Genomic DNA, 72089 nt, shown 5'->3' with positions numbered 1-72089 from the left:
TTTTTACAAAATCACAAAATTGTAAATTTTTTCTTACAAAGAAATTTATTGAAAGATTTGAGTTCATATTGAAATGGCATTTGACAATTTGTAGGGATGGACATGCAGAGTCTAAATGCAAAATACACCTTACCAAACGATTACTGAGGCCAAATTCAGAAGAATGCTTCCGTGCAGATCGACTTGGACTGCGCAGCAGGGCTAGTCATACGCTTTCTACATTTTCAGGGGTATGTGCCGTTCATGTAGTCCCCGGCGGTTTTTTGTTCATTAGTGTACCTCGTGTACAAAGTGCTTTAACCCAACGTAAGATAGTGTTACGAGCGGGAACAGCTTTATTTCTGTGGATATTGAAATGGCAACGAAACTCACGCTGAACTACGGTAATAGATTGGTTGTTCTTGACAAAACAGCCGTACGCAAAAACGTGGTGTTCTATCGTCCACGGCTCCATGGCTTCAACTAAAAAGAAAATAAAAAAATGCTAAGACTTCGCGAGCCTAACGCCACCTACTGCACATCTGTCACTCCACCTAGTGGTGAGTTCTAGCCATTTGAAAGACATCCGTCCTTTCTGTCTCACCCTGTACTATATATGCCTAATTATAATATGGGAGAAAAAACACAAAGATTGGTGATTGTAGTAAAATAGTATGTAATAGGAAAATTAAAAGGTGATTTTTGTAATAACAAGCCAAAATGCATAAGATACACCCAGAAGCATTCAGAAAGCAAAATCATTTGTAAACCGGTGGAACCTGCATACTACACCAAAGTAGAAACATGTGTAAGGCTTTCACACTTTTGGTTATGTAAAACTGTCAAAAAATAATAGACTGTAGCACTCTGTTGTGATTTTTCTGTTTATTACCTTTTTCCTTTTTTTTTTGCTTATTTAAAACTCTCTACTGAGATTGTATTAGCACATTTACTGTGCTATTCTAGTTATGAATTTATTTTGTAATATTTTTTACAGTATTTTGGTTTATAACAAGAGTCACACACCTGTTGCTAGGTAGCTTTAGTGGTTGTTAGGGGTGGAGCCATGGCAGTCACAACCCTGACAATTAATTTAAGATCAGCTAAAAGAACATTTCCTTATCTGGATCTGGAGTTTGTGGATTTAAAACGATCTTTTGCATGCTCACTTTTGCTTCTTTAATTCCTTTTTATTGTATTTACTGGTCTTTACACTTGCTCTACTTGAATTTTGACCTTGATTTTTGGTTCATGTTTTCCTACTTTTGCTTATGATTTTTTGATCTCCTAGTTTTGATCTTCACTACGTATTTTTACATCTTATCTCTCTATCTGCCTCATAAATTCTTCCCTGCTTCCTACAACACAGTTCTCCCCATATAACTCTAGTGTCTAAACTTGATCCGTCACCACTCAAGAAAAATGTGTTTTAATAAGGAAGTTACATTTAATTGAATTTGTCACTTTGCTTGTTAAGTACATCAAATAAGAGATAAATTCATAACAGGCTGGGTGGCTGAATATACATTTCCTGCAATAACATCTATGCATGTTCCTGCTAAGTGACTATGCTGAAATGAATATTTTTTCAGATTTAGCCTACAGTGGTTATGTGTTTATCCAAAAGATTTTATTGTACTTGTTTTATTATACGTACAATTATTATTCTTCAGAATTGTACAGTATTATTAATGATTGCATTGTGAGAAACTATGAAGGCTTAATAGTTTGCAGGGCTACCTCAAGGTACCAAAGTCCTGGTCTGAAGGTCCTGCAATGCTAGTCTGAGCACTTCAGTGTGGATTTTTCCCAGACACTTTGGTGTTTCTCTCCCATTCTAAACTTGTTTAGGTCATAATGTTAAACTGTTCTGGTGTGAGTGAATATAGGAATGTTTGAGGGTGCCCATCCAGGTCTGGTACCTACCTTGTGCCGAGTGATAAAGGGATTGAAGTCGACACTTGCTTTGATCATGAATTGGATAAACAGGTTAGAAAAGGGATAGATGGATGGATGTTCTTCAGAAAAATATATTGCATCTGAATCCGTTCATTTCTGCAGGTGAGAGAGTAGTAGGTAACATCTCTGCACAATTCCATTTGTTCAATGAGTATGCCTAGGCGACAAAGAGGTCATGGCTGAGATGAAGCATATTCCAGCAGCAGTTGTTGCAAACAAAGAAGTCCTAGTTTTTTTATTACCTGATGGTTGGGACTGTTGTGAATTACCTTCATAAATATTACATATGTGAGAGATACTGTTACATTTTTACATATGGACTAGTACTCCACATAGCAATATAAAATAAACAGATTTTTCACAAATTAATTGCAGCAATACAGATGTAGTAGAATGAACATCTTTCTTTAATCTCTTTGCGTAAACAGTTAAAAGAGCTGTCGGGAATTTAAATCTGATTTTAATCTATGCAAAGTAAGCGTTTACAAGATGTATTTTTAACACTAAGAATTACGGGGATAAATGAATAAGCATAGTTTAGACCATTTATTCATGTTTTTATTTGGCATGCTAGTACTAACTGATTCAGGAGTAACTAAAAACAAAGAATGCAACTTTTACATTACCAATAATTAATATCCTACAGTTGCCATATACTGTATAATTTTTGTAATATTTGCATAACCCATCATTGTATTTTACATTGAATTATTTTATTAATGATGTGTATTAATATTTATATATTTGTCATATATATTTTTTGCTAAGAAATTGTGTTATTGATCTCACTTGTAGCTCATAGGTGCCTGTTCTACATAGTAAGTGAGTAAATAATAGACATACAATAGATGCCTCTTCTTCAAGAGCCCCAAATTATTATTTTCTTTTCATTAAGAAAATACAGTATGTACTTAGTGCTGTCTGTTGTGTGGATTTGGGCACACCTTGATATTCAGGAACATACACTTGACTGTTTTTTTCCAAAAATGAACATTATTATTCCATTCTTTCTCCTCATTCAGCGACTTCTCCATGTTCTTCTTACAGATTTCTTTAATCTAGTTATTATCAATTATGATATTCACCTCTGTATTTTTAATGCCCATCTATTACATGCTGTCTTTTTTATGCCATCTGCATTGTGATCCTTAATACATTTCTTTTCTCCTTCTCATTCAGTAGATCACATGCTTTTCTAGCATTTTACTTTCCTCTCTAATAGATCACCCTGTCACCTTCTGCCTTTGTTTTTCTCTCTTCCTCAATTGCCGAGTCTAAATCAGCATTCCACCATCATGTTTATTTGAATCTCAGCAGTCCCTTTGTCCAAATGCAGACACTTTCAGTTGTTTTCAACTAGACTTTCTTCATCACTTGCCACTTGCCATTCACACCTGATGCTTCTGAAACTTTTGTCACTCATGTTTCAGCAAATTTGCTTCTCACACTCTTCTCCTTCAACTTCCAGGCCTTCAGCGTTGGAAAATACTTCCTTTTATTTTTCTTCCTACAACCAAGTGAAATTGTGATACACAGTTTTCTTTTTCTAGGGATAGCTTTTAATTGCACGACCAACTCAAAAATCATCTTACAAACTCTGCATTCTTGGTAGCAAAGCTAAAGCCCTTGTGGACTTCTTAATAGCCATCAGCACTGACTCCATCAATTTGACACACCTTCCCTTGAGGCACCCCAGGTGTCACCTCCACAAGTCTGTCCCAAAACCCATCTTTGTTCTCATTGCTTCTTCAAACCTGTGCAGCATATGCCTAGAATATAATCATCAATTATTTACCAATAATCATCCTAATAACTACAACATGCTCACTTATTCTCTTCAGCTCCTCCACTTTGACTAGTCTCACCATTGCTATCTGTACTCCTCTGTCAGAAAACCCTGTACCATCCATTATAACCATTAAGCATTTTGGCACCTTTACCTTCCCATTGTCACACACGCGCACATGGGAGCCAGGTACATGGACCAAAAAAATTGAATTCCACTCCAGGCCGGACAGTGGTGGGGTGCAATAAACATTCTCCTTTTATCCCTGCAGACCAGACACGGGAAATTCTGCCAGAGTTTGAAGATGTCACTTCCAGTTCCGCTCTGAAGACGTCACTTCCAGTCCCGGCCCCGAGAATGTCACTTCCGGGTCCAACGACATCACTTCCGGCCAAGGCCCCGACAACATCACTCCCCCTGACCTGTCTTTAAAATTCGACATCTTCCCTCCGTTGATCAGTTCTATTTTGGACTCAACACTGCATTCACTTTCATTGAAAATTTTGCCTTTTTGCAGCAAGGTTCAGGTATACGGGTGACTGCCCCAAGCCTTTTCATGTGTCGAGGCTATTCATTTCACACCATCTTATATCCTGTGGGACATCGACTGTCAGCACTTCCACCACTTTGCTTAATTTTTCCCATTATTCTGCCATTTAACTCCCATCGTGACAGCTGGAACACAAGGAAAAAAAGATCAAAGATTAGGAAAAACATAAATGTCAATTATTTGATGTATTTCTGTATATACTGTATGCGTCTCTGTATTGTCAGTAATAAAGAACATTTGAGTTTATTTGTCAAATTTAAAGATGGAACTATATAACTAGGTCTAATTCAAACAAGCAATTAGCTACATAAAGCATTAAATTGTTGTTTGACAAAGTAAATCAGGACAGTACTTCTGAAAATCATTTTGACAAAAGCAGGGAATGTAAGGAAGCAGGGGTCTCTACTACTTCCCAATTCCTGGGAATAGTCAGCCTCCGCAGGACATAACATCAAAGAGCATTTTAGGCAGTTACAACTGGCACCAGGTTTTATAGCTTTTGGCTTAATGCTTTCTCTCTGCAGGGCTCCAATGTAAACTTCCAAAAGTTATCCTTCCCTGGGAACTGTTTATTCACAGATACTCAAAAGAGCAAATAGTCGTTATCTTTGCTCTCCATCTTGTTTCTGATCTTAAAGAATTACAGCTGTTATCAAATCTGTAGAGCAAGAGGACATCTGTGTATGGGCACCTGTTTTAAATTTTTTTTTCCCAAACAAGGCATTACATTTTATTTTAATTTTGTCTAACATGGAATGCACCTCAAAATTCTGAGAGAAACAGGAAAAACTACCCTTACTATTGAAAAATCTTAAGCTTTGTCATTTAGCTGGCAACAAATGAAAGCATTTTCAAATTTACACAGACTTATTTATACCATTCCTTCTTGTTGTTTTGTAACTTTTTTCTATGATTTTTATTTTCACATATTCAGTTTAGTCCTGTTGTCACATCGCTGCTAATAATACCGCTATGCAATTTTTCAGCTTCACAATTTTTCTTTCCCACTGGTTTTTTTATTGCTACATTTCCTTCATTTTTGTTTTCAATTTCCTTTTGAAATATGGTATTTTTTAAATTGCTCTGCGCTGAGTTTGCAAACAGTAGCAGACTTCTCTTTCTTCGTAGTTTTGAAACAGCTACTGTTTATTTACATTTTCACTATTTTCTACAATAAAAAACCAGCAGCAAAGGAAAAAACAAAACATTGAAGAATATCAGTGGCTTCATAAACAAGCAAACTGATATACAGTATCAAGAAGGAAGAATGCTATGTATACTGTACTTATAAACATTTCTAAAGGTAATGAAGATCATAGAGGAAATCTTTTCTTAAGAGACAAACTTTGGAGAAGTCAGAGTCTATTCTGAAATGCAGTTATAAGATTTCTGCATACCCAACAAAGCTCACCAGTCCTATCCACTTAATTCTTCCAAAATGACATCAAGTCAAGTTTTCAAAGTTCTTAAAGTCCTACTGTATCTACCACACTACTTGGTAACTTATTCCATGTTTCTGTGGTTCTCTATGTGAGGAAAAACTTCCTAAAGTTTGGGTGAAATTTACCATTAACAAGTTTTCTACTGTGTCCCCGTGTTCTTGATGAACTCATTTTAAAGTAACAGTTTCAATCCACTGTTCTAATTCCCTTCATAATTTTGAACACTTCAATCATATCAGCTCTTAATCTCCTGTTTGCTAAAACTGAAAAGGCTAACTCTTCTAACCTTTCCACATAATCCATCCCCTGCAGTCCTAGAATCAGCCTAGTTGCTCTTCACTGGATTTTTTTAGCACTTCTATTTTTGTTTTCATAACCTAGAGGCCAAAACTGCATAGATGAGGCCTCACCAGTGTGTTGCAAAGTATGAGCATGACCTCCTTTTTCACTTGTACTTTACACATCATGCTTTAGAGCCTAACATTCTGTTAACCTTCTTAATGGCTTCCAAACACTTTCTGGATTTGAAGAGTCCACTATGACTCCTTCTCAACTACGGCTCACCTTCTCATAAGGTGTACTTTCAATTTTCATATCTCCCATTGTGTATTCAAATCAAACATTTGTACTTCCTACATGTAATACTTTACATTTACTGACATTAATTTTAATCTGCCACAAATCTTCCCAAACCTGTATGCTCTCAAAATCCCTCTATAATGATTCATCTGATTCTAATTTATCTGCCAATACACCTACCTTGGTATAATGTGCACATTTCCAGCTGGTTATTTAAATTCATATTCAAATTATTCATCTTCTTATTCTTCCTCCTCTTTCGGCTGCTCCCGTTAGGGGTTTCCTCTGGTTCCATATCTTCCTGTCCTCTACATCTTGCTCTGTCACACCCATCACCTGCATGTCCTCTCTCACCACATTTATTTATATATATTAAAAATTGCAGTCATCCTAGCACTGACCACTGAGGGACACCACTCTTAACTTCACCCAATTCTGATAAGGTTCTTCACACCATAATCCTTGGCTTCTTGTGTCTTCGCCAGTTTTGTACTCATCAACACAATACACCATAAACTTCCACCTCTTTTTATTTGATGTCAAACCTTTCTGAAAGTCAGGATAAATAATATCATATGCCCCATGTTGATTGTATCTTTTTGTTGCTTCTTCATAGAATTCTATCATGTTAGTAAAACACAACCTTCCTTGTTTGGACCCATACTGACTGTTCAGTAAAATTATTTTTCTTGCCATGTGTTGCTCAATGTTTTCCTTAATAATTCCTTCCTTTAATTTACCTAATATGCACATTAAGCTTACTGGCCTATAGTTGCTTGGATCTACCCAATCAACCTTTTTATATAACGGGATAACATTTACCACTTTCCAGCCCATTCAGAATTTCCCCAGTGCACAGTGACATCCTAAAAATACATGTCAAGGGTTTATGTATGTATCACTAGTTATTTCCTTATTCACTTGCCTGTTTCTACTGCTTGTACTAGATCAGTGTTTCCTCGCTAGATGTCTATTCATGTAACTGCAGAGCTCCTCTCTTTGTACTTTAAATAAACGCTTTGTTCCTAAGGAATTAATGTGTATGTCCTCGCTTTCTACTAGATAGTTTGAGTACTATATGGTGTTCTATCCACTTATTCTTTATGTTCCTTACCCTATGCTATTACTTTAAACTATTCAATATTACGACTCCAGGAAGATCTCTCTTGGAGCACTTTAACCCACAATGTACTAAGTAGTGCCTTTGGATATCTTTTCTGACCACTGCTATCAGGCAATTCAGCACTTCCTCCCAACATCTTGGACTAAAATTCAAAATTCAGTCCCACCAGTGTTAGCCTCACGCTGGACACAGCAAAGGCAAATCCAAAATAGTCATAGGGCCGACACTTACAGTGTCTAAACTTGAATCCTTTCTTCTACACCGTTATTTAGTACACATGTTTAACCTTGTAATATTGTGTTTTTACAGAACAAAATAGTGAAACAAGTAAGGAGGAGCGTTTTGAAAGATCAGCCAAAATGAGATGATGAATTTCTTTGATTTCCATTCCAATTTCTATTTAACTTTGTTGCTCACTTTGCTTAACTGTAAACCAAAAACTGGAAACATTAGTCTCCATACTGTCATTCCTAGTAATGTTCTGTAGGTCAAGCTGAAGTCTCAAGGAACTGAGGTTTTATATATTTGTGAGCAGCTGAGATTTTAAACGGCTTTCAATTAGGGAAGAGCAGGAGAATAGTCAGATATGTAAGTGAAATTCTTTACACAAAAGTGACACTATCTTTAAACACTTTAGTAGAATAAAACCAAATTTTAAATGACAACACAGAAGCAAGCCCAAAATCAGAATTTCTTTTCCTAGGAAAATATTTTGTTGCCCAAGGGCTACGTCTCTTGCTAAGATCTCATGGTTTCATCTTCTTTGTGTGCTCGGCCTGTTTTATAGCATGTGTGTTTCATTACTATGAAGGTTGTGTGCTGTGAAAGGGGTTATATAAAATTGTGATTAATTAGTCCTTTCTTAAAAGCACATAGAATGTTTCAGGAGTTTTTCTGTTTCTCCAGCTAATGTGTCTGTGCTTCAAGTATTGATATAAAAGGAATTAAAGGAGACATCAGTATGTTCTTGTCTTGCAGTCAAAAATTAGAATTAGGAAAAACTAAAATGCCTGCAGCCTTGCTCAATAACAAAATGATAATCCAGTACAATTAAAAATTTCAAATTGTGCAAATACAAGTTTTTGTATTTGTTTTGAAAATATTAATGTATTGTTATTACAATTGCTATTGTCACACACGTGCGCATGGGAGGCAGCTAGAGGGCTTAAATAATAGTAATACTGCGCTAGACCAGTGGGTGGCGAGCTGCACTAACTCTCTTTCTCAGTCCTCTGTAGACTATCCCACTAAGTGCTGGTGTTTTTGATAACATCACTTCCGGTACTGGTGTCATCAATGATGTCACTTCCAGTCCCGGTGAAATCACTTCCGATTCTGGCCCAGAGTATGTCACTTCCTGTCATGGCCTTTAAAGCCGCCATTTTATCCAACCTTAGTCAGTTCTGTTTTGGACTTCAACTTGAACGCAACTCATAAAAATTAACCTTTTGCAGTCAGGGCATAATATATGGGAGGAACCTTTTTGATGTACCTGTGTCATTGTTATCACACTATTATTCTCATTTGTTTGATTTTGTTTTCTTCTGTTGCAATGTTCTGTCTTCAAATAAAATAATGTATAAAAGAACAAAATAAAAAGTCAGTCAAATAATTCAAATTAAGTCATTGACTTTGCAACTCTAAGGAAGTTGTGAACTGCTTCTTTTACACCTACAACTTGGCTTCCTTTTGGTGTAAACCAAAAATTGTTCAGGTTGGTAGATAGATAAACAAATATGATTTAATCTATAATAAAAAGCAAAGGTAGAATGAACTTTTGTCACAGTGAAGTATGTAAATTTATTAGTTTTGGGATGTATTCTGCTCACCATTTTAATCCTTCAAGTGCATTTTAGGTCAAAGTCAAACTTTACTTTTGTAAAGTTTACATTAAATGTTCTCATCTTTATGAGACTTGAAGGGCTGCGGCCTAATGAGAAGTAAATTGTTACACTGTCCACATTTATTAATAATGGCTGCATACATTATTGGTTTTATTAACTTCTTTGTTCAAGTTTCAAGAATTACACATAAATATGCTTTTTTCATGACCTGAAGAGCAGAGAATAAATAGTTAAAAAAAAATAAAACAAACACAACTCAGTAGACAAACACATGTCTGGCTGATCTAAAATGGTGATGTAACTGATATTGTGTATGATAGTGAAGTTAGGATGCTGATATCCAAAGCTACAGTTCATAATTAATGAAGGAAAGAGAAAATTCAGCCAACATTTAACACCAAATGGAGCATGAAATATTGCATATTAATCCAAAACAAAAGAAAGAAAAAAATGCCTTAGCATCTTTTCTGTTTTATGTCAGATTATCACAGGGCCATCTGCATGTTTTTTAGACAGTCAGTGCAAAATAAAAGCATCACTGGAACCTTAGTATATTTTAACAATGAATCTCAATGTAGAATGACATCCAAACAATTCTTTGAAAACGTTTTTCTTTCAGTAAATGCCACTATTCGAGCTCTGCAGTACTGTTGTTTACCGTTTTGGATTAGTGGTGTTACGTATTACCATAAATTCCACTATTTAGCTCTGCAACATTTTGACCAACAAAATTTGGGCATTCATTCTTGCTAAATGACACAATTTCTGACATCTACTACAATCATCAACCTAAGATTATTTTTGTAGTAATACTTTATGTTTTTCACAACAAATTTATAAATAGAACAGAAAATTGCTTCTCACGGTTTCCAGCGAATATGAATGCATATTTACTGTAAGTGCCCTTGGAGATGAAGTGACACCCTGACTGGGATGAAGAATGATTCTTGGCCCAGACAGGAGGCCAATTTAGTGGAAGTGCCACCACGAGGTGCAGCAGGGATCCATCATCCCTACTTTCTAAGACTTCTGTTTTACACGGAAGTGTTTCAATTGGGCTTCAACATAAAAGAAGCTCTCATGCAGACAAGTTGGAGTTGGGTGGAAGTAGGACAAAGCTCACCTGGAGGAGTTTAAAGAGGTAGGAAAAGAGAAGGATAAGAACTGCATTGTGATTGTGCCAATTAAAGAAGACTTTTTGCAAGGTATTTGTAAAATAAATATTTTTATTATATTGGGCCATGTGTTTTGGTGGTTGTGTTAGAGGTTTGGGGTGCAGCAACACCCCCTAGTGGTCGCAATGCCTATTCTCTAAAATGTCCTCATTACTGCAAGACTGATAATGCCAGTAAGTAGTGCTGCATCACTCTCACCAACAATCTTCACAAACCCATGTTTCAGAAAGCAAAATATTGAGAGGTTTTTATTCTAATTATTGAAATCAAACACCAAATGGAAAATAATGCATAGTGGCTAAATTTGGATTGGCAGCACACTCTCTTGAAAGAAGTAGATTGCATTTCAATTTTAAAAGGCTATCTAAAGTCACACAAAATGGTTGGTGAATGAATGAAATAAATACTACAGTAGATCACAAAGAATCTAAAAAAATCAGATTATGCTCCTATTAACTGAAGGTATGCCTTTCCAGATGAAATATTCTTTTAAAGGGAAATCTTAACCAAAACACATTTAATTTACTGAAGCGTGATTTGATGGTTCTCTTTTTAATGTGTTACATAACTCACTTTACATGCTTGCTTTACCCAATGGTTTCATGATAGAACAATGTGAACTGGCACATTTTTTCATTAGCTTGAGTACTTGCATTTCAAAGCTAATATATCAGGACAGCATGTCCCTATGAACAAGGTAATGTGGGATAAGTTTTAATTAGGGAGCAGTTATAGTGGTTTTTATTCCTCCACCACCTGTCATTCCTTAGGTATATTAATTCTGTGGTTATCTTTAAATTCTCTAGTTGTAATCAATCACAATTATATAATAAATGTTGATTAAACTCTATTTTCTATTTAGTTATTGGATATTACTGTTTATCCGTCTGTCTTTGTCAATTTCCTAGTTAGAGTTTCTTCTTCTTCAAACCTTTCTAACACTAGTTTAAACCTAGAAGTTACAAACTAGAGATCAATGTTCTGTCATGTACAAATACCATTAATGTTATATAATTTTAAAGAAGTGTGAATTACATTTCTAAATGTAAGTGCACATGTCACCTTTTAGAAAAGGGACGTTAAGTGTTTGCTGGAGCACATTTGTTAGTCAATTATTGCTATCTAATGTAAAGCCTTTAATAAGCTTTTCTTAAATTGAAAGTAAGAGACTAATAGGTGCACTATGGCAAGCCCCTGTTCAAAAATTGTGTGAATGCAAGATTGTATTTGAGGTGAAGGAAGTAAAAGTTTTCTTAGTTATGTGAGCTATGCGATATCAAAGTCTAGAGCAGTGCAGCTGGACAAATGTTTACTGTGGTGATTCTTACTACCTCGGCACACTGATTTACACTGCCTACATTACATACCTATGTATATACATTGTGACACAATAAGACACAAGACATAATAAAGTTTTGGGGCAGCCACTTGTATAATATGGACTGGAAGTGATATCATTGGAACCGGAAGTGCCAACATCCCATGTTCGGGAACTGGAAGTGACGTCATCAAATGCACCAGAGCTCACCAGGATTTCCTGGGAAGGGTCTTCAAGGAACTGAGAAAGATGGTCAGTACACTCCGCCGCCCCCTGGTTTGATGTGGTATTACAATTACTTGAGCCCTTTAGTTGCCTCCTACTCACACCTGTGTGACAACATCGATAAGCCACAACATTAAAACCACCTGCCTAATATTGTAGGTTCTCCTCATGTTACCAAAACAGCTCTAACTATCCATCCATCCATTATCCAACCTACTATACTGTATATTTGAGGCATATACTCCACAAGAGTATATTTATTTTTCCAGCACATCCCATAGATGCTTGATCAGACTGAGATCTGGGGAATTTGGAGGCAAAGACATCATCTCGAACTTTTTGTCATGGCCCTCAAAGTATTTCTGAACAATTTTTGCAGTGTTGCTGGAAGAGGCCACTGCCATCAGCAAATACCGTTGCTATGAAGAGGTGTATGTGGTCTTCAATAATTCTTAGTTAAGTGGTATCAAAGTAACATCCACATGAATGTCAGGACCCAAGGTTTCCCAGCAGAACATTCCCCAAAGCTTGGCTTCTTCTCACAATGCATCCTGCTGCAATCACTTCCCTAGGTAAACAACACACATGCACCTGGCTGCCCACATGATTCTTGTTCCTGTTCCAAACCAGTGGCACTTACTACTCACATCATGAAGACTTTTGAGTGGCCAGTTCCGGACTATATTAGTCCTCTTGTGGTAGACCACCTGGACTCACTGCAGTTTTCCTATTGGAGAAAGATTAGAGCTGAGGATGCAATTATATATCTGTCCCACAAGGCTTACTCTAACCTGGACAAAGCTGGCAGCACTGTGAGGAATATATTCTTTGATTTATCTAGCGAGTTCAGTACCATCTAGCCATCCCTGTTAAGGGATAAACTCATAGATATGCAGGTGGATAAGCCTATGGTGTCCTGGATAATGGACTATCTGTCATTAAGACCGGAGTTTATTAGACTCAAGGATTATGTTTCTGATATGTACGTGAGCCACACAGGGGCCTCACAAGGAACAGTCCTGTCTTCTTTTCTTTTCACTCAGTACACCTGAGATTATAAATATAACACCAGGCCATGTCACTTGCAGAAATTCTCATATGACTTTGCACTTATTGGGTGTGTTTATAAGGGTGATGAGACATAGTGTAGGAGTCAAGTGGAGAACTTAGTTTCTTGGTGCAATGGGAATTGTCTGCATCTTAACATCAGCAAAACCAAGGAACTGGTTATTGACTTTTACCACATCAAAGAGCCTCAATGTCCGGTCATTATTCAAGAACTAAATGTAGAGGTGGTCCACTCGTACAAGTACATGGGGGTCCATATTAATGACAGGTTGGACTGGTCTTGGAACATAGAGGAACTATATAAGAAAGGGAAGGGCAGGCTCTATTTTCTTAGGTGACTGTGTTCCATTAATACGGGAAGTGACATCCATCACATCTTCTTTTATCTGTGTATTATCAGTGCAATTTTCTATGCTGTGGTGAGTTAGGCTAATAACATCACTTTAAGAGAGACCCTCCAATTCAACAAGCTCATTAAAAGGGCAAAGTCCATTACAGGACAGGTTCCACAGTGAAGTGGGTTTGAAAAAAGATCTGGGAGACTTGGTGGGATCGCAGCAGGATGGAGATTCTTGGCATTGAAGTTTAAATATTTGAGGTCTGACACTGAACTTAAAAGAGTGTTTTAAGAGAATTTCAAGTTTTGAGTTTCTTTGCTGGACAACTCAGCATCCCACTACAGTCACGATATATAGGAACACATTTAAGGAACTAATAGGCATTTGATTTCCTGTGCAGTACTGCAGTCAATGCACCAGCTCAGCAGATGAACATGTATACACCACAATTGCCTGTTGACACCTTTTCTAACTTTAATGTCAAATGGAGGAATCATTTTCACACAGTTTTCCAACTATATGTTTGCATTTTACTTTTCTTTGATGATCTTGTCTGTTGAGTGATAGTTTAACTCATGAAACATAAATTTTTCATTATTACTTGAAAGTAGCATAGTGATTTTTGTTTTTTCTTATTGACAGCATTTCATTTAAGGTAAAAAATTAATAAGTTACACTTGAAAAAGCTTGAGCTACTAAGTTGTTTCTTCATACTGATCATTAATCAAGGTTACAGAATTAACTGAGTGTTCCAATGTTTCTGTTTCACAAATAACTCATATACAGTATATCTCTATATAGTACAATCAGATCAACCCCCCAAGGACAAACACACACACCCCATTACACACACATTGATTACACATGTGATCTGTTGTGATAGTGTCTGTAAATATCCAGGACAGTTAATGTTCTTCCTTACTTGCAAGATGAAAGATTATGATAATGAATTTCTGAAAGTTAACTTTAGCCCCTGTATTTCAAATATAAGAAAATGTCTTGCTTAATTTAAGTGGAAACCTGATTATGAAAATGCTCAGAATACATTTTGAGTGTAACATAAAAAGAATATACTTTTTTAAGCAGCATTTTACTGTTTTCCCTAATTCTTATTTACACATAACCATGTGTACCCTTGCACAGACAGACGCAAAAACACCAACCTATATATTCAGCCTAGTCTATCTGAATGGATATACTGTATATCATATAAGTATATACAGGTATAATAATTGAAGTGAGTTTTAAAGAATTCACCCTAAGTTTATTTAAACATCTGACTTCACCTGTGAATATACTGTATATATTTATAGATAGATAGATAGTAATAGACAGTACACATGGACTGACATCCAGGCCAGGATTAAACAAAGGCTTTTACCTGACCGGGAGGCCATTACAATGGAAGGACCAGTAGAGAGATGAACAGTGGTAAATATTTTCTCCCCCAATACACTAGATTACAGGCTCTCTTGGTTAGGATTTCTATATGGACTCATTTTGGGCAAGCTGGGACCAATAGCCCCACGGGCCAGCTCTGTTGGGTTCTGTGGGGTCAGCCAAGGGGTGCTGATGGGATTCACAATTCCTACTTTTTGGATTTTCTGATTGACCTGGAATTACTTCCATTAGGCTATATCCTATCTCTGGAAATACTCCTAGGTCTAACATAAAGGAGACCACTCAACCTCCTTCAGGCGAGTCAGAGCAGGGTGGAAGGAGGACAAAGCTCACCTGGAGGTGTGGAAGGAAAGAGAGAAAAGAGAGAATTATTATTATAGTACAAGATCTCTATATATATATTGGAGACAACCTAGTGTATATGCAGTATATATTCTATTGACGTTAAGTTCTGAACCCTTTACAAATACAAAATAGAAACAGAAACATGCATATCAATTCAAAATTTACAAATATGTACATATACCTATATAAATGCAAACTGATAATGAAATCACAAATATTTAACTAAAATGTAATATAAGTCAAGTTAACAACAAACTGTGCTAATATCAAATTAGTCTATTTCATAATGAATCAGAAGAAAACAAAATATCCTTTCAACTCTTTCTGAAGGCCAACAACTCCACCATAATATGTTTGTCTGGCTTTGTGTCTCTCATCTTTAATGTTAAAGGTTCAAAACCTCTAATGTTTCTCATTCTATGGTCAAGAATAAACCACAGTGGCTTACTGAGAAAAAATAAAGAAAATCATCAGTAAGAGTCAGTAAAGGTGGTTGTCACTGTTTTACTTTGGAAAATGACTTCTGGATGTTTTGCAGAATACTTTAAGCAACAGCTCTAATAAGAATATGCTGTGCTGAAGAATAGACCTTTAGCTGGGATTTAAATGCAAAGACCCATGTGTATTCCTTACATTAGCAGGCACTTTATTCCAAAGTCTGGGAGCCCTGGAGCTAAAGGCTCAGTCTCCTACAGTAATCTCATTTATCCTTGTAATTCTTAGAAATCCTGCATCTTCAGATTTCACTGAAATGTACTGAAATGACAGATTCTACCTCTAACTTAAGAACATAATGGTGGAGTGTAGCCATCACATTTTTGTACACAATGAGAACAATTTCATAAGAATGAAGTAAACCAAACATGAACAGTACCAGACGGTTTAATATCTTTCTCAGGTTTTGTAATGTAATAGTGTGGTATATAGTATCAAAAGGAGTGCTAAAATCTAAAAGAATAATAATAATAGCATTTCATTGGAATGTCATCAACAACTCATATTAAGACTGTTTCTGTACTATGACTGGGGAAAAACTGACCCTGAAGCATCTCAGATTGGTTCTACGGTTTTAGACGAGAATGAACCTGTGATGCTACCAATTTTTCAACAACTTTAGAAAACCAAGATCTAGTTTGTTTGAAATTGATCTATAATTATTAATCAATCAATTATTAATCGTCAAGTCAGATTTCTTACATATAGGGCAAACAATGGCTTCACTTTTAAGGTTTCAGTAGAATTACCTGATGATAAGGATTTTTGCTTTTCTATTTTTTTATTTAAAAGAACAAAACACTGTAAGAAAAATAGTCAAGTAAGTTAAAGAGAAGCACATAAAAGACACACTTATGTGAGAAAAACAGCGGTACAACCATTGTGTTCCAAAAAAAATAAATCTATCAGACTGAACAAAACATATAACATCTTCTACCCACAATCTAGTACTATATGGCAGAGAAAATGGTCTGATGTGATTCCTTATCTGTACCATAAAAACAGTAATCATCCAGGAAAGACCTGGCAAGCTACTTTATATTAGCAGGAATACAGTTTTGCAAACTTTTTAAAAATCCTGAAATTATACCCCAGAATAGTCAGAGTGTAAAGCTTTCTCAAAACATGACCTAGTGACATGGGCACCTGTTGACAGCATTCATGACTTGAACCTTGTCTTGAATCTTCGTAATATTAAAAATGGAGAAACAAGCACCGTAATTGAGTTTTCAAATCATTTGTTTGGACTAGTCTAGATGTAGTTGGTTTCTTCTTAGAAATAGAGGATGCAATCTGCAGATGTTTTACTAAATTACAACAAAAGTATCTGTTGCAGACAGGTAATAGATTAATTAAGAAATATTTGCTATCTCTTGCCCTACATGTACCTTCAGTGCCTTTCCTCTGTATTTGCGTTTGTGTGAATGCCTCTTCACTGATGCTGTCTCTCTCAAGCACGTTACTGTAAAGCCCACATGTCATACTCTTTTCATTTTTTGTATAAAAACCTTTCTCACGTCCTGTCTGGTTTCATACTTGCTGTCTTTGAAGACAACTCTCTCAATGTGACTCATATGCCTTAACTTCTCCATGTGCGTCTCACACTTTCACTTCCTCTTCTGTCAGGTCACCAAACTAATGAACTGGATTGCTCTGAGGGACTAGACACACAAACCTTAGCATTTTATTATATACTAGCTGTGTAAGCTCATGCTGTAAAAGGCCCAGGCTCCTAGAAACCATGGATTCTGGCACTTCAATCAATCGATTGCATCAGTTGTGCATTATCGGCTAAGCGAGGTTCTCTTTCATCTGCGGTTTCGTTTTGCTGATGTGCTCGCCTCACTTATGCATTAGGAGCTAAGTGAGTTTCTCTTTTAACAGTGGTTTCACTTAGGTGACAGAGTCACTTTCTTTGAGCGTCATGCTGTAGCCTCACACTTCCGGGCCAGACAGACAGACACACACATCCACATATAGACATTTATATATAAGAATAGATAATTACTAAGGTGGTTCAAGCCATGAGTCATAATCATTGCCCTGTGATTCTAAATTCTGGTGGAGTTTTCAATTTGTAGTCTAATGTAGTCTGGCTTCCTATTAAAATTATATGTGATGGTTCAGATGGTGTCAAATTTGCCACTGTTTAAGAAGCACACAAGGATTTATTGGAGATTTTTGGCATTTCTTAAAATTATCATGGCACCATACCATCATTTTCCTTTATGTGTGCTGTGTTTATGTCACACAATGACATACTGGTACATGGTCTGTCTTGATTGGCCTGTCTAGTGATTCCTGCTGACATTAGCATCATCTAAGTAAATAGAATAAGTGAAACTGGGTAATGATAAATATTTCTATTTAATGATGAGAGTACATCATTGCATAATAATTGAAGGTAACATATTATTTGGCGTGTGTGTGTCAGAACTTTGGTAATTAGTTAGGCATAAATAGAAAATGTACTACAATTTTCCAGTCAAAACTCTGATCTCAGTTTTGGCCCTATTTAAAAACTTCGGCACACACAATTATTTGGAGTCATTCAACTAATCCAAAAAACTTGGAGCAAATCTGACAAGAAGAATGGGCCGAAATTACTCTTGAACAGTAGGCAAAGCCGATACACACTTGTCCACGCTACCATATTTTTTGTTGAAAAATGCAAACTTTTTTACTCTTCATTTTTTTCAGACGTTTTCAGTCCTAGAAAACAAAGACTTCAAAACATTCTCCAGAGTTGTATAGTTTTCAGAATAATAACTCAGTGTTACATGTGGATGAGTGAAAATGAAGAGTTTTGAAATCGCAGACTCTACTTGTGCTCTGATTGGTTCATGCTTATTACAAGGCTCTCCCTTGATTTTATGCTGCTATTTTTTCAGGCACTTTGCTCAGCTTAATCATTCCCTGGGTTACTCTCAACAATAATTCCACATCATTGTCCATTTAAACATAACATTTTTTTTTTCAACATTGTTCTTCTTTGTGTGTAAATGCAAACTTCAAATGAATATCTAATGTGGAGGACTCTTCCTTTTCCTGTTTCTATCTAATGTGGGCATGCCCATTGTAGCTGAATGGCTACATTATAAGCTTCATTTTGTCATTTTTTTGTGAGCAGAGAAACTTTTGTAAACGATGTAAAAACACCAGTGTGAATAGAGATTATTTCCCTTAAAGCTAATATTGCTGAAAAAAAGTTGGATCTACAAAGTACTAAAGTGTCCAAATTGAATAATTATGCAAACAGGGTATTTCTCTTGTTTTGTTTTTTTGAGATTTTTTTCTAATATATAAAACAATGCAACAAATAAAAGAAAAAAAAATAAATTTGAGTTTCAGTGATCTGAAACATCACCGTAAGATTGGTTATGCAATAAAATTAGAGAGTTGGTCAAGGAACTGAAAACATCTCTGAAGAATCGTATGCTAGGATCGTAGTTGGAATGTGAGCATATTCTTAGAGTCACTCACTTTTGGAAGGAAAACCAGTCCTTTTAAAATTTCAAATACAGTATGCCAAGGTTTGAAACACAGAAGGAAGGAATGTGACTGGAGAGTGAAATTTATTATTTTGCATTAGATGAGAGGCAGTAGAGATGGATAGCTTAATATCTTATGTTTAAATTTCATTAACCTCCTTAGTGCTACATTTTTTCTCAAAAATCATGTAAAAAGCATTGCATTTTTTAGCTTGAAAAATTACATTTTTATTAAACCTCATCTTTCTTATTGTAAAACGTGCAAAACACTAAAAGTACAAAATTACGAAGTGATGAAAGTATAATAATGATACAAATAATAACAATAATGAGTAATAATAATATGAACAGCACACTGCACATGTGCAAGTGAGGCAAGTGTCACTTTGGTCTCATTGATCATTTCAATTTCACTGACTGAAAACAAATTCACTTCATCATTACTGCTGATAAGAGGTGTTTCTAATGAGACACCATTATGAGGCTAGGAGAAGACGCGTCTACACCATTACCCAGGTTATGCTCGGGCCCAGCGCTAATGTAAGACTAACGCTGTTGGCACTTTTACACCCTGAGTAATCCTTGGGTCTTACTTGAGATGCGTCTATATCATTGCCAGGTGACACTCTGGTCTAACATTAAGGAGGTTAAAACATTTGTAATTTTTTTCTTGTCCAAATATAAATAATCACGAAAAAACAAAAAGCATTTTAACTTATTTAGGTAAGCTAGAATGAAGAAGCAGTGTCTCTTTAATATTTGTAATTAATGGTATTTCTTTATCCCTGGTTTGGCTTAGTTGCATATGGCATCATACTGGTGTTGCATCACTAAGATTGAACCACAAACTCATTTATAGACAGTTACTGTTTTTTCAGGTAGGTAGTGCACACGTTCTCCACATATTCACATATGTTTCTTCTGGAAGCCACAGTTTGTATCCACACTATCCATAGAAAAGCTACAGTATCCACAAATTGCAGTATCCACAGATATGCTGAGTGATTTGAATGACAGCTTTAAACTGAGTGACAGAGCACGTAAGGTTGTCTGCAGTTGTGCCTGTAGATGGTTCCATGAAAATTTAAACAGGCTGTGCATGAATCAATGAGGGTGTGTGTAACTGGTTATATTTGAAACAAATTGGAATTCCATGTATAGTTTGTTCCTGCTCCCAGTGCTGCTGGGTTATGTTTTGGAAAACAAATTAATGGTTCTTCCAATAGACTTTTTCTTTGTAACTGTGTAGAGTTAACTGATGGCTAGAAACAGGTTCATTGTTCATGAAAGTGGTAGTATGAGTCTGATTATGTTACATATAGTGACCTAACAACCCTTCTAGAGATATCCCCTGCCTTACACACCTTAAACCCTGTCTTGTAATAAAAGGGTGCTGAAAATGGTTGGATGAGTTAACGGATGAATGCCCTGTTTCATTGTTTTTGTCTTTGGCTAAAATTCTTAAAAGAGAGATATAAAATACTATATTTCCAGTATGACAACATTCAGGCTACATAATCCTAATGTGCACATTGAATCATTGTAGAAATCTGTGTAAAACTTCAGTTAGTTTAGAAATTTCTTATTCAGATATTTTAGCAATTCAATGTATATATTTATTCAGTAAACTCTCATAAGTTTGACTTTCAGTTACTTTCTTCTTTAGGAGGAAAGTTACACAGTTTCAAGAAGACGGAGATAACTTTGTAGGAGAAACAATGGACACATTGCATGTAGAGTATGGTTAAGACAAAGCATATGAAACAGTTTCTGGGGTAAGTGTCTTTGGATTGAAAGCAGTCCTTTCTTACTGAACTTCAAACAGCTGCTTTATTTCATCTGGCGAAATCTCTCAACAGCCGCTGTTTTTATTGCTTCATTATGTTCATTCCTCATTCTGATTTCTGAGTTCCTGAAGGATTCTTATTTACCCCTGTTGTTTTCTGCTTATTAAAGTTCGGAGAGGATGAAGTTAGAATTACAGTTTTCTCTAAAGAATGGATCTTGATTGCTCTCCAGTGTGGTCATCTGAAACATAAAAAAGTGGCATGAAAAGCAAAATAAATCTTAAAAATATGATATATAGATCTTTAGGCTAGAGTATTTAGCATTACAAAGGATTTTATCCAATATGCCCAAGTACATTATAACATTTATGCTTTTTTTTAATGTTGACATCTGTAAAACTAAATTACCATTCTTTGTTTTGGAATTAAAGACCTTGGAACATTCAAGAAGGAAGGATGGTTATATTATGGCACTTAGTGTTGGAGCAACACACTAACTATGAAACTATTGCAGAACCAAATTAAATTATTAAATGTTTGGTAAAATACTAATTATAAGATACCTGTAGCAAGTGGGTGCTTCTATTGTTTCTACACATCCAAATCAATGCCATGAAAACCCTAAAAAGTCACAGATGTTGCAGTTTAAGGCTTTGCCAAATTCACAGATTCTCTTATCACCAAGATGACTCAAGAGAAGCAAAGAGCAAAGGACAGTGCTAAATGAGAGCCCTCGCAGTAAAATAGACCCACACTAGCAGCAGGGGTTGCTTGGTGAGAGGCATGTATCCTGAAATATCTGCTGGTTTCCACGTAAGGGCCGATTTATCATGCATCATGGCTGCCACGCGTTCCCAGCGTTCATTTCACGCGTCCTCTGAGCCGGTCCTCAGAAAATAACGCGACGCGTGCGCGAGTTGCCGTACCAGCAAAAAGTCGGGGGTTGTCACGCAGTGTGCTAAAAGTTCAAACGTGATGTCAGTGTCTCTGTTTACTATCTACATGTGACAGAAAGCCTCTATGCAGATCCTACGGGATGAATGCTTCGATGTGGTGAAGCAAAATGCTGACATACAGATGCATTCGTGGTGCTTTTATATTCAAGCGTCGCATATTCCCGAACGTAATGACACGATACATTTTAAAAGTTTCACATACCATCTTTTGTGCCGTCTTTTTTTTTTTATTTTTGCAACTTAACAACAGCAACATAATGTATAGCGTTATATTTGAGCCACGGACAAAAAAATAAAGGACACGGTGAAAACGTGTATTTTGTGATTTAATCTCGAAATGTCCATTTTAACCTCGTAGTTTACTTTATCATTAAAGCAGACCATCGTAAACGTCATCCCAGTTTTTAATCGCTATGAGCTTCTTGGATCTGACAGCAGCGGAAAGCAGCAATAGATCACCACACAGAACAAATTAAATGTATGATATTCCAACTCTCTGCACATTTAGAATCTTTAGATTTGTACTTGATACCACTTTCATGATGAAATGCATTAAAGTGTGTATGTTACATTTTACATATAATTTCGTTTAAATAATGAATACTGTTAATAATTACACACATGGGGGAATAATTACACACATGGGGGTGTCACAGTGGCGGAGCGATAGCACGGCTGTCTCGCAGGGAGTTATGTTGCTGGTATTTCCTGCTTGTATTCCACACTGTGCTCCGGTTTCCTTCCAAAGATATGCAGATTTGGGGATTTGGTGCTGCTAAAATGACGCTAGTGTATGTGTCTGCTTGTATTCACCTTGCGATGAGCTGAGGCCTCGTCCAGGGACTGTTTCTCACTCGTGCCCAATGCTTGCTGGAATGGACACATCCCTGGATTGATGGATTTAATCAATAAACATCCTTTGTCAGAGATATTGCGGTAAGGTGTCATCGGAATTTAATAGGTGTTCTAGGCAATTCACAACACAGAGAAACCGAACATGTTCTCACAGTGATAATATCTTGCACTGCCACCTGGTGGATTCCTCCAGATTTACGTAAAGTATGTGCGCAAGTATGAATACTACAACGCTTGCGTAGCAGGAGTATAACTCCGGCCTAAGAGTGATAGGCAGCTGAGTCTGTATTGCATTTGAAGTAGGGAGTCAGAATTTCCCTTGGAATTATAAACGGGAACGCCCCCTTTAAGTCAGATTTCTGACATGGAAACTCGGATCTGGTCTTTCCAGTCCAAGTTTGTCCGACTTCAGATCATTTCGTCAATCCAATATGGCAATGTACACCACAAACGTTACTGAAAGCTGCAGTATTATACTGCTTATTAGCACTTCCTTTGATTTGCGTCTCATTAACTCTGTCGTACACAAAGTAATGTCCACCTTTTACCTGTGTAAATATTGCTATGGTCTTTGGATACGCAAAATACCACGTAATACATTGTTATCAGTGGCTATTAATTCCAATGGAACAAGCATGAGAAAGGTTTTACTGGATGCAATTATATTGGTTTTCAAATGTTTTACTTGGGTGTGACATCATTGGGCTTTGACATCCAACTTCTGAGGTAAATATAAAGCAGCATGAGGCACTAGCTTCATCTTGACAGAAATATGCAATGTTTTCCAAGATGCTAGAAGGAAGATGCCAGAGTGCTTAAGAGGGATTGCCTTTTATATACTTGAGCCAATAGGCAAGCGATCCATCAGCAAGGCGGTGACTGAAGACTTCTTTAGGGGTCCTAAACAGACAATGGCTTTTAGAGTTTTGTCATTTACTTTGTACTTTTATGTTTTCTCTATGTTCAACACTCAGTGTTATATAACTTTTAATTATGGTGCCATTTTGTTACCTTTTGTCCTCCATGGTGTTAAATTCTAACACCTGCCTTCCTAAACTTTTAGCTCACTACCCTGTCCCAAAGCAACAAGAACAATTAATGCTCGCTTCTGGCAAGCCCTCCATGGCTCTCTTTCTCTCGCGCTCTCTAGACTTGTTTTAGTTTACTTCTTATTTAGATTTACGTTTGCTTTTATTTTTTAATAGTATGTTGAAAATGGTGGATAGTTGACAAGGCTAAGATAAAAGATGTTCAAAATGTGTTATGTCTCATGTAAACCACAAAAGTGTATTTTACGGAAATGTACTAATTCAAACCAGTTCAGTTTATTTTTGTATATCGCTCTTCAAAAAGTTGACTTGGAGTGCTGTAATAAATTCACAGATAAAATACACTTACATCTTTTATAAATTACTTATTACATAATGTATGCATATAAAGATGCAGATATCTTTAAACACACAGTAAAATAGTGGATTTCCAAACTGTTTCACATAAATGAAACGTAACAATATCCGTCCATTAACGTTACCATTGAACTTTGGCCAGCCTACTATGGAGAAGAGAAAAAACAAAAACTCCAGTCAGCTGCATCTTTGGAGAAAATAAACCTCTGGGAGACCGCAGCCAGTTATACGAGACAAATCACAACTTGTATAGGTGTAACAAAAAGGCAAAGAAGAAGAAGAAGAAAAATATATCTAGCAGCAGACCAGGGAGAAGAGATACACATCTTTTGTGGTATATACAGAAGAGAAGAGGGAGACTGAATAGGAAAGTCTCACAGGAAAAGTAGCATGAGAAATGGAGACATTTTAAGGGTTTCTACTACCAGCGTTGTCTGACTGCTAGTCCACTCCTCCATCAAAACCCTCCACCCCAGCCTGAGTTAGATTATCATCAATACCTACGATTACACGACTGTGATTGTTTGAAACTGAGGTTTACTCAAAGCAATCGCAAATTGAAGTCTGTTGTTTCCTTCCAGTTAGTTTAGTCTTTTTATGTTAGCAATCTACATAACTAACACCAGAAACAGAAGGCCTCTAATATGCCTAACTGCATGCAAAGAAATAACCAATTGTGACACCAGTAGGGAGCGTGCCAGCCACCCAACCTGATACAGACAGATGCTGGAGGCACACTTATAAAAGCACAAATGATTTTTATTTTTTCTTCGCTTGTGGGCAACGCCTTCCCCGTGCCCACCAGTACAACACAGTCTGAAGCACAAAGACAAGAACACCTTAAACATGCAATACTCTCTTCTTCTTTCTCTCTTTCTCCTCCACTCCTCCTCGGCAAGCTTAGTCACCCTCCTCCCAACTTTGGCAGCCCGAGTACTCTCTGCAGGCTCCTTTTACATGTCACCTGGAAGTGCTCCAGGTGTTTGATGACCTACTTCTGGTTGCACTTCTGCGTGTGATGAAATAACTGCCCATACGGGCTCAGGAGCAGCTGCAGCACCCCCAACTGTGCCCCCGGATCCCAACAGGGCTGCATACATCTCCATCTCCCATAAAGCCCTGCAGGAGCCCAAGCCCATCTAGCATCCCAGGGGAGGTAATGTTCTGTCCACACTTGCTCCCCCAGTCCTCTCAGCGAAGAAGCGTCCCGGCTGGGCAAGGACCCCGGCCGTCTATGACACAATGAAAACAATTTATGACTGCACACCAGCAACATCTGGCGGCACCCCAAACATCCAGCACTGCCCCATTCCACAGGCTACAGTGAGGAAAGAAGCTGTAAAATATCAAGAGTGACATATGGTAGGTTGTAGCTCATCTCCATCTCTTGTCCATTTTAATTTAGCAAGATAGAAGGGCTCCATTTATGTAAGACAACTACAAAATTTTGGTTTATTTTATTTTCATTCACGTTTTGGTGGATTCTATAGTTATGTTTGTTCTATTTGTATTTCAGTTTTTGAGAATACCTTCTCATTGCTAGTTATTGTGATTATTCTTGTGAACAATAACAACCTTGTGGTATGTGATGATTGTATTTTAGCAGCTGTTATGTTAGGTGTAAGGATGGCCATTCTTGGTATCCTTCTCAATCTAATCATTTTGCCTGGGACTTTCTTTTGTCCTGTGTAAGTTGGTGCCATTTAATTCAAATGTCCACTACAACCTGTGCCTACTCTCACACACCACAGCAGCCATTCATATTAATGATTTAAAATGTACGATATAGACTTTGGAGAATTATCATCAGACTGTATTTAGGTTTATACTTACTTCAAATGAAAATATGAAGTTAATACACTTACAGTCAGATTGCATGTAACAATAATTTTTGTATGTAAGATATATTTAATATCTAGTACTTTACATCGTGCCTTTCCACAGCTAATAATATTCCAGAAAAAATTACATTTCAGAACCTTTGTACGTTTGCTTATATTTTTGTTAATGCACAAGTAAGTTAAAATGACTATCATAGGCTCATACACTGAATAAGAGGTGGGAAAGAGAAAGGTAATATCCAGTATGTTTTTAGCATTAGTGATAGGGCAGGGTTGAATAGGACTTTCTTTATCTTCGTTCGGTTGCTCCTGTTAGGGGTTGCCACAGTGGATCATCTTCTTCCATATATTTCTGTCCTCTGCATCTTGTTCTTTTACACCCATCATCTGCATGTCCTCTCTCACCACTTCAATAAACCTTCTCTTAGACTTCCTCTTTTTCTCTTGCCTGGCAGCTCTATCTTTAGCATCCTTCTCCCAATATACCCAGCATCTCTCCTCTGCACATGTCCAAACCAACACAATCTCGCCTTTCTGACTTTGTCTCCCAACCGTCCAACCTGAGCTGACCCTCTACTGTACTCATTTCTAATCCTGTACATCCTCGTCACACCCAATGCAAATCTTAGCGTCTTTAGATAGATAGATAGATAGATAGATAGATAGATAGATAGATAGATAGATAGATAGATAGATAGATAGATACTTTATTAATCCCAAGGGGAAATTCACACTGCTGCTGGAAAGGCTGCCACTCATGGTGGCACCAGAAAATTCTTACTCTGAATTCTTTAACTCTGCCACCTCCGGCTCTGTCTCCTGCTTTCAGGTCAGTGCCATCGTCTCCAACCCCTATAACATAGCTGGTCTCACTACTGTCCTGTAGATCTTCCCTTTCACTCTTACCGTCTGTCGCAAATTACTCCTGAAACTCTCCTCCACCCATTACACCCTGCCTGCACTCTCTTCTTCACCCCTCTTCCACAATCCCCATTACTCTGTACTGTTGATCCCAAGTATTAAAACTCATCCACCTCCGCCAACTCTACTCCTTGCCTCCTCACCATTCCACTGACATCCCTCTCATTCACACACATGTATTCTGTCTTGTTCCTACTGACCTTCATTCCTCTCCTCTCCAGAGCATATCTCCACCTCTCCAGGGTCTCCTCAACCTGCTCTCTACTCTCACTACAGATCACAAGGGGACTCCTGTCTAATCTCATCTGTCAATCTGTCCATCACCATTGCAAATAGGAATGGGCAAAGACCTGATCCCTGATGTAATCCCACCTCCACCTTGAATGCATCTGTCACTCCTACCAGTGACCTCACCACTGTCACACTTCCCTCGTACATATCCTGTACCACTTTTACGTACTTTTCTGGCATTTCCACATACAATAAAACAACTCCTCTCAAGGCACCCTATCATATGCTTTATCCAGGTCCACAAAAACTCAATGCAACTCCCTCTGGCCTTCTCTATACTTCTCCATTAGTGCCTTGAGAAAACATTGCACCTGTGGTGCTCTTTCTTGGCATGAAACCATACTGCTGCTCACTAATCATCACCTCACTTCTTAACCTAGCTTCCACTACTCTTTCCCATAACTTCATGCTGTGGCTCATCAATTTTATCCCCCTGTAGTTACTACAGTCCTGCACATCCCCCTTATTCTTAAATATCGGCACCAGTACGCTTCTTCTCCACTCCTCAGGCATCCTCTCATTTTCCAAGATTCCATTAAACAATCTGGTTAAAAACTCCACTGCCATCACTCCTAAACACCTCCATGCTTTACGGGTATGCCATCTGGACCAATGGCTTTTCCATTCTTCATCCTCTTCATAACTGTACTTACTTCCTTCTTGCTAATCCGTTGCACTTCCTGATTCACTATTGCCACATCATCCAACCTCTTCTCTCTCTCGTTCACTTCATTCATAAGCCTCTCAAAATACTCTTTCCATCTGCTCAACACACTCTCCTCGCTTGTGAGTACGTTTCAATCTTTATCCTTTATTACTCTAACCTGCTGCACATCTTTCCCAGCTCGGTCTCTCTGTCTAGCCAATCGGTACAGGTCCTTTTCTCCCTCCTTAGTGTCCAGCCTCTCATACAACTCATCATACGCTTTTTCTTTAGCCTTTGCCACCTCTCTCTTCACCTTGTGCATTATCTCCTTGTACTCTTGTCTACTTTCTGCATGTCTCTGACTATCCCAATTCTTCTTTGCCATTATCTTCCTATGTATACTCTCCTGTACTTTCCCGTTATACCACCAGGTTTCCTTTTCCTCCTTTCTCTGTCCAGATGTCATACCAAGCACCCTTCTTGCTGTCACCTTTACTATATCTGCTGTAGTTTCCCAACTCTATGGTAATTCTTTACTACTACCCAGTGCCTGTCTCACCTTCTCCCTGAAGTCAACCTTGTAGTCTTCCTTTTTCAACTTCCACCATTTCATCCTTGGCTCTACCCTCACTCTCTTTCTCTTTTTGATCTCCAACGTCATCCTACAGACCACCATCCTATGCTGCTTAACTACACTTTCTCCTGCCACTACTTCGCAGTCTTCAATCTCCTTCAGATTGACTCTTCTGCATAGGATGTAATCCACCTGTGTGCATCTTCCTCCACTCTTGTACATCACCCTATGTTCCTCCCACTTCTTAAAATATGTATTCACCACAGCCATGTCCATCCTTTTAGCAAAATCTACTATCCTCTGACCTTCTTCATTCCTCTTCTTGACACCATATCTACCCATCATCTCCTCGTCTCCTTTGTTCCCTTCACCAACATGTCCATTGAAATCCGTTCCAATCACCACTTTTTGTCCCTTGGGTACACTGTTCATCACTTCATCCAACTCACTCCAAAAATCTTCTTTCTCATCCATCACACACCCAAATTGCGGGGCATATGCACTAACGACATTCATCATCACACCTCCAATTTCCAGCTTCATAATCATTACTCTGCCTGACACTCTTTTCACCTCCAGGACACTCTTGACATACTGTTCCTTCAGAATAACACCTACTCCATTTCTCCTTCTATCCAAACCATGATGGAACAATTTGAATCCACCACCGATCCACCTGGCCTTACTCCCCTTCCATTTAGTCTCTTGCATGCACAATATATCAACCTTCCTTTTCTCCATCATATCTGCTAACTCTCTCCCCTTACCAGTCATACTGCCAACATTCAAAGTTCCTTCCCTCAGTTCCACTCTCTTTACCTTCCTCCTCTCCTCCTGCCTCCAGACATGTCTCTCCCCTCTTCTTCTCCTTCTTCTTCTTCGGCCAACATTAGCCCAATTTCTGCAGGCACCCTATTGACTAACAGTACTGGTGGCAGTCGTTATTAACCCAGGGCTCGACCGACCTGGTATGGAAATTTGTATTGTTGTCCGCATATTGATTTGGCAAAATTTTACACCGGATGCCTTTCCTGATGTAACCCTCCCCATTTATCCGGGCTTGGGACCGGCACGAAGAAACACAAAGGCTTGTGCATCCCCTGTGGCTGGGTTAGAATAGGACTTTATTTTAAAACGTGAGACATCTGTTCACACCTTTTATACTTGTGTGTAATTCTGCATTTATATTTCCATCATTCCATCCATCTGGGTAAACAAGAAACTGTCACACGATTAAAATGATCAAAAGATTCAGAACTAATTCCTTATGGTTGTCCACAATGATCTTTTCCAGATTAACAGTGACTAATTTTTACAAACCTTTTGCAATCATAAATGGAGCTCACTGCCCACAAGTAAAAGACACATTGAGTCAGTGGACTTTTCTTTGCCCAGCTTTGGCTTTAAGTGCTTTGAAATTATAACATTTAACTTAAGTAGGGTGGAGGAAAGGGGGTGTGGACAATAACAGCTGAAGAGAGTATTTCCTCTTTGCTTGTTTGAACAAATTGCTGGGACAGCACAGTGAGGAGTGATGTTGTCACTGCAATGCGTCTTAGAACAGTTTGCAGGTTTCACACTTTACAGACAACACTGCAATTAGCACCACATACTCCCTTTCCATGGTGGCTTAGTCACAAGTGATGCTGTCATTACAGTGAGGAACACATTTTGGAATGCTGAAGTAAACTGCTTTTATATGTATTCAAAAATATAAATGTGGATGGAGGCTATGTAAATCACAAATTTACCAGCTAGTTTAAGTACATATACTGTAGGTAGCAGGAGACTATTATGGTACAAGGCAATTAACAAACCCAGCAAGGTCAAAAAGGCCACTCATATGTGCAACCACTCTTACCATATTTGATAAATTTATACTTACCAGTTTGTTTCAAACAAGAATATATTGTACACTTGGAAAATGGAGTACTGAGAAAAAAAATTTGAATAAAAAACAAACTTGCAGACATGCAAGTAGAGTGATGACATATTAGCAGATGATTGGAGTTGTGGGTCAATTGACCTATCCCACTCTGTTATGGTAAAACATTTGTATTAAAGTGTGTATTTGTATACTGCATGATGACTTGTGGTTTACACTAGTTGTACTGCATTTGTAATTTTTTTTACTGTATACAACACTTAATTTCATTCAGTTTATTGTCGGGTGTCAGATGGGTGCTGTAACCAACCCTGAATGGAGTGTTGCTGATATTACCTGGTTTGTTTATTTCATAGTTTTAAGAACCTTACCAAACTTAGCAGTTTTGAATATGTATGCAGTTATTTTGGCATACTTTTTGTAAGGCTGAAGGGCTTTTATTGAGGTAGCTTCTCAGGTCCCAAATGCACTAATGTCTTTGTTAAGATTAATGATGGACACTGATGGAGTAAGGCAGGTAAATACCAGCTCTCTCCAGGGTTTTTTAAAATTTGCCTTAATTTATTGTAAATAATTTGCCTATGTAATACGTTATACTGTGAATGTGTAACTGTATTAAGTCTAAATAGAGTACAGGGTGTCCTTGGGTTCCTGCAACAGTGATGTAACCCGAATTTTGTTGTAAGTCGAAACACGCCCTAGCCTAAGTCACTTACCTATCCTAACACATTTGCAAAATCATAATCTAGAACATAACACAACTAAGCCACAGAAAAATGATAAGGACATAAATACTCGTATACTGTACTGAACACTGTACTGTAGTAAGAGAAAAAAATGAGTGTAAAAAAATTCCTTACTTTTATTCCTTCTGATCTCTTGACAATGTGTAATTTTATTTCCATCATAGTGGCTTTCCTATTCTTCAAAGCACTACCATCTGAAGACTCTGTCTTTCATTTAAGAGCCATGATAAGAACCACAAAGTCGCCAAACAAAGCCACACAAACGGAACACTTCCTCTAGTTTGCCAACTCCCTCACTCATACGCTGCGTTACTGCGTATTCTTCCACTGCGCACAACCAAACTAGTTCGCCCATGTAGTCTGTAAGTACAACGCTAATGGCGTAAGCCAAAACACTCATGTCTAAATTTTTTTTTTAAGATTTTATAAGAGTGACAGTTGTAAACTTGAAACATTGTATGTTGAAACGTTGTAACCCGAGGACTCCCTGTATATGATCATCTTAATTTGTTCTTAAACTTTTAATCAGGAAGCTGGCTGTAATTTCAGAGCCAGGGGTTTTATTGTGACTGTCCATCATAATGTACTAGTGTGAGTCAACATGGCTTACGGGTGTGGTTTATGCATGGCTCTCATTACCTTTGTAACGTATATTAATGTCTCATTGTAGGTTTAAAATGTATAATGCATAATAGAATTTAGGTTTTTGATAGAAGGGGGAATTGACATAGTATCTGTGTGATATCTATGTTTTTGTTTTACTATTTTTTTGTCATTTATTTTTGTTTCTGTGATGATATTTGACTTATTAATTGTGTTATAAACATTAATGAAAAAAAACAATTCTGTCCGTAATGTACGCTATACTTAAGGGACAATACAGGATATTTAACTGGGAGACATGTGGTGGATCCTGACATTTGTGTGACGTCCATGATTTTCTTTTATTTGTTTATAAGAATTAAACTGGTGGACCACTCTTTGCTTCTTGATGTCTCTGTTATAAACAGCAGAACACAATGCAGAGAATGAACACTTTTGTGTTAGCTATATGAGCACAAGTGTCAAAACAAGTGTATTTCACAAAAATTAAATCAATTTATCCATCCATTATCCAACCCGCTATATCCTAACTGCAGGGTCACGGGGGTCAGCTGGAGCCAATCCAAGCCAACACAGGTCGCAAGGCAGGAAACAAACCCTGGGCAGGGCGCCAGCCCAACCGCAGTTAACTGAATTTAATGGATATGAAATATTCCTAAACTTATATTTTTTCAAAAGATAAAAATACAAGTTTCCAGGTAGAAGATTGAGGGAAAACGTACCTTAAACTGATCGAGTCACCAAGATGATTCTTGACTTTTCATTATATCTGGCACCTTCAATAACTTTCAAGAGTGCTGATATCTAAGTTAAAATGTAGCTCTTTAAAAAGCATTTCATTCTACGATGTCACCATGTAATGAGGGTTAACTAAGTAGTACTTTATACTTGTAAAGTGACTAAGTATGATCAGTTCTGGGAAATGCACAAAGACAGCTTGTACATTACATATATGCAGCATAAAATTGCTTGCTAATTACTAAAATTTATAGTTTTCAGAAACACACTTCCTCTATTATTAATACATTTTACAGTTTTTATCTTATAAGTGGGAAATGTTGCATTTTTATTTTTGAATCCCCAACATTCTGTATGTATAAATATATGTGTTGTGGCAGACGACCGGGGACCTTGCCCCACCAGGATGTCTGGGGAAGGGAAGAATCGGGAGAGGAGCGATATTTTCCCAAAATGCAAGAGGGTAGCCCCCCTGGATTGCATAGGGGCCATAGATTTGGAACTTGGAAGCTCAACCCTGTTGGGGTCCGTGGCCACCTTCCAGACCAGGAAGTGCTGCCAGATGAGGAACTGAATGCACCTGGAGTGCTTCTGGGTGCCCATGCAGTACTTCCGCCACACAAGGAAGCGCTGCAGGAAGTTCATCAGGGCGCACCTGGAGCCATCCGGGTGCAACATAAAAGGGGTCGACTCACTCCATTCAAGGAGCCGGAGTCGGGAGGCAGAGAACAGAGCTTGCGAGGAGAGGAGTAGAGGAATAGAGGCAGCAGAAAAAGAGAAAGAAAGGACTGAGTTTATTGTGGTGGTTGGTGGACTGTGTTGTGAGCAAAAGAAAGAGAAAAATAAATAGTGTGTGCTTTTGAACATTGGGTGTCTCAGTGCCTGTCTGTAGCCAGGCTGATTTTTCAAAATGTATATATATATTTAAATTTGAGGGACGTTCAAAAAGTTTCCACACTTTTTTTTTAACTCTATTAAAAATTTGAAAAACAAATTACATCACTTTTCTACATAGCCATCTTCCTTTGCGGTGCATTTTTTCCTGCATCGTACCAACTTTTTAAAGGCATCAGCAAAAATGTTTTTGCCCACACCATTTACAACGAAAATATAAAAGTGTGTAAACTGTTTAAATGTCCCTTGTACACATAATGCCCTCCATTTCCAAAATTCTTGAAAAAAATAGTGGCTATTCAACTTCATTCTCATTTATCTCAAAATAATCTGTATGATCAGTTCCAGTCTGGTTTTTGTCCCCTCCACAGTACAGAAACGGCACTTATAAAAATTACTAATGACCTCCTTATGGTAGCTGATTCTGGTTTAATTACTATTCTCATCCTTCTTAATCTGAGCGCAGCCTTTGACACTATTTGTCACACAACTCTTCTCAAAAGATTATCCTCGATTGGCATTACCCACACTCCACTTGATTGGTTCAGATCCTACCTGTCAGGCTGCACTCAGTTTTTTCAGCTTACAACTTTCACATCCCAACCCACCGTTGTTACGTCAGGTGTGCCCCAGGTCTCTGTCCTGGGGCCCCTCCTTTTCATTATTCACCTCCTTCCCCTTGGTAATATGTTTCGTAAATATAACATTAGCTTCCACTGTTATGCTGATGACACCCAGCTCTATCTCACTAGCAAACCTACTGCTTCCTTTCCATCCTCCTCACTTATTGATTGCATAGCAAAAATCAAATCCTGTTTTACTTCAAATTTTCTTAAATTAAATAGTGACAAAACTGAGGTTCTCCTCATTGGTACAAAATCAACATTATCCAAAACTGATCATTTTTCATTTGTTATTGATAATTCCTCTGTCTCCCCTTCCCCACAGGTTAAGAGTCTGGGTGTCATCCTTGACAGTACTTTATCCTTTCAGTCCCACATCAATATCAACATCACATCTCCCGGTCTGCATATTTCCACTTGCGTAACATTAATCGTATTCGCCACTCCCTCACACCCTACACCACTACTATCCTTGTTCATAGCTTTGTCACTTCTCGTCTGGATTATTGCAATTCCCTTTTCTTTGGTCATTCTCACAAATCTCTTTATAAGCTTCATCTGGTCCAGAATTCAGCTGCCCACATCATTACCAGAACCCCCTCTATTCACCATATCACTCCCGTTTTGCAGCAGCTTCATTGGCTTCCAGTTAAGTTCCACATTCAATTCAAAATTCTTCTGTTAACTTTTAAGGCTATCCACAACCTTGCCCCTCCATATCTGTCCAACCTCCTCCATGTTGCTATTCCCTCCCGTATCCTTAGATCCTTTTCCTCCATCCACTTGACTGTCCCCTTCGTCCGTCTTACTACTATGGGGAGCAGAGCATTCAGTTGCTCTGCTCCCCAGCTTTAGAACTCAATACCATCTGAGCTTAGAAATATTGAATCTTTTTCACTTTTCAAATCTAAACTTAAAACTCATTTTTTAAGACTGCTTTTTCTCTTTGATTACAATTGCTCTGTCTGATTTTAATGTTGTATTTTACTTTTGTTTATAATCTGTGTTTTATCTATTGTTCGGTGTCCTTCAGTGTTTAGAAAGGTTCCTACAAATAATAAAATGTATTATTATTATTAGTGCAAATAATAAAAAGTAATAGTATCACAATGTGGCATTCTTTTATAACAGTGTTAACTTTAGGGTGACACTATGTAACTCTATGAACAAATTGCAAGAAAAAGTTTTAGTGATTCTGATATTTGTCACAACACTTCAGTATTATGTTCACACAGTGCCCACAAGGTGACTTTCTTTCTTTTATTGCAGCTCTCAGTCAGCCCAATACACATTAATAAGGGAATCCTCCTTGGGCTCAGCTTCCTTTAGGCACTGGGCAAATCGGAGAGATAGTAGACAAGTTTGCTACTGCATTTGTGTTTGAGTTCTCTATAGATGTAAAAGTTTGTTTGCCTACTTTTCAGTGCAGCTTTCAAGTGTTGAAACTGGCATTAACAGGAGTTGGAAGCTCATGTTCTTATTACGTGTATATACAGTAAAAACTGTGAAAATTTTATTTTAAAGCTAATTAGTAGAACAGTAAGTTTTTATTTGCTCATCAAATACAATAGAATAAACAGAAATAAACACTGCTTAAATCAAAACTAACATGAATAGCTTGTGTTTTTATCTTGAGTCAATACATTTTTGGGCCTCCCTTAGAATGAAAAACCAACAAAAATCACTTTGGTACACTGCGGTATAACTTTTCAAGTAGCTCTGTGGTGATTTTTTAAGCTTCTTTTAGAATTTGGCACAACTATTCTTTTGATTTTGGCTGCTTTTTCTTTTTTTTCTATCCAAGTGATCCCACACAGTTTCAATTATGTTGAATCTGAGGCTCTGAGTTGACCAGTCTAACTCTGTTATTGTTCCATCTGCAGACTTCCTCACCAAATAGGTCTTAACTGTGTTAGCAGTGTGTTTGGGGCCATTATCATGCTGAAAGATTTTTGCTTAAGGAACAATATTATGAATCAACACCTGTATATATTTCTCAGCAGTTATTGTTCCATCAGTTTTAACCAGATCCCCTACACGAATGGCTGGAATTCATTCACAGACCAAAGCTTTTTACAGAAGGTTGAAGACAAGCATCGATATACCTCTTGCCAATTGTTCTTTTGGCTTCCAGGATCATTGAGAACCAAAAAATTCCAATTTGGACTCATCATTTCATAAGACTTTTTGTGATTGGTTGTTGTTCCATATGTTTTGGTCTCTCCCATACTACAGTGTATTTTTCTGGTTTTCTTTTTCCAAGAAAGATTTTTTAGGTGCAAAAAAGCCATTGTATTCCACTGTCGACTGCCTTTTTCTTACTGGATTTCCTTCTGTCCTTAAAGAAGTGACCTTTAAGCAGTGTTCATTAGAGTTAGAACCATTTTTAGTCTTCCACTATATTTCTTGTTCCCAACTAGTCTCTTCAAGTTTTTATAACAGTTGGGTGAGTTATTACTGTCTGACTATGGCCTTGTTGATATTAAACTATAATTGGATGCGTTTTGATTAACCAATTCCAAATCTCTCCACAAGGCATGTCAGCATTTGTTTATATTGTCCATCCGTTTATCTGTTAAATGGCACCACTAGCAAAAATCGTTGGGCTATTCACTACTTATATATTTGAATTAGGGGTGTCTTTGGTAAAATTAACAAATACATGAAATGGCTGGATTTCCTTGAGGAATAGTTTGAGATCCAAAGGTTTGTTGTTCTATTGCTTTCACGAGATATTAGTAAGTGTTTGAAATTCTTTTTCTTTTTATTGTAACAATTTTTATTTGTATTTATTCTAATGTTACAATGTTTTCATGAGCAAATAATCACAAACTGTCCAGAAAATTGTTTTCTTGAAGGGCCTAAAACTTTGCAAAGTATTTTTGTACTGCATACAATATAGAGTACAGTTTGCTTTGCATCCTCAGTTTTGGACGCAAGAGAACATACTTAAAAGGGGATTAAGAACTCCCCCTATTCTTTGCTCTCTTTTCAGGAATGATCAGTAAGTATTTGGAACCCAAAAAGAGAAAATGGATATAACCTGTGAGTGAAGCCAGTCCTAAAAAGTCAGAAAAGAAGTATAAAGGAGTCTCAAGAAAGCATAAGAGCATCAGAAGAAAAAATGGAAGATGTGTCTGATGCTAAAGATTGTATTTGAATAGGAGTGTGCCCTCAGCTGACTGGGGACAGACAGTGAAAATTAACTCTCCTGTTGGCTAAGGTGGAACACTCTGCTATTTCCCCATACCCAGTATCCAGTAAATCATGGTGGAGGGTCTTACTTCTTCGTTTGACTAGTGATGAATAGTGGTCACTAAATATGCAATATATTTTATATACAGTACATCAGAAATGCAAACACATAAAGAACATGTGACAAAGGGTTTAATGGTATTCCATTGTGTGGAAGGAGTTGAAGAGGAAAATATGAAAAATTACACGAGTGGTCCTTGCCATTTTATCATCTACAAATGACTGAAGTTTCCTAATTAGGTGTTTATTTAAGCCAGGGATGCTGGAAGAGGCAGGAAATGAAGACAACATCAGGGCTCCTGTGACTAGTCGGTTGCTTTGAATTTGAAGGAAAAGAAGTAAAATAGGTCAGTGACTGCGCATCCCCTACTTAATTTTCCAATTTACCCTTTAAATCAGTCCCCATGAAGGATTTACAATAAATGCACATGTGACTCTCTCTCTCTCTCTCTCGATATATAAATATATATTATGAGACAAAGAGAAAGAAAGAGGTTTTGCCCCTCACAGGGAGGGGTTTCAAGGTACCATGGCATATTACTTCTTTTTCTCTTTTTGCCCATAGTCTTACAGATATGTGAGAAGAAGTGACCTAACTCCGCCCCTTCTCCTCCCTTTCTGGTCCATCCATTATAAAAGAGCCAAAGGACAGGAAGCTGTTGTCATTTTGAGGACAGACAGCCTTGAGTAAACATGTCTGCCTCTGAAATGCAACATTTTTCAACCTTTAGCCTTTCAGGGATAATAAACAGTCTAGCAGTGTGCCTGTCAATTTCACACTGCTTTTTCCTTTTTTTCTTGTTGTCATTTATATATATAAAGAAAAAAAAAACTGTGATATTCATTAATTGTATTGCAGTCTGCCATTTAGTCTTGTTTTAGTGGAAAAGTGTAATTTTTTCTACTGTTAATTGAAAAGAACTCAGTCAAGTTTGTTTTGAAAGTGTTTCCTAAGTGACACATCGGTCTGAAGTCTTCTTTAATGTCAAATTAATTACTGTAAAAAGTCCATCCATCCATTTTCCAACCCGCTGAATCCAAACAAAGGGTCACGGGGGTCTGCTGGAGCCAATCCCAGCCAACACAGGGCACAAGGCAGGAACCAATCCCGGGCAGGGTGCCAACCCAACGCAGTACTGTAAAAAGTGTATCTCAAAAATGCAAGTAATTCACATTTTCTCCAAAGCAACATATGGCTGAGAAAGCTGGAACATGGAGGAGACAGAATGGAAAAAAAATAAAGTTTTTGAACTGTGGAGCTGGAGAACATTACTGCACATACAGTACTATAGGCTGAAATGGGATGGAAAAATACAGTCAGTTAGAGATCAAATGAAACATGATTACACACTTCAATCACCTATAATGAAACTGAAATATTTTGGACAATTCCCAAAAAAAGTAAAGCAATGATTCACAAAAATTTTAAAGGTTAAAACAAAGTGGAAGACAGAAAACAAGATAGGTGAATAGTACTATCGAAGACACGGAAATGAAACTTAGTTGACTGAAAGACATAATCAATTACAGAAAAGACTGTAGAGCTGTTATTTATTGGGTCACTATTAATAGCCAGTGACTAAAAGCATACTACAGCAACACATTTATATGTTGTAAAAGCAACTTAAACTAGTTTGGCAGATTGCCTCCTAGGCAGATGGGGACAGTGTAGCTTTAGAATGAGGTTCACTCGCTCCCTCTTGTGTGATCAAGCTGCAGTTGTAATGCTGAGCTTTAGTTAGTTAGTTTGGTTCTTTCTTCAACCCAAAAAGAAAAAATTAAGCTCAAGCATATTGTGACAGAAATTCAAAATGTGTTAGTGATGTCTTGAGATTCTTCAGGCTGCTATTTCTAGTAGTAGATAAACATGGACTAATAATGAACCCCGAGTTGTTAAAAGAGCTGTCAGTTTTTATAATGGGATTGATGAGAAGTGTTTGTATCTGCCTGTGATAGTGTTTGCTTTATGTATGGTATCTCACCTAAGTACAAGTGGTACATCCTAAGTTATAAACAAAAATTCTGCATAAAGCACAAAATTTGACAGAATCTACAATCCAAGAAAGGTATTACCTTATTTTTGAAGAATGGATACAATCATGCAAAAGACAAACTGAAAGCTAATCATACTGCACAAAAACTAAACAATATGCTTTTATATCCTCCACAATATTTTGCTCTTTTGATATTATTGTTAAGAGTGTTCAATAATGCCATTGCACACATTTAAAACCTAAATTAGGTGAATTATTTTTTCTTCAGAATAGCTTAAGCAAAACCTGATCAGATAGACCGTACATGGGAATTTTGAAATTATACAAGAAAGAGTGTACTGTATTGGCTTTTTATTTTTGGGTTGCCAAATTCCTAATATATATTTTAGGATGTAAAAAAAAAAAACTTAGGCACACCAAAAAAGCCACATTGACTTGCAAGCATTCAAATCCCAGTGAGGTGGCAACAACCACTAATCCACCATGTCCTACGTTTAATGATCATATTCATTTGTGAGGACCTCAGTAAAAGGAATATTAGATACAAATCATGGGACCAAGTCATTTATGTGTCATTTTTGTTTTGCCAATGAATACTGGACAGATGTGCATTTCTGTGTACAATGATGATGACCACAGTTATTTAAATGTCTGCACAAAACACATATCCATGTGAGGAAGCACCAGAATTAAAAATAATGATAATGTACAACATGGGCTGAGTCAGTTCTTGGCCAGATAAATAATAATAGTTCAAAGATTTGGATTTTTAAAGTGATTATAAAGATATATTTAATTGTTACCATAAAATGGGAAAGTATAAGTCAGAAGGTAAACTGTACATACATAGAGCTGACAGGGAAGAGAAAAAGAGGAAGGCCTAAGAGAAGGTTTATGGATGTGGTGAGAGAGGACATGCAGGTGATGGTTGTAACTGAGCAAGATGCAGTGGACAGAAAGATATGGAAGAAGATGATCCGCTGTGGCAACCCCTAACGGGAGCAGCCAAAAGAAGAAGAAGATAGTGACTATTTTGTAGTAAACATTAGAATACCTTGGAATTTTCTCAATGAACATTAGACCATTAGCAATTTATTGTGACACCAAAAATATTCAGCATAGCAGAAAACACGTGTTTTAATCAACAAAGAGATGGCCCTTATGGTTCAATATAACCCTACACTTAAGGTGTAGTGTAGTGCAACTCCAAACCTTTTTGATGTCTTCATGTTATTCTTGTGACGACACTTATTAATGAGCAGCCAATGCATAGAGAACTAAACAGACGGTCCCTGAAATCACTTAAAAAAAAGGAAAAATATTGCTTAACTAGCCATGTGCGCCCAGCTATGTTGCGCGTGTTAAAGTTGTCTGTGAAGGGCTCCCTGTTTAAACGCGGCTGCCAGTCGTGAACTGGGCCCTTCGTCGCACAGCATTATGATTTTTTATAAGGGAAACAAAATTACAAAAGAAAACCCTTGGATATTGATTTGATAGGAACGGCCTACTCGGAATCACTGTCCGAATAGTAATTATGTGGTGGTGTAGGAGCATTTCTGCTTCTGTCCGTTCACAGTCCGTCTCGTTTTCACGACACTATCGTTTCCTCACACGATGTCTTCTCAACCTTTCTCCAATCTCGCAGGTTGCTTTGTGGCAATCCAAAGAGTAAGGCAATATACACGGAGCAATGGTTATAAAAGGGGGACACATAGGTATCCAGGCTCTTTAAAGCATAAATAGGGATCACATCACTGACATGTGAGCAAGCCACGGTACAACTGTGAGACGCGCAGCACTCACCGGCTACAACGTAACAATAATAATTTCCGGAATGTGCTTTTACGTTGTCATTCATTTTACCCACTGTCTTTCTTTCATTCATATGTTACGTAGGCACGTACCTTCTATCTTCGGCAATCTCATTCTCTTAACCAGGCCTCAGGAGCTAACCAGCGTAACACTGTCCACCACCCCTTTCGTTATTCCTGCACATTGTTGACATCCGTGAGTAACAACAACGTACTAAACTGGAAGGTTGTCTACGCATGCGTGGAATTCGCGGACAAACAAAGATCAAGATCTAAATGAAGATCTCTTTAGTTAATTTAAAGCACAACAATTTGTTTAGTTTGAATGTCTGTGTTTTGAGGTATGACTGGAGTACTACAGTCTTCAGTAGTATAAGCCTGGAGGAGATTCTTAATGCAATTAATTCTTAATGCCTATGTTTTAGCTGTCTCTCTACTGCCATCTAGTGCTTCTTCTTCTAATTCATTCGCGGACAAACAAAGATCAAGATCCAAATGAAGATTATATATTGAGATGTTCACAACACTGGCTTTGAAAAATATATTTGAGGAAAAATATCTAACAAACGTATTACATTGTACTTTATGGTGATTTCACACACAGACAAACTTGAAACTAATGGAGCAACTAAGATAGACACCAAATAACAGGATCGGGGAATAACAAAAAAAAATCAAAATAAAGGCAAGGACTCCAATCCAAATTATGCTCAAAAAAACTAGACTGCACAGCAAATCAGTGGTAGACAGGAGACATGTCTAAAAATCAGGTGAGACTGGAATCAGCAATTTACATTAAAAGTAATTTTCATGACTTTTTGCTGTTCTTTCCTGTATTATGAGGTTAAAAAAATATAAATTATAATGGCTGAATGGTCTACTCTATATAAAAGGCATAGCAGCACTTGAAACTGTGCAGAGAAGAGCAGTCAGGTGCATCCTTCTGTATTTCACTCGCTACAATTTTTTTCAAATTAATTAAGTTATGAATAAATTATAATAAGCCACATGCCTTCTCTTTATTTATTATATATTTAAGCTTTGACTAAATCTGAATCCTTATATAATGTTGCTGATGCATTCCCTTCTTGCTTTGCAACGCAAACAGTTGGGCTACGAAAATGCCCCTGCCACCCTCCAGTAAACTTTGGGAAAAACAGCAATGCCAAGCCTTTTAAGGAAATGTGTGTAAAAGTAAAGAATGTCCAGAGGAAATCTGGATCCATACTCAAACTGATTCTCTGCAAATCTCTCATAACATGCACAATGTCTTCCGGTTACCTAAAAGACACTTTTCCTTAGTATCTCATGCTGTTCAGATTACATTACTAAGATGACCATTTTGTGATAATTAATTCAAAGTTAAAACAGCCTGTGAATTATAAAATATTATGAAGAACAGCTGGGTAACTAAATAGAGCGCAAAGGCAAACTCTGAAGATAAACATGAAAATCTTTAAGAGGCATTAAATCAAAAAGATGAGAACAGACTTGGATCTAATCCTAGTCCATTTATCACATTCTTTGCACCCAGAGAAAAAAATATCATTGAACAAACTGCAAAAATTCTGATAAGTGGACCACAGGTGAAGTTGTTAAAGAAAGATTGGGTAATTAACCCTAAATAATTGTGTACATTGAAAAAAGAATGTGAATATTAACCGTCACTACACTTAATTTAAAATACAGGCAAATTAGTTTGACAAAAGAGGAATGGCACCATTTAGAAGCCCGATACTATCTTTAGCCCTCCTATTATTATTTAGTGTTCCCAGCTCATACAGTGTCCCTCAAAATTCCAAAGGATCCATCTTGGGCAATTATGACCCCAATTTGACATGGTGAGGTTAACAGCTGAGCATGAAGGGACATCATAATGCAGCTTACCATACAACTTGTTCTTTGTATACCATTCTGATTGCAGGCACAGTGCTGTGAACAATTTTCAATTGAAATACAAATATAGATTATACTAATTACTATATACAAAAGTGATACACATAAAAATTTATACTTGTTTAAACACACAAAGAATAATTTAGAGCTGGTTAAACATAAATAGAAACTAACATTAATTGATGAACTAGAGCCAGTTGACAACAGTAAAGAGATAACTTAGGAAAAGAAAAAGGATTTTTGTGTTACTTGCAGCATACTATAAGAAAAACACAGAGAAAAAGCATTTGACATGTGTGGGTTTTCGTAGCATTGTGCTTAATGATTGCACAAGTACTTTGCCAAGTTGTGGGCACTGGCACAAATGTTCCTTTGCTATTTTGCTTTCAAGAGTGAGGAGGCTGGTTATCTGGACTGAGCAGGAGTACCAGTAGTAACTGTTGCAGGAAATCTTTATTGTTATTGTTCATTGTCAGCATATTGTGTGTCACTGAACAACATTTGCATTGTTCCTGTATGCTTGGGTGGCCTTGATGTGAGCATCTTAGATAGTTGTTGAACTTCACATACACCATCCATGTTGTGCTGAACATTAGCTGTCATGTCATTTTTGAGCCATGCTGTGACACTCCATCAATGTACTTTTTTTGTTTATACCATTGCCTAAGCCACTAAATAGTATGGTTTTCCTTGCCTCCATTTACTGAGCAGGACCTCCATTTCACATTCGCTGAAATTAACCTTTAATACAAGTGCTTTTGCCATTTGTCTTTTAATACAAACACTGAATGGAAGTGGCTATTTATATTGATTAGTATATTCAAATATGCAAAATTCTGGGATGAGTCAAGGTGGGGCTGTAGTTCATGCATGTGCGTTAAAATTCACGCTTATTTGGATTTGTATAGGGAAAGTGCGTGGAACTTTGCTTATGCATAGTTTTATGCATCTGAATTTTGTTGTGCATGTGCACATTTCTAGTTATGTCCGTATGCCATGTTTTAGTGTGAATACTAGTGAATTCTATGCATTATACATAAGGCCCCTTGAAAAGCAATCCAGCTGGAAATTCATATGAGCGCAAAGGAGTGGGAAGGTGAGGTGTCCAAAGTGTGAACTCTGAAAACTCCCATGCACATGAAAGCAGTATTAGTAGGTCCAATGGTTTTACTTCAGTGCTAAATGTAGATAATATACAGTATGTTCTTTCTTCATGTTTTTCTACATTATTTTGAGAAGGACTATAGTGAAGTTTTTTTAAGAAACTGGTTGAAGGTTGAGACACCAGCTGGTCATATGTTGTTTCACTTCATTTTTTTTTTTTGCTTGGCTGCCATTTAGAAAAAAAAAATCAATTCAGAGGACTAACTCTTGATGAAATACAGCAATTAAAATTAGATTAAAAACAAAACAAGGCAGTTAAAATGAATGGAAAAGAAGCCGATCAGCAGCAGAAATTAGTCACCGATTAAGAAAATGGAGAAAAGAAAAACTAGGAGCCTCATGCATAACGCTGTGTGTAGAATTCACACTATAACATGGCGTAAGCAAAAAGTGGAAATGTGCTTACGCACAAAACAATCCAGATGCATAAATCTGCACAAACGCCAACTTCCACGTTCTTCCGCTACATAAATCCTGGTCAGCGTGAAAAGTAACGCACATGCACACGCCTGCTGTCCCGCCCCAACTCCTCCCAGAATTACGCCTCTTTGACTATGCAAATCAATATAAATAGCCCTTAAGCTAAGCATACTGTGAAAAGGCAATGGCAAAAGCACAGGGAAGGGGGGGAATATAAGAAGTTCAGCAAATACCAAGTGGAGGCAAGGAAAAATGTGTTGGTTTAAACAGTGGTATAAACTACAAAAGGAAGTTGATCGAGTGACAGAGTGTCTGAGAAACTCGAAAGCTCAAGTTCACAAAGTCACACAGTGCCCGAAATAAAAAAGAAGCTGTCAGATATCAAAGTCGCCGTGAAAAGGCGAGTCGTTGCCCACTGTCTGAGTTTCATATGAAAGCTAATTAGGGTACAGAGAAAAAAAGCACAAAATGTTATCTTTAATTTTGAAATTTCCACTTGAATCACGTAGTTTATTTTGTCATTAAAGTAGAATATCATAAACTTCATCTTAAAATCGTTTAATGTAATAGTTTCTCAAATCCCATTGTATCTAAAGTAGCACATTAAATGCTTTGTTTTGTATTTGATCTTCTATGTGCTCTATGTGTGTGAATCACTACATGCTTCCGGGCTTTCTCTTCCTCCGACAGGACACAGAATCCATTACATTCGTAAACTTACAGCTCTCTGAATAATTAAAATGCTGAGATGTATACTTGATATCATTTTCATGATGATAGGAGTTAAAGCATGTTATTAAACATGGGAATACAGTGGCACAGTGATTGCGCGCGACCTTCGATGAAATAATTTATTGTAGCAGTACTGTCTCTTTCAAACGTACTAACCCCCAAATCCTGTCCTTACTTTTCTTTCTCCAAATACCCAATCACCACACAATCAGCTCTGTAATAGACGTTAAGCCATCTGTAAGCTTAGAACGCTGATTCTTCAAAACTTTTAAGGAACATTGAAATATCTTCGTAGTACATGTTTGATTATTCTATCCTTCCAGTGTCACACCAGTCCCAGCAAGCATACAGCATGAGGCAGGAACAATCCGTGAACGGAGTGCCAGATCTTTGCTAGCGCAGCAACACCGTGTTCTCACATGTTTAATTATTAACAATATAGATTATGTAAATTAAGTTAAAGTTTTATCTGTATAATATAATAAACGTATTTTGCTGTATTTCATCTTAAAAATGAAATCATCATCATATGTAAATACGCGCTTTATAAAGTGGCTCAGGTTGTGCAATATTATAACTGTAGTGCAAGTTTACAGTGAGGTGATTGTACTAATAAGTGCAAACAGTTCTACAAGGAGCAATTGATGGACTGATTGAGTACGTTTATAGTTCTTGGGATAAAACTGTTTCTGAACCGCAAGGTCCGTACAGGAAAGGTTTTGAAGCATTTGGTGTGTGAGAGTAGTTCAAATAGGCAGCATGGCTGAGGCAGCGTGTGCCTGATGCTGTATATGATTCTCTTTTTGATCAGCTGCTCCGAGTGGTGCAGTGAGAGTAATATGGAAAAAGATGATCCGCTGTGGCAACCCATAACAGGAGCCCTTGAAAGAAGAAAAAGAAGGTGCAGTGAGAGTAACAACACTAAAGCAGCTATTGTATTTGGAATAGTTTGGCCATTCAATGGACCATTATATTGTTACAGGTTAATTACAATCAGATGCATTAAATTAATAAACAATATTCGGTTAATTTCAGTGTATTTATAAAGCCGCGTCAGGGATGTGAATCTAAAAAAGAAAGGGAAACCACACTGGAATAGTAGCACTGCTTTGACACTGGGTGATGCCAGTCTGCAAAACCGAGCGGAGAACTTGAATACGCCAGGGAAAGCTACCGTGGAAATGTGCGTGGCTTTACGCCAAATTTAGGTTTTATACATCGCGATTTGAACGTGGAAACAGGCTTACGCAACATTTTTGTGCGTATGCACCTTTTATACATGATGCCCCAGGTCTTTGGATTATTTCTGCGGCTTCTGGGTTAAGTAAATATATATCCATACACTGTAATATATACTCAATATTCAATTCATCGCATGCCAATGAACAGAATGATGGTACTTTGAATAAACACTGGATTTAAACAAAACAAAGTGGGTGCTGAGTGCACTCCTAATAGCAAAAAGAGCATGGGGCCTATGACAAGCTCCACAAGCCAAGCCAGACTTTCCTAGCCTGCCTTGAATAGGTCTCACCCCAACCAGTCTAATATGTCAACTCTACAAGCAGGCTTTGGGCTTAATCAGGCCCAAAAGAAGGAGCTGGCTTTTAACATTCAAAAATAACTTCAATGTCATAAAATACCAAAAATGCCATTTAAGGGAAAGAAAAAAAATCCTCTGGCTTAAGGAAAGATCTATTGCAGAATCATTATAAATAAGAAATGTATTGATAAAAGAACAGAAATTGGAAAAATGACAAAAATAGAAAGTAAAAGGGATTTTCCTAAAAGGCAATACAAAGCAAATAAGTCCCAAACTCAGAAATCCAATTACAGAAGTGAAAAGTCCACAAAACTGGTAGATCAAAAGAACATAATCCCTATAATTTGTAAACTCCAACAATCTCAATGAGCCACAGCTAGCATCCTGTCACTTCAGTATAAAGTATAAGGAGGTCCCCACAGCAGTGACATCTTGATGGCCATCCTGGGGTTCCACCCAAAAAAGCACAAGGAATGAAGGTTCATTTAAAGAAACAGGACATAAATACTAAACATTAAATAAACATAATATTAATATTGACTGTACAGTGAAAATAAGTAAATTTGTTCTTGACATCAGTGTCAATTCTGGGTGTTATTTTAATATTCTAATTTCGTTATTAAGCAAAACTCGTAATAAAAATGTATTTTCTCTAAAAAAAAATATTTGAGTTACTTCATAGGAGCATAAAACAGAAAATTCTTTGTGCACACCAGCTGCGTGATAACAAGTTAGATCTTGCATAAGTCATTACAATCAAATGTTGCAGTTTCCATTCAAGGTTCATAGTGGTGAGATGCTAATCATTGAGATATTCAGATAGTTGTGGTTCTACATATATGTTATTTGTGTGTCAAATATATGGCTAATAAAAAAATCTAACTGAAAGTGAAATAGTCTGTTCCAAACTGATTTTCCTCTCTTATTTCAAATGCCCACTCTCCTCTGTTTACATGTATTACCCATGAATATGCTCATAATGGGCGCTACTGCCCTGAAGACAGTTAATGGGAGAACTCAAAGATGGCATCAATCTATAGATTGCCTATTACAAGTTAACTCATATTTAATAAAAGGAAAATAAACACAAATCAGGGAATAAACAATGGCTGTAATGCAACAATTAAAGCTTAGCTGTGCTCACCTTTTTTGTATGTGATATGATGAGATTTATATTGTACATGATCGATTCAAATACTACTCCTATACCTTATCTGAACGAATCACCCCTGCTGATGTGTGTGATAGTGGGCCTCCCGAATGACTTGCTCCTGCTTTGAACCTGATGCAGATGGTATAGGCTTCAGCTCTCTATAACCCTTAATTGCATTATGTGAGCTTGTGTATACTATGGATTGGTTTTGTAATTTTCCATCCTAGAAAAACAACTAACTTATATAATTGTCAAAAAAATCCAAAAATATTTGCTAATGTGGGTGGTATTGTTGCACTTATAGAGTTAAATAAAAGCATAATGTAGCGTGAAGGTTTGATGTAAAAAAATTCAGCTGTCAAAGGATTTTATCACATGTAATATAGTACAATTTCATATGCAGGCTTGATTTTTTTTTCTTTTGAAGGCAAGTATCTGTAATTTAATAAAAGCACATATTTTGTGCCTTGAGTGCTGTTCTATTTAATTAATTATCAGAAGCATACTTGTATTGAACAATCAGGAATTTTAGAATGTTCACATTTTACTGTTTGGAAGTACAGAATTTGGATTTTTACCATGGGTTAGTTGAAAGGGGCTAGGAACGGGGGTGAGTTGTGTGTGGTTGGCCAAATCTGTTTTGTATTTAATGAAAGATGACAATCAAATGGAATGTTTAACATTTTATGCCTAGATACCACAGATTTTTTTTTTTTAAGGATTGCTTAAAAAATATCTGGTGGCTTAATATATCTGATCTCAACTGGAAACTGCCATGAACCACTTCTCGACATGAAAGGGTGAAAGGAGATCGGCCAGTGAGCAACAGAAACAATTCTTCAGGAGACAAACAAGTTAAAGAGTGTCGCTAGATGTCTTCTTTTGTTGACACCGCAGCATAAACAGAGATCCTGGGGAGGTGATTGAATAATAGAGGTAGAAGGAGGGGAAAATAGTCAGAGCTGTTTACAGAACAGTGGGTGTCGAAATAAGCTGTAGACACTCCTTGACACTGCTGGGAAGTGGCTCTTAGGGCTTTCAGATTGCATTTAAAAGCATTGAAAATCAGCTTTGCATCTTTGGGCTACTTTTCCAACTGTGTGAGAGCAATTGCTGCAAACAATATGTTGATAGATCATGGTTTATTCTGAAGATAAAATGTAAAGAATAGCATGAGTGACATTCTTCTGAAAATCTCAAGGGGAGGGAAGGGGGAACTAGATCTCAAAGATGACGGATATCAGATTTCACACTGTCACTCTCCTATGTCTGTGCTATGCTGGAAATGCATAGGTTGCAAGGGGTGAGTGAGAACGGATATGTCTAGCATGGGAGATGTACTGTAATGTGGCTTACTACTGATTTCAAATGATGTTTTTATAATTCAAGATTATTTTTTACTTCAGGTACTGTATGTTCACACTAGTTATGACAGCATAATAGATTTCGATGACAGAGAGTTTATAATGTAAGTCCAACTTTCTTTGAGATAGTAACCTGCTTTTCAGAAAAATGAAGAGGATTTGCGGAGTAGATTAACTGAATATCAAGATCTGGATCTTTGTACCTTAAAGATAGTTTCGTATTTTTCAGGTGACATGCAGTTGTCATTACAAATAAGGAGATAATCACCATACTTCAATATCTTTGACCTCTAAATAAATGCATAAAATATTATAGTGTTCTAAGGTCTGAACTGTATAGAAAAGTTATCTCTCTTTCTGTCTAGAATTTTTACCTTCTTTAAGGTGTTTTTGCATTTATTTTCCAGTGTACTTATTTTTATTAAATCTTTTACTCTGTGCCTGAGTTGCTGTACTTTCTAGTTAGAGGTACAAAAAGCGTTTACAGTAGTTATATTCAAAGTTAATTTATATTGACCATGGTGAAGTAAAATAAAACTGTAATGTGTATGGTATTTTTTTGATGATTTCATAGATATCATATGTTGTACGTAATACCATCCATATTAATGTCATACCAACCACAAACCACAGTTACTGTTCAGTCAGAAGATACTTTGGCTTGAGGTACCTTTTCAGTAGTTTATTGTCAGGAACAAAGTTACATTTCTTAAATTCAGCAATATGGTCCACATAATAGTACTTTAGTATGGTTTACACTGCAAGTTAAAATAGGTGGTAGTAAGAAATTTCAGTGCATTCATCCGTCCATCCATCCATCCATCCTCTTCCGCTTATCCGAGGTCAGGTCGCGGGGGCAGCAGCCTGAGCAGAGATGCCCAGACTTCCCTCTCCCTGGCCACTTCTTCAAGTTCTTCTGGGGGAATCCCGAGGCGTTCCCAGGCCAGCCGGAAGACATAGTCCCTCCAGCGTGTCCTGGCTCTTCCCCGGGGCCTCCTCCCGGTTGTACGTGCCCGGACCACCTCACCAGGGAGGCGTCAAGGAGGCATCCTAATCAGATGCTCGAGCCACCTCATCTGACTCCTCTCGATGTGGAGGAGCAGCGGCTCTACTCTGAGCCCCTCCCGGATGACTGAGCTTCTCACCCTATCTTTAAGGGAAAGCCCAGACACCCTGAGGAGGAAACTCATTTCAGCCACTTGTATTCGCGATCTCGTTCTTTTGGTCACTACCCATAGCTCATGACCATAGGTGAGGGTAGGAATGTAGATCGACTGGCAAACTGAGAGCTTTGCCTTACGGCTCAGCTCCTTTTTTCACCATGACAGACCGATGCAGAGCTCGCATCACTGCGGATGCCACACCGATCCGCCTGTCGATCTCATGCTCCATTCTTCCCTCACTCGTAAACAAGACCCTGAGATACTTGAACTCCTCCACTTGGGGCAGGATCTCGCTCCCAACCCTGAGAGGGCACTCCACCCTTTTCCGGCTGAGGACCATAGTCTTGGATTTGGAGGTGCTGATTCCCATCCCAGCCACTTCACACTCAGCTGCAAACCGATTCAGAGAGAGCCGAAGATCACAGCCTGATGAAGCAAACAGGACAACATCGTCTGCAAAAAGCAGTGACCCAATGCTGAGTCCACCAAACCGGACCCCCTCAACACCCTGGCTGCGCCTAGAAATTCTGTCCATAAAAGTTATGAACAGAATTGGTGACAAAGGGCAGCCCTGGAGGAGTCCAACTCTCACTGGAAATGGGTTCGACTTACTGCCGGCAATGCGGACCAAGTTCTCACACTGGTTGTAGAGGGACCGAACAGCCCTTATCAGGGGGTCTGGTACCCCATACTCCCAGAGCACCCCCCACAGGATTCCCCGAGGGACACGGTCAAACGCCTTTTCCAAGTCCACAAAACACATGTAGACCGGTTGGACAAACTCCCATGCATCCTCCAGGACTCTGCTAAGGGTGTAGAGCTGGTCTACTGTTCCACGACCAGGACGAAAACCACACTGTTCCTCCTGAATCTGAGGTTCGACTATCCGAACTTCAGTGCATTTATTTATTTAATTTATTTATTTATAAAGCACTTTAAAAACAACATCAAGGGTGACCAAAGTGCTGTACAATAAAACCCAACATATCAGACACAAAATAACCAAAGGGTAAAAGAAACAGAAACACATAAGAGGTGAAGAAAAAGTACACAGTCAACATACAGCATACAGCACTAGGACCATTCTTTCTTAAAATGTAAATAACTGGCAATATATTCAGATTTAACAAGTGAAAACTGCAGATGGAACCAAAATAGGAGTGAGGGCAAATACAAAAATCAAAAAGATCTAGAAAGTTCTGAAAAACTAGGAAACACAAATGCAGTTTAATGTAGAAAAGACTACTACACCCAAGGAAAAAAAACATTAACTCTAAATACAAAATGGGCAACAATCTGAAAAAAACTTGAGGTTTTACTTTAACAATACTTTTACAATCTAATCCTCCAGATAATTAGAAATGAAGAAATTAAAACTGTGAATAAAATCTTAGGTTATGTCACAAAAATTGTACACATATAAGTCTAAAGATTCATTTTATTTTAGTGAGGCGAAATTTGGACTCTTGCGTGTAATTATGTTTAATACACTAGCAAAAAGGCAATTTATCTCTAGAAGCTATGCAGAGAGAATGAATCAAGTGCATTCTAGGAAAGGACACATCTCTAAATTCTCAAAGGCAGAGATAAACTAGATTAGCAGAAATATTTTTATTTAAACAGTTTTGTGAGTCACAAATATGGCGGAAGAGTGAAGAGTGTTGAAGCCTCCAAAAGTACCAATAAACCAGGCCAGGATCTTAACTGGCCATCTCAGAAGAGACTCATCCTAGACCAGTGGTGGCGAACCAATGGCACGCGTGCCAAAGGGGGCACTCAGAGCCCTCTCAGTGGGCACGCGCGCCGTCGCCCGAGCACAGAGTTCGTTACTATAAAGCCAGAGGAATGCAGGGCCGGACTGCTCCCATCACCGCTCCCCCTCTTCACGCGCGCCCAAGGACTTTTCTCACATCACCCGCCCCTCTGCCCAGCAGCCCAATGGGAGCGCTTCCTTCCTCTCCAGTCTGGGGTAAGGCGGGCGGCACACATGCTGCTTGAGGGTGCGGCACGGACTGCAGCCTTTTGAGTCTGTGATTCCCGTGGTGGGGTAGGAGGGGATGTGGTATAGCGGGTCCACAGCTCAAAATTGAAAAGGCCAGTTTTAACAGATAATTGCCGCACTCGCGGCTTAAAGGGGGTTATGGTAGAGTGGCCGGAGCAGTTTCCGGGAGCTTTGTGATGCGGGCAGTCCTCGCTTAAGCGCACGGGTGAGAAGTCGTCCGCATCTGTAATTATTGCTAATCACCACACCTGATCCACGACCCCGTAATATATAATGGAAGCTTTGGGGGCGGAGCTTAATAGGGAAGACCTGCGTGAAACACTTGAGAGGATCGAAGGGATGACAAAGGACAGCACAGTTAGTTATGAAAATGAAATCCTTAAAGTGTGGAATTCTCTGCCAAATAATCTTAAGTCAATGAAGGCACTTGAGATTGCTTTCCTTACTTTGTTTGGAACATCTTATGCTTGTCTGCAGCTGTTTTCAGCTTTGAATTAAATCAAATCTGACACCAGAAACAGACTAACAGATGACCTGAGTGCTGCATGTGTTGCTCTCAAACTTACAAAGTATGAGCCAAGGTTAGACAAATTATCAGCATGCATACAACAGCAAAAAGCACATTAATTGTTCAAAAGCATACCGAATGCAAACTTTTACCTTTCAACAAAAAGTTGTTTGTATCATTGAAAGCTCTGCTATCATGTTTTTCTTTTAAGACAAAAGATGTTAATGTATGAGTGGCTTTTCTAAACTAAAAGCTCAGTAGATAGACAGACAGACAGAGCATCAGTATTGGCAGTCCAGTCCAATTTACCATCCAGCTGCACTCCCAGGTATTTATAGGTCTGTACCCTCTGCACACACTCACCTCTGATGATCACGGGGTCCATGAGGGGCCTGGGCCTCCTAAAATCCACCACCAGCTCCTTGGTTATGCTGGTGTTCAGTTTTAGGTGGTATTCAGGTTAAATTGCCATGTTGGCACTTTGCGATAAATAAGTGGGTTTTGGATTGCAGTTTGGGCACTTGGTTTCTAAATGGTTCGCCATCACTGTCCTAGACCATCTAGCCCCTAGAAACTCCCTACTGGTTTTGACCTATTCCAGCCCAAAATTAGAAAACTGGATATTAAAGTTCAAAATGCTCTTTAAAGTCTCAAAATATCATAAATGCCTAACAAGATGTAGAAAATGAAAACTCCAAATGTAAGAGATAATTCAAAGTCTAGAATCTTTAAATTATATTTTTTTAAAAAAAGGAAAACTATAAGAAAATGCTCAAAAGAGCAAAAAAGGAGTTGCCGAAAAGGCAATCCAATACAATCAAGTCCCAAAACACAATCTAAAAGAAATTACTCAAACACAAAACAGAAAAAAAAAATCAAAACCAGTAAATCCACATGTTAACAATACTCACAAATACTCAACTTCAAAAATCCTTAGTGCACATACTGCCTGAGATCCTCTTTTCCTGGATTTAAATAGCTTGAGGGAGATCTCAACAGTGGTGACGTCAGGGTGGCCCTGTCTCTTGGGCTGCCACCCACAGAATATAAGAAACAGGCTCACATTTAAAGTGATAGTACATAACTACCAACATAAAAGAAATAATGATACATTTAATATTTTATTAATAGCAACCCTGGCTTGTAATATATTAAATATTATATCACTTTCACATCATTAATATTTGTGGAAATTAAGGGGAAGTACCATGAAATTGAATTATTGCATTTAAGTGGGTTTTTAAATAGACAATTAGACAATAATAAATAAATAAATAAATAGACAATAAATGACAATTAACATGGGATATTTTTTTCACACAAAGTCTGAAGGAAATCTAGGGTTCACTATAGACTTGTGTAGTTAAAGTAGAGATTCAAAAGACTGGAAATGTCTGCTTGGAGCGAGTTAGGGGGGATGTCACCTTTCTATTACGGTGCCTTTCCTCTATCTATCTATCTATCTATCTATCTATCTATCTATCTATCTATCTATCTATCTATCTATCTATCTATCTATCTATCTATCTATCTATCTATCTATCTTATCAGTACTTTTTGATGCTTCAGGTATCAGTCTGTGATTCTCGGCCAGGTCTGTGTGGACTTTGTCCATTGACCTATCATTGGCACTGGTTTTATTCCAGGCACTCTAGTTCTCTCCCACATCCCCAGACCTGTATAATAAATGGGCTCAGTATTAGTAATGAATAATGAGTTATGTCCAATCCACATTATGCTCTTCTTAACCAGCAGTGGCTGACCCTGTTCATTCTTCTTCTTCTGCATCCTGATCTTCCTGGCTGATGAAGAAAAAGACAAATTGTTAATTGACGTGTGACCACTGACATCCTTTGTATAAATCAGTCACTGTAAGAATTGTGCTAAAGTCACACATTTCACACTATGTACAGTATAAAGAAGAAAACATACTGCAGGCTGTGGAAACAGTAGATGATAAGATGACAAAGACAATTTGGTAAATGTAGCAGACAGTGGTATTCAAGGAATTCAAATCTTCAACAAGTACAAATGATGTGTATTAGAGTTCCAGCAGTACTTTAGTGAACTTCCAAGAAAGATCTGACTACATGTGTTTCACATTATTATTATTACTAAGTAGTATGTAGTCCTCTAAAATAAAATAATAAAATTATGACTGTGGACTTTATATGAAAATAAGGAGAAAACACATTTAAAAAAATCTTGTAAAAGGTAGTTCTGATTATACCTCTGTTTAATATAAACAATATTTTATACAATTCATTTTCATCCCGATTTCTCAAACTGCTCTGTAATTAAGCAACAAGAACTGGTTAATGAATTGGTTATGAAAGTCAAATACAATACAATACAGTTACAATACAGTTTATTTTTGTATAGCCCAAAATCACACAGGAAGTGCCGCAATGGGCTTTAACAGGCCCTGCCTCTTGACAGCCCCCCAGCCTTGACTCTCGGAGAAGACAAGGAAAAACTCCCAAAATAAACCTTGTAGGGAAAAATGGAAGAAACCTTGGGAAAGGCAGTTCAAAGACCCCTTTCCAGGTAGGCTGGGCGTGCAGTGGGTGTCAAAAGAAGGGGGTCAATACAATATAATACACAGAACAGAACAAATCCTTAATACAGCATAATAATAAAAATTTTAGAAGTACGGAGCAGAATTTAACAGTAGATGATATCTCATAATAAGATTTGGATATTTTTAGTCCTGGAGACCTCATCCATCAAGCTGCCTCCCCCTAAATAAGGCCATGTTTACAAAATTTGCCATAAGGATAATGTGAGAATGGTAAGTTTTCCATAAATTAACAAAGAAATGTAAATACATCAGCAATCCTATTTTTTGAAAAGGATTGGCCATGCATAATTTTAACAGACCAAATGGACTGTCTTACGTGGGTAGCAAAGCTATTCTAATTATATAGACACATGCACAAAACTGGTCTGCTTTTTCCAAAGGATACATGAGGGAGGGCAATGAGTGTACTCAGCCAAGATGATTGCAACCAACCGGACATCATCCACACACAACTACTCTGGTCCACTCAACCAGCACAGGAGCCAGACACCACAATGTTACACCAGGCTGCACTCACTGTTTGCCTACAAGAATACTCCAACATTAAGTAGAATGTACAAACTCTACATGTAGACTGACTGGACTAGTATTTGGAGCTGCAATGAAACAATACTAACCTTTTTACCACCTTAATACATTTTTGAAAAGTTAATGTAAATGACAAAACAACATTTTTTATGTGTTAAGAAGTTAAAGGGGCTTGCTGCTGAATATATGATGTACCTTGGGTTAAAACCAAAATAGAAAATTAGACTCATTTACAATTTATTCTTGTATTTGAATCTTAAATATTACAAAATACACAAAGCCATGTATTCATTAAAGGACCGTAGGTTGTTTTTTTTATATTCCATGTAACTCACCGGCTCACAAAAATCTATTTTCTATTGTAAGTGTCACTATTATTAAAGGAACATCTACGCTGAATGGTTCCACAAAACAGCTGGAGAAAAGAACTTAAAAAATCCTAGTTCACCAGGTACCCACGCTGTTTAATACAACATAGCTGTGTTTTCTGAATGCATTGTGGTATCTCGGTTCCTTTCTTTTTTTTGGCTTGTTTTCAAGCACAGGACCAAAAATGGCTAGATCTCTTTTTTCCTATCCATCCATCTTGCTAACTCACTAATCTGGGGCAGGGTTGCAGGGTAGATGTAGCCCATCCCAGCAGTCCGTGGCCACAAGAAAGGAACAACACCTGCACAGGGTGCCAGTATATCACAAGGTGAGCACACACACACGAACACAAACACACACTCACTAGAATATTTTGTCCCATTCTCATTAAATCCAGACTCAGTTATGCCCCACAGAAACAGGTTTGTTGTTCCTCATCCCCTTATGCTGTAGCACATTTTCTTTAAACTGCACACACAGTTCATTTGCACTTGCTTCCCTGCTTTGTCTTCACATACAGTAGGATGCTATCATTTCTTGAGTAGTCTCTGCTATGGTAAGGTGATTCTATTCAGCTGGACATTCAATGCATAAACTAACAAAAATACTCAGAAAGTATTAACACATTGTTTTACTATTATTGTGACAACTGCAAACTTAATTAAATGTGAAGATCAGTCATGTGTGAAAACTGCATTCCAATTTAGACGTAACAAATACATAAAAGTTATACTGTAAAATATCTTGGAGACCTCTGACTCTACTAGAAGAGAGAATGCTCATTAAAGATGGCATGTAAATTCATATAAACCATCCTTTCTGATTTTGTTAGTGAACTGGCTAAGCAGAAGCCATAATAACATTGAACAGACATGTAAAAAAATAAATGCACATAGCTTGGAAATTATAGAGCATGATTTGACATTTGACAATGGCCACATGCAAAACATGAAGTTAATTATGAAAAAGCAAAACGCTCGAAGACTCCTAAACCAGCGGTGGTACCCTACACGGTCATTAACTTAGGGAGTGTAGAACTTTTGTTTACAATTTGCTTGAAGTTCTTAGAATGGCGCCATCAAAACATTTCAGAAAATGTTGGTAGACTTTCAAAAGGATTTTAATAATAAACAGTAACTTCCAAAAATCAATGTAACTCGGCTGCTACATACAGATGGATCCACAATTGGCTTTAGTGTATGCAATAAGGCTGTATGATAAATGTTCTTATAACTGTATTGTGTGAAAAGAGTCAAGATCTATAGATGTGTGCTGAAACCCCATTAATCTAAATTTACACAATTTAAATATTATTAGTACTTACAATATAGTTATACCTAGTAAAAACAAAAAAACAAAAAAAATAGAAACAGTATTTCACACAATTAGTTGAATGAAATTATTAAAATTCATATTTTAAACCAAATCAAGTGTGTTAAAAGGTACCGTCATGAACTTGGGAGTTCCAAAGTCCCAAATATTATCAAATACCATCAGCTTGTTTAACACAGAGGAAACAAAGAATCTTCATTAATAAAAGGTTTAGTATTCAAATTAATAAAATCTTGTTAAGCTCTTCTTTAAAAAAAGCTCCAAAAAACACAAGACACAACAGTAGGGCTTAAAAAAAAAGCAACTCCTACATAAACTAGTTAAAAACCACAATCGAGTAAAGAGGTCAAACTACAGAGCAAAATGGTAAAAAAATCCAAAGAGTTGACAAAAACAATAATCAATAGAGAATTCACAAAAACCACCAAAAGCATTCAATTGTACGGCAAGGGACTATGTGTTTCTTCAGCCTTTTGTAAGATGTGGCCCGCAGTATGGAGGTGCCCCGAAGACCAGCAGGGAGTCATGGGATATGTAGTTTTTATACAAGACCCTGCTGGATACCATAGGGGCCGCAAGAGGGAGCTGCAGGGAGGACAAAAGACTTATTTGTGCCCTTTAACCCAGAAATTCATCAAAGGAAAAGCGACTGGCTTCCGGGGTGAAGAAAAGAACATTTTACCTGACCCGGAAGTGATTGAGAGTCACATGGACTGGGGATTGGAACGCTTCTGGGTCAGGGTATTTAAAAGTACTGTGGGAGCTCCCAGACGGCGAGCTGAGCTGGGTGGAAGGGTGGCAACGCGTCTGGGAGTGGAGGATTGTTTATTGTAGTTATTGTGTTTATTGAATGAGTATAGTGGAGGAGAGGGTGCTTTGTGCACTGTGGCAATTTAATAAAGTCAAGTATTGGACTTTTACCTGGTGTCTGGAGTCATGGACAAGGGTTCAAGGGTGTGATAGCGCCCTCTATCTGTCACACTTTATAGGGTTGAGAGCAGTCCCTTAGCAGAAATGGACAGGTGGCCCCAATTTATTTATTGTAGCGGGATCTACCACTCTTCTTTACACAGACACAGCAATCAGGCAGGGTTGTGGCCAAATAATACTGTTCCCTGCATTTATAATGTTCCTTTCATCACCCATAGACGACAGGCACTTATAGCTTGAATGCAATCCGTCCGGATTAGCTTTTGCTGAGAGCTGCTACATTGCTGGGAGTCTTCAGTTGCCCTGGCAACTGAAATGCTGTCTTCCACGCGCTTCGGGGTGATCTTCGGCATGTTGTCCCAGTGGGGGGAGTCCCATAAGAGTTTAGAAACCATCCATCCATCCATTGTCTAACCCGCTGAATCCGAATACAGGGTCACGGGGGTCTGCTGGAGCCAATCCCAGCCAACACAGGGCACAAGGCAGGAACCAATCCTGGGCAGGGTGCCAACCCGCCGCAGGACACACATAAACACACCCACACACCAAGCACACACTAGGGCCAATCTAGAGTCACCAATCCACCTAACCTGCATGTCTTTGGATTGTGGGAGGAAACCGGAGCGCCCGGAGGAAACCCACGCAGACACAGGGAGAACATGCAAACTCCACGCAGGGAGGACCCGGGAAGCGAACCGTGCCGCCCGAGTTTAGAAACCATACAATACAAATATAACTAGATGTGATTCCAAATTACCTGATTAATTCTACTGCAAATGATGGCTAACCTAGTCAGTTAGAGAGGATGCTGAAACTTCAAATGAACAGTCAATTAAAAGAAGATGGACAAACCTTAAAAATTAGAGGTTATTTCTTGATTCAGGAATAAATATTAATCTTAACTACTGTTCTTTCTGTACAACTGGAAGTCATCAATCATACTGTATGTAAAAGCCATTTGTTAGTTAGTTAGGCTGTGTTAAATTGCTATATGTATTTTCATAAAGATTTTAAAATGTTTCTGTCTATATTACAAAATAGATAATGGAAGCTTTTATTATAACCCCTGCAAGGTAACTTGTAAATGGAATATTCTAATTATTGCTTGTCATTTTGAGAAGAGACTACTTCAGTCTATGATCTGCTTTGCACTTAGTAAGGAATGGAGGGCAAACAGTTCCGAACTGTACTGAACATATGTGAATATGCTGAGGATATAGTGGGTTAGATAATGGATGGATGAATGTACTGAAGTGAAACCTATGTAAGTTTCCAATAGAAAAGTAACACAACTTTTAAGTGTAAAACGTAACTGAAATTTAACAGAAAGCTAAGGCTGTAATTAAACACAGAAGAAAACTTTTATTTCCTTTTTCTGCCTTTTATTCTGTATGTGTAGTAACTTTTTCCTGAATTTTTGTTATTTGTTCTTTTTTGAATTTTCACTAAATCTGTTTTTATTACAAATTTTTTTGGATTGTGAGTTGTTATGCATTTGAGTCTGGATCCTTCCTTGCCAACTCAGTATTTGGTGGCTCGGAGGCTAGGGATCTGCAATCGGAAGGTTGCTGGGTTGAATCCCGTAAATGCCAAAGGGGACTCTGCTCTGTTGGGTCCTTAAGCAAGGCCCTTAACCTGCAATTGCTGAGCACTTTGAGTAGTGAGAAAAGCGCTATATAAATGCAAAGAATTATTATTAGTGGCTGTTTGATTTTGGGAACCTGGAAAAGACACAGCTACACTTTACCAATTTATCTATTATTATTGCTGTTGTATTTGATAGACATGTTTATTGCTACTGCATTATCATGACATTGTTTTCTTATACCTTTCAAATTTTTGGTGGTATAGAAATATAAATCCGGGAACAATAAGTGGAAGGTAAGTAACTGAGAAATTATTAAGTGGTGCTTGGAAACACACAATCTAGGTGCTAAGAATAACCTGCTTCCCCAACAGCCTACCTAAACAGCATTTGTCCGTAAAAACATCATGCCTAAAACACCAGAATATATATATGCTACCCTTAGTTCTTTCTTTGTCTCTGACCTCACTTTCTTCCACCATCTGAACTCTTGCCATGACCATAAAACCAAGCTCATTAGGGTAATTTAGGCTTAAACCAAATACAGAAATCACTTCTGGGTTGTCCAGAATGCCATCTGAAACCTCTGTGACCATCCTCTAAAAAACAACTGCAAAACCAAACCAAATGCAAATCAAGATAATAGAGGTCTTTCTACTATTAGATGTAGCAGAAGGGACCTGAATAATTCAATAAACCTCCTAATATATTAAAAACTGGTGTAACAATTAACATGTTCATAATATACCTACTTTCAAGGCTCCTGTCCTTATTAAGGGAACTAAGTCTTTAAATAGTTGTGCCCCTGCCAATTAACTTCATATCTGGGCCCCCATCAGCCTGCCTCTTGTCCTAGATGGATAAAAATAGAGCATAGTCCTGATCTAAACCAGGCCTGCATTTGCCAGTTGTATGCAGAAGAGTCACATTGACAATAAATTGAACTCAATGATTTCCATGCAATTAATTATCTTAGATTGTCTTTAATCTTAGCAATAAATACTCAGTGGGACAGCAATGGATTGGAGGGCATACTCTCCCACAAACAAACTAATGTAAGCAGTGTATTGATTATTTTTAAAAAAGGTAGAATAAGCAACTAGTGGGTTGTGGAAGTGAAATGGTGGAAAGGGGAAAGACATTAAGTAGTAGTTCTAATTCAGTGTTATTTGTTCACATTTGCCTTATTAAAAAAAATGACAAATAATCCACAAACTGGAATGACTATCTCTGTATGCTTTTCTCTATATTGAGGATTTCTTTGCTATGCTACTGAGGTCACTCAAGGGCCAAGAAAGAAATTACACCGGGCTCTCTTTACCTGCTATTACAGCACTGCATCTACAAATCACAGGTTTTGCACTAACAAAAAGACACTTCTTTGAGGTGTCACAGGAAAGGAGACACAGGGAGGACAAAAAAAACAGTAACCGGGTGGGGATTTGAATCCAGGTTTGTAGTAATGGCAGTAGTAAAGATTCCACTGCCACCTTCATTTATTTATTATATAATAAAACACTAAGGTCTGTTTGTCCAGCTCTAACGAGAAATCTGATTGGGCATTTGGGCTTTGATGTGATTGGTCTGTTTGGCCATGGTGACGCAATCAAAAGTGGAAGTACAAGTGTCAGACACACAAGTAAAGGCGTAGGAAGCCCCCTTCAAAGTTGGGAAGTATAAAAGTGGACAGGAGACAAGCAAGGTGCACAGAAATACAAGAGTCCATGAAGCAAGTTTTTCTGTAATGATCCAGTGAGAGGGACCACTGGTCAAGATAGGTTCAGACACAAGGAAATGCAGAGAAAATGGTGGTGAAGGTGCACATTGGGCAAAAGATATCACATATTTTTAAATCTATACTATTACCTGTCTTCTAGATAATGTGACTAGTTTAAATGTAAAATGTAACAATCATTATCATTGGTTTAACTGCTATTTTTCAGGTTAACCCAAGTTGGTGGGTTGTTAACCAAATCTTTTTTCCCTACTCTCTGCAGTCCAGGGTACTCATTCAAGTGAGAGTTTTGCTTCTTATGACATTTGGTGCCATCCTTAACCACATTACATTGGCTTCTTTCTGGGATGCATTTCTTCTGCCTCCATCTTGGCGCAGTTGCTCACCCAGTCATCCTCTACTTTTTGCTCCACATGTCAAAACCACCAAAAGTTTATTTATCCTCAACACAACACTCAGCACATCTCATTGGCTTTTTTTTAAACTTTGCATTGAAAACAAAATATAAATTTGAATATAATATCATAAATATCATTTTCATATTCTTATTCCACAAGGGCAGCAATGAATGATACAAATGTTTCAGAAAATTACTTTGTATCTTTAGCAGAGAAATATTTTCTATCTGACATGACTTTTTGACACTGATTTGTCAAAAATATTTTCATTTTTGACTAAACCCATTTAGCACTTTTTAACTAGCCTTGTAAATCAATTTTGAGAAATGTAGCCAAGAGAAGATTCAGATTTCCAGTTTGGCTCTTGTTGTATGTTATCATTGAACCCAAAGTATATTTTGTGGTTTCCTAAGTAAAAATATGTAAATATTCTGTTTTTTTAGTTCTCATTGTTTTAAGTATTATAGCATCCTCTGACCTACCATTTCTCCGTCACTTATCCAGATGTCTGAATTTGAAGGAGTGGCTCTTTTCAGTAATATTTCTCTGAATATTGATTTAACTTACATTTTTTTAATAATAAAAATGAGGAATTCAGATTCAGTTGTTCACATTTGGCTGCAATTTCCAGTTACACGAGCATACAAGGTTCATCAAACAGTCAAGTACGATCTTTTATTTTACTTTGTTTATTTAGATTTTGTCCTTCTGTTACTTCATCACTCCATGCAATTAAGCCAAGATAATTTAAATGTGAAGTAAAACAAAACATTTAAAGTACAGCTTGCCTGCCAGAAGAAAATTCTAAAAATTTTCCACATTGGAATGTAAAGGAAGTTGAGCCTAGCCTCAAAGGGGCCGCTTTTGACTAAATACATCTGTGGAAAGCACTACCTGAAAACTGAATGCAAGCGCATGCAAGTGTGCAACTAATTAACATTTGGATATTAAATAAACCATATTGTAAAAAGTGAATTTAGTGGCTTCTTAAGGGCTGAGCACACAGTTTACTTAGAAAATAACCTAGTGGTTTCTAAAAAATGCAGCGATTTCATGGCTTTACAGAGAGCAGAATGAATATGCGATATATATTTAAAAATTTTATTTACAAGATAATAAAGTGAAAGTCAGCTACAAAGATTTTAATTTGTGTTGCATATTAGTTTAATATATGGAGTACATAAAGAACATATTGAAATACACTTAGAAGGAAAGATAAAGAAGCAAAAGTATGACATTAAATAAATATGCAGCTCATTTACAAGAAAATTTAGTAACATCATTTTTTGGTATAAGTTAAAGTAAAATGTGCAGCGTCAGACTCAAGTAACATTAAATGGCAAACAAACCCTTCATGCTCCTCTATGAAATATTTTCTAAAAAAGCAGGAGCCTTTATGCATTTCTTAATTCTGTCTTTCAGTATTTTGAGATGAAAAATAAATAAAGTTCATAATTAACTTCTTTAATTTATTACTAAGAACAGTTGAATATGAAATTCAGACCATTTAAAGAAATATCTAGTCTTGTATCAGAAGGGACGGGAAGTCAATAATATTTAACTAGCTGTGTATTTCTGCGGTCGAAAAACCAAAATCAGAGAGTACTGTTCTACATTTTACTGACCTTTGATATGAAAATATTGATATTCAACAAAAATAAATAAATAAAAACTTTTAGCTGTTTTTTTTTTTAAACTGTGAATGATCATATTTAAATTAAAGACTGTGTGATTGAATCTACAAGCAGGTGTTTATGATGTAAAAGTTATTCTTTGAAATATATTCACTTATTAATATCAATTCAGTTGTGCAAGATAATATGTATTTATTTTGTATAATACCATTGACTGCTAGCACATTCACAAGCCACCTTACAGAATAAAAAGAATTCCAGTAAAGAATAAAATATTCAAACTGATCAGTGCAGCAAAAGCAGACACATTCCCAGTGTGGATCACTGCAGACTCCTTAATGCAGGAGGCTAAAAAGGATGTACAGCATTAACTGAATTTAATCCAAGTACTGTATATGCAAATATGTTCACATTTTAAAATTAACAAGGTCAGTGTCTCTCATAAAAATGGTTGAAATATTAGCAAGTGCATGAAACATTTGGGGAAAATGTTGTATACATACTGTAATGACTTAATGTTTCTCACAGATAATCACTCCAGTAATAAGACAGCAAATTATTTCCCATAAACATTTTTAAACTGTGGCTGCCTTTTTCCAAATTAATATTTAATCTTTCTTATTTCAGGGGCAAGCAAAGATTTCAAAATGAGTTTTTACAAGACAAGCTGCTGAATTATTTGGTTTAAAATTTGGGAGCCAGTGTGGTGTAGTGGTTAAGACTTTGTACCTAAAATCTAAGGTTGTGGGTTCAAATCCTGCTACTGACACTGTGTTCACCTGATGGTGCTCCAAAATAAAATATAATCAACTGTATAATAAATTGTAAGTCATCTTAGATAAAGGCATCAGTCAAATAAGTAAGTGAAAATTTTATTTTTAATCCACACATATAAATAATTCACTGACAATTTTGAAATCTATCAAGGCTGGTTGTGCTTTAAGGAGATTTAAGGACACTTTAACCGACTGTACAAGCAAAACATTTATTGGCTAACTAAAAAAATTACAATATGCAAGCTTTCGAAACTCAGGCCCATTCTTCTATGTCTTCATACTCTAATCTTTTCAGATAGCCAATAAAAGGTGTCATTTTGCTTAACCTTTACCACATCCATAATGGCTAACATGGTACAACATCCTAAATATTACTGACTGTACAGTAAAAGAATATGTGTCATAACAAATTAATGACTATCATGTAGTTAATTATTTATGTTTTTTAATTATTTGAAAGTATTATTGTTTTTGTTTTCAAGTTGGAAAGCTGGACCCTTCAGGCTTTCCTCTTAAACATGGAAGATCTGAGCTTTCAATGAAAAGAAAAATGAAGTATCCATTCATGGAATCTGAGTGCCACAAACTGAAATGAAAATTATGTGTGCAAAAATTAAAGCATATACTTTGCTTTTGGAAAAAAACATTTTGCAGAAGCTTTTTGTAATGTTAATTATTGAAAAGAAAAGAAGTGTACAGAATTACATATTAAAAACAAAACATATTTTACCATAGTTTTAACAATGGTTTTAACAATAATGTTCCACTTTGTAGATTGTATATATAGTACTCTGGCAATGAAGGGCAAAACATAAAAACACAAAATAACAACATTACAGTTCAAAAGTAGTCATCATAATATTAACAAAAAAAAAGTGCCTACAGGAAACAAAATTCCAAACTTAGCTTTTTAAAATTAATATCCAGAAGTGAGTGCATGAAATAGCATGACTGTTCCCTCAGAAAATAAACATCAAAAAATGAATTCATGAAAAGAGCATCAAAAATTGAGTGCATTACTTTACTCAAAACTGAGAAAGAAATGAAATTCACAATAGTAATGTAAAAGAAATTTTGTAAAATGTTATGATGTCTACCTAATGGTTGCAAAGCAGCCTTTTCCACACTTGCAGTTTGTCCCTTATCAGTAAATTATGAACAAAATGATTGCAATAATAATTCTATTTTTATTATTTATAATTTCCCATGTGAAAATCAAGCATAGCGACAACTGAGCTCTCAATGTCTAGAAATGTGTCCAAGTGTTGGGTGCAGCCCAGCCACTGATTTCCACTAGTGAATGGAGTGGCGTATTAAGACAGCTGTGAAGAAGACAGGAAACAGGCAGAGCTCCTCAGCTTGTAAATGAGCGTTATAAAAACGTACACTAATGTTGCGCTTCCTTTGGATCCTTACTACTTTGTGTTCAGCTCTGCTGTTTTTCAGTTTTTGATATATTACATTGTTTATTTTTTGATTTGGATTTTGAGATTTGATTACCCAGCAAACCAATGGTCTAGAAAATTTTAGAAAGTACTAAAAGATGATGTGTTGTAAAAATAGAGAAAAAAAAATTAAAAGGCATTGATTACTGCTGTCTCATAGCTTCGTGAATCGTGTGTTAAAGTCAGTATTTAAGAATTAGCCAAGTTAAGTCTTGCTGAATTAATAAACTGATGGATTGTATTTTGTCATGCTAATTTTCCTGTTTTATCCATCTTTTGTAAAAAAAAAACAGCAACAACAATTAGCAATTATGTTTTGACTAACTGAAATTCTTTGAGACATGGAGGTAAGTCTTCAGAACGCGTTATCCTATATCATTTGTTATTCATGCTGCCTTAACAGAAAAGTGATGCATTCAGAAGAAGGGCCTGCTTGATGAACTTGAAGCAAAGTGGCGTGTTCGTGTTTGTCTTTTCACTGCGCTCAGATGCTGTCCAGAGATTTACAAATGGTATGCAGAGTATCAAAGTCTGTACCCATGTTCTGCATGTAGAGGAACCCATTATGTGTTTCCCTTTAATTAGCTATAAATGATGTGGAGTGCTTTGTTTTCTTATAAACCTCACTACATTTAACTACATTAATTTTATTTTGTAACAGTAAATATTTTTTACTGCTTGAATTGGTATGATTTCCTACTTTTAAGAACTGAAATCAAATAATAAGGAGCAGAGCAATTTACTCACTACACGTCTGTGCGGCAGGATTTATTCAAGTACTAAGAAAATCAAGCCAGCCTTCTTGTTTGAAGTAAATGAATAAATGTGAAAGGTGCACATCCTAGAAAAGCAATACTGTAACCCAGGTATGAATTTTCTTAGAAAAACTTAATGCAATTAATTCAGTCTATAGGAAGGGTGTATTAGCTCTCAATTAAAAAGTAGTATGCCACACAATGTAATGTCCAAATCTGACTTCAAGGAATGTCGTCAAGTGTGAGTATTAAAGCCTGACATTGTTGGCTACACGTTTGAAACCTTTGACAGTGGTCTGTCCCTAACTAAAATACACAAGGAAAAGATTGCTGTGTTGATTCCAGTTAATATTTTAAGGTTGCTTTTCAAGTTCAACCTTTTTTGCACAATTTAAAAGATCAATCTAGAAGCAAATTTCATCTCCTGTATAATTAGCTAGTTATAAACAGACAAACTTAGATAACCACAGCAGCACTCTAGAACTGAATATCAGCATCCCTATCCCTGTAACCAGTTAGTGTGCAGGTAGTATTTGCTAATGCTAATAGTTCTTTAATAACTTACATTGCTGGTGTGTAAATGTAATTTATGTAAATTAATGTTGCATCATTTGAAAAGTAGTACAGTTTTTATTATTCAATTTTTTTCACATTGCCAATTTAATTTTGATTCCAGGCCTTTGTAGCTGCTATGCAGTTGTTTATTTTGTTTCACTCAGTAAAGGAAAAGGTCCAGTTTTGTATGCCTATTTGTAGCATATTTTAACATACTAAGGCATTGCATTTTTAATTTGGACTGTTTAAAGAGAAATAGTTTAATAAAATGTATTCCTACCATGTGAGATGATTGTCTGACTTAAATTATTTTTTAGTCATGAGAACTAGCTAGGAGCCCTTGGGAGATATTTTAAGTCCCAGTAGAGAGAAAAGTCTTAAAAGCAGAGGCAAAATAACAAGAAGTATTCATTTTATTTATATGGCATCTTTTTTATGCTTTTTCCTGGGTATGATGTTAATCTGTATCCAGCCCTGCATGTTGGGCCTCCAACGTGCAGGAAAAAACCTGGGGGTTGGTGGAAGAATTGGCACTCCAGTCACCATACAAAATCTCACACTGGTTCCATTCCATTTGAACTATTATGGCGCTGAGGTATCACCCATTGCATGCCTACACTCGGGTCCTAATCTGGAAACCCGAGTTGGTTTGTCATGTGGTGGGTGTGGCAATGCGCTGTGTCAATGTGTGCTCTGAATTTCTCTCTTTTTTCATCTTTCTTATGCTCAAAATGCTTAAATGTAAGGTCCACTGAGTGTTCAAAACAGACCAAGCAGCCGCCTTCTTCTCTGAGATTTAACTAAGGTTCCCAGATACTCCATATCAATTATACTTTTTGTTTTGTGTATGGTTTTTTTTTTTTTAAATTCACATTTTTAATCATTTGCTATCAAAAGAGTTTTCACCGTATAGCATACATATTGTACTTTCGAGTAACTTTAAGGGAACAGTAAGTTGTTTGGAGTACTGGCATAAGTCTTTAGTTCGTCATTTCATTTCATGGTATAGTACAGGATGTGATAAGGTAACACTTTCTAATAACTTTAATTTTTTTTCATGAATAAGCTCTTAATAACCTTTACAATAGATTAATAGTTCTGTAGAAAGTTTACAACCAGTTAATAAATTATTTGTAAAGAAGTAAAGAAGCATCATATAATATTTGTTAATAACATGTACTGTAAGTTACCAAAATATGAATTACTATTTAATGCCATTTACAACTTTTCCACACTATTTCCAAACAGTAATTTTTGCTTTGTGATGCAGTGCTGCTATAATAAGCCATTCATAGTTTCTCTGCATGTCCTCCATTTAATAGTGGACAGCAATTTTCTAGTATTTCTTTGTTTATTTTGAGTATTGTAAAATGTGTTGGTGATGATCCTTATCTCTCCACAATGTGTTTTGGACACAACACAATTAGCTTTCCTGTTGGCGATAATGATAAAAAAAATCATAAAAGTATATTTCTGTTAATTCCCAAACACAGAAATACAGTACTACAGGCAGACTGTCACAGTTGTGCAGCTTCTCAAACCCTGCCATTAAAGCTCTTAAACTTTACACTGGAGATTACCATCGTCCTGCTGGAACCCGAGAGTGGCGCAGCGTCAGTGCCCAGGTTATTTGCAATTTGAGTTGCCTGAGATTTGTTTAAGCAAGTGCCCAAAAAGGCTTCAGCCAACAGTGAAAACATAATGAGGAGAAATTCTCAAAATGTTTTTATTGAAGACCACAGCTGGCTTGAATTTTAGGAGGGCCATTAAAAGCAAACTAACAAAAAAGAAAAAGAAAACAATGAAACCATTCTGTATACACCAAACAGTATTTATTACAAGAAACACTGAAAGAAAGAAAGAAAAAAAAGTAGACATGGAGAGTGGTTTAAATTATAAGTCATAAGCAATATTTTCCTTTTTTGAATTTCGCTTATGTTGTGGCTGTTTACAGAAGACAAATTTAAGCTTCATTGTATTTTTACAGTGTCTCTGACCAGGAATATTCACATTCTCTGCATGCAATAAATACAGCAAGCAGCCCAATGTTTGAAGAGCACGCCATTAATTTATTACCATCTAAACAAAAATCAGTGAAGCTAAAACGGTCCATTTCCTCATATATTGCTATGCAAAAACTTGTGCTTTATCCCTCTGCAAGCATGTACATCTCTGTACATTATGCAAGTTGTCTGCTCTTCAAAAGGTGACTGCAACTCAATGTATAGAACATTAAGCCATGTTCAAGAGGTTTACTTACTGTTACACCAAAACATCAGAATGGACAAAATGCATGATCTTAGCATCTTTGACTCTGGTATATTAAACCATGCCAGGTTCAAGTCCTGTAAGCTACAAGCAGATGAGGGGACATTTTGGATCGCCAAAATCAAATGCGTGGAGTAATGTTACCCAGTATGATGAATGTCAGTTTTTCCTGCATGATGCAGTTGGTAAGGTCAGGATTGGACTTAAGCCTCTTGAATCTGTACCTCCATCCTGCCTTGTGTCAATGGTACAGGCTAGAGGGACAGTGTAATATTGTGGGAGATGTTTTCTTGATACACATTAGCTCTCCTAATAGTAAATTATCATCATGTGAACATCACTGGTACCTACGCTTGTTTCTAACCATGTGTATCTGTTTATGGCATATGTGCTGTTCTTCAGATCGATACTCCCACCAAGGTAATGAATTCATGACTCATTGCACACATCATCTCAGTGACAATGAGTGCTTACTTTAGAGGCGTAAACAGTTATCAAATCTTAATCCAGTCCTTTGGGATAAGTTGGCTTGCTGGGAAGGTGGTATACACGTGTGGCTTAAAAATGTGCAGAAACCAGGAGGTACCATTGAGTCAGCAAAGTCCCTAAGGAATGTTTGCAGCACCTTATAGAATCCAGACACTTCTGGAGACAAAAGCTGGTCCTATCTGGTTGTGCATGGGTGCACCTACTAAAGTGATCACTGATTGTATATAATTTATTATTAAGAAATAACAACAACAAAACAAAACATACACACAACTTTATTTTGTAGCTGCATATTTTGCAGATTTTTAGAAAAAGGACAGTTGAGATCATTACACATAATACTAAACAGAAAAAAATCCAAAACTAGTTAATGTGGACCCAACCTAGTAAATATAAACATTTCCTTTATATCCATAATTTAACTATGTAGTCTGTAATATTTATAGCTTGAATTTGTTAGGAATGCCATCCCTATTATAAACCTTGTTTGTAATGCATTACATAAAAAATGTAATCATTGCTGCTACTAAAATTATTAGAGTTACCCAAGAACTTCATAATGGTTTTCAAAAAAAAAAAAAAGACTATATTCATCAAAAGAATATTTTTGCAGCAAATTAAATGAACATGCAAGTTTGCAATACATCTACTCCAGCATCTCTTTTCAAGCATATGATATACTACAAATGTAGTTCCTTTTTAAATTAAGTTAAAAGTAATCTAAAATTTTTAATTTTGAACTTCATGTTGTATGTGATTTCAAAATAATCCAATTGATTTTATGTGAAACATAAGTATATGTGAAGTAGTACTGATTGGACCCTGGACTGGGTCAGGTCTATTGTAATATGATTTATAAAATCAACAAAATGAACACAATAAATCTAATCTTTTAGGTTGTCTTCACGGAGACCACCACCATTGTGCCCTGTGGTTTTAAATGTATGGGAGATACTTTACCTTTTCAACTGACCTTAAGCCTGGATGTCTTGTCAAGATGAACAGGACTATAGGGCATGCTGAAATGCAAAGCAGGGTTAGCAGTATTTTGCTTAGTTGGAAAGTGAAATGTTTGACTCCTATTGGGAAAAAAAACCCTTGAGCTTAGTGATTGTTGTGAATCTGAGTTAGGAGCATGGTGTCAGATCTTCAAAAGTGCCATGAAAAGATGACCAGGACCCACAGTAACCAGCCCAGAAAAAACTTACCTCAACCGAACCAGTGCCTTTCTGCTAGCTGAGGCTACAGCCTTAGCTAGGCCCAAAATATAAAAAACTAGTTATTAAAGTTCAGAATATACATTAAATTTTCAAAACATCAAAAATGTCCCACCAGAAGGGGAAACTATGAAAAACTCAGGCTTGTAAAAACAAACCAAATGATGAACTTTTATAAATTAGATATTAAAAGTATTCAAAAAAGAAGGCAGAAAGGAGTTGCCTAAAAATCAATCCAAAGATGCACAGGTCCCCATACATAATCCAAAGCAGACTCAAACAATTAAAAAAAAATACAGTAAATCCAACAACAAAAACAATACTTACAAAGAACTCCTTCACTGCTTCAATGCACCACTCATGAGATCCTCTTTTCCTCAACTGAAATAGCCAGTAGGAGGTCTTGGGAGTGATGATGTCATCATGGCCCCGCCTCTTGGTGCATCACCCACAGAACACAAAGTGTGGGTATGCATTTAAAAGCACAACACATAATTAAGAAATAATTAACAATACCAACAATAATTACAAAAATGCAAGGAAAATAATGATTCTAATTTAACAAAGGCAAGAAAACATAAAATACAAATAAACTTGAGTTAA

The sequence above is a fragment of the Polypterus senegalus genome, chromosome 3 (assembly GCF_016835505.1).
Source record: "Polypterus senegalus isolate Bchr_013 chromosome 3, ASM1683550v1, whole genome shotgun sequence".
Classification (NCBI taxonomy): Eukaryota; Metazoa; Chordata; class Cladistia; order Polypteriformes; family Polypteridae; genus Polypterus; species Polypterus senegalus.
This window is presented reverse-complemented; position numbering follows the sequence as displayed.